The 71,837-nt window shown below is 48.2% G+C and overlaps 1 protein-coding gene and 1 pseudogene across 2 annotated transcripts; one reads left to right on the plus strand and one right to left on the minus strand.

Annotated features, from left to right (window-relative positions):
- The first annotated feature begins 2,975 nt into the window (after positions 1-2,975).
- Positions 2,976-33,120, plus strand: LOC309889495 (delta-1-pyrroline-5-carboxylate synthase-like; annotated as a pseudogene). Its single transcript has 10 exons — positions 2,976-3,074; positions 5,879-6,035; positions 8,273-8,346; positions 8,569-8,677; positions 9,774-9,994; positions 25,314-25,451; positions 25,561-25,756; positions 25,908-26,055; positions 27,891-28,081; positions 33,047-33,120. The product of its transcript is annotated as a delta-1-pyrroline-5-carboxylate synthase-like (transcript).
- On the minus strand, positions 28,174-30,648 carry LOC309889457 (very low-density lipoprotein receptor-like; the record flags this gene model as incomplete). The annotated part of the gene is made up of 2 exons (XM_082782314.1): positions 28,174-28,184; positions 29,340-30,648. 2 exons carry the CDS (start codon positions 30,646-30,648, stop codon positions 28,174-28,176), a joined length of 1,320 nt encoding a protein of 439 aa, XP_082638440.1.
- Positions 33,121-71,837: the final 38,717 nt, after the last annotated feature.

Raw genomic sequence — 71,837 nt, forward strand, 5'->3', positions numbered from 1 at the left:
TCACCTGGGAAAGGGAAGGGGCAAAGCACAAGAAAGTAGAAAGAGAGCAGAAGGAGAAGCAGCAGCTGTCGTGTTTTTGTTTGTTTGTTTGTTTTTAATCTGATTTAGCTCAACAGCAAGCAGAGTGCAGACAAGAGAATCGGGCTGTTTCTAGAAGCAACATTCCGCATGCTTAGGCTGCAGCTTTTAATCTTGAAAGGACAATATGACCAAGCAAGTAACTGGATTTTTTTCAACTGAAATTAGCTCAAACCTTTCTTTACATAGAAAGAAAAATCCAGGAGCATGAAAAAAAAAAAAAAAAGCACAACATGCCAAAGAAAAACAATTCAATGTAATAATATCACTCGCAGGAAAAATCACATACTTGAGTAGGCTATCGGAGAACCAAAAGGCTATGTTGATGGGTCAAAACACACTACAGGACACTGGGTCCTGGCCCTCCGCTGCACTGACTTGAAACCCATCCCTAACACAGCATGAAAACTTGAAACCCAACCCAAACACAGACACAGCATTTCAGCCTCAACACAGTTTTGGGAACTGCTGGAAAGCAGGCTTCATCCTCAGTGAAGTGTGCTCAGGCTACACAGCATGGGGCTTCAGGCACCTCTTCACCTACCAAAGAAGACTGCCATCAGGAACTGCCACGCCAGACAACCTTTTTCCTCTACAACACCTTTCTCAGGAACAACGCAGCATTCCAGAGACCTGCTTTGCTCCTGTTCTAAGGGCTATCACAGCCCACCTTGCCTGTGGCACCTGATAAACAGAGGAGAAAGCAACCACAGCAGCAAAACCCACAGCACCCTTTGGACAGTTACTCTCATCCCCTCCTTAACCTCAGCCTCTTACCTGCCCCACGTGGCAGATGCTTCCACCTGTTCTCTTAAGCCACTTAAAGCACCTCTAAAAGGCAAACTGAAATTTTACTCTATTGCATGTAGGAAAATAACTGCAGTGACAACTGCACCCCCAAAACAACTGCTACCTCTGTTCATCACTCACCAGAGTCACTCCAGAGGCAGCTCAGGTCATGACGTCCTGGACTGCACACTGAGTTTCAGCCTGAACAAAGGAAAACACAGCCAGAAGATAAACTTTCAGCTGCCAGCATTAGCACCCATCCCTCATCAACATAAGCGACTCCATCTTTAATTGTATCCTTTCAAAACAGCAGTCCACTTGCCTCTGTACCTGGAAATTAAGTCCAAGCTCAGAAGGAGTAGACAGCATCACCCATGCCACCTGGGAACACAAAAGGACAAAATGACCACTGTGCTTGCACCTGCCACACTGCTCCTCTATCCCAAACAGCCTCACCTCAGACCCTGAGGGAAACACTTGAGTGTCTTCCGTTCGCTTTGGATAAGGGATGACCAGGCTGAAAACACTCTCACCTTCCCTCACTGCTCCGTGACATGGGGATTTCCCTTCCCTGTCCAAGACTGCACGAAGCACCTGCAGAGACAAGAGAGAAGCACACCCTGAGGCACCTCACAGCCAGAGTGTACCTGCTGCAATACCTCTCTCTTCCCAGCTCCGTTACTCCAGCTGCTCACCAGCTTTAACTGAGATTCTTTGCTCACAGCGCCAAAGCAAACTCTGCCCAGGCCACACAACACACACTACACAAGCTACGTTATTTAAGACACACGAGCTGGAACGTTCCTGCCCAAGAATCAGTCGCATCGCATAGGAAGGATGCCGCATGCTCCTAGAAACCAAACCTACCAGTCCTGAACAGCTTCCCTGCCAGACAGCTCCTGCCAACCACGCTCAGCACACGCACTATTTGCCTCTCAAAAAAACCACCACCAACAACAAAAACAAACAAACAAACAAACAAACAAAAAAAACAACACAAAAAGTAAGAACATACACACACAAAAGCAACTGAGCTCCACAGATGCCAAAAAGCCACGCACACACAGCAGCCCAGCAGGGGTAATCACAGACCCTTTACAGATGAAAAAAGGTAACTGATATGACCCTGCTCAGTCTCTTAGTAATACTGTGCCTACGTGGTCAAGCCTCTTGGAGCATGTAATCAAGCTGTTTTTAGTTCTCTGGAGAGTTACACAAGTGGGTTAATCCATCTAGAGATTAAAATATAGCTCAAAACCAGAAGTGTATCCCACCATCCCTAAAAACAGTGATCCAGCAACCTCTGCTAAATATCCCTCTATTAAGTGAATTCCAAGCACTTAAAACCTAGAAATCCATAGACTCCAAGCTGCCTAAAGAAGCACCTATAGAAACAAGAGAAAAAGCACACCCTGAGGCACCTCATAGCCACAGCATACCTGCTGCAACACCTCTCTCTTCCCAGCTCCTTTACCTCAACTGCTCATTAGCTCTATCTGAAACGTGTGCCCAGGCAGCACTGCGCAAAACTGTGCCATCAGTATTAAAAAAAATAAAAATAAAAATAAAAAAGGCCCACAGCACAACAGCTGCTGCTCCTTCTGCTCTCTTTCTACTTTCTTGTGCTTTGCCCCTTCCCTTTCCCAGGTGATTGGGTTTGGGTGCTGGGCGCGGCCAAACGGTATATGAGCCCCAGGTATGCCATCAGAGAGCTCCTTCTGCCTGGGCTGCTCTTTGGAGTAAGCGCTTTGTTTTTCCTTCAGTCAGTTGCAGGGTTCTTTAGGTGGGTCAGAGTCTATGGACTGATGCGTTTCCAAGTAGAGAGCAGTACGCACATCTTTTTGAGGTAACAGCTAGTAGGATCTGTTAGAATAAACTTATGTAGTACTAGGTGCCTTTATTGCATGCAGTTCTTTCTCAGGTGAGTAATTGTTATGGCATGTTTACGGGTAGGATGTCAATGTTACTTTGTGTGTTTGCTCTGGTGTGTCTGTGGGGACACTCTGTGCTTGGCTGGGAACCTGGGGCGGAAGTGATGCCAGGGCCTGTCTTCAATCAGGGTGGAAGCACTGTGTGATTGGCTTGGAGGAACCCAGGGCAGAAGCGGCATGCAGGGCTTGCCGGTGCCATGGGCAGAAGCTGTCAGGGCAGGCCGGGACGCCGAGGAGGGGTGCCGCAACGAGGTTGGTGGTCGGTGGTGCGCCAGGGTGGGCCGGATAGGGAGGGGGCGAGGCGGCGGGTGGTTGGTGGCTTCTGTGGAAATGGCCCTTGTGCAGGGTGGGGGTGGTGCCTTCAGAGGAACCTTGACAGGCTGCAGATAGGGGCAGGCAGGAACCTTTTGAAGTTCAGGAGAGGGAAATGCTAAGCCCTACCCCTAGGGAGGAACAACTCTATTGACCAACACTGGATACCTGGATACTAAATAAGCATTAAGCATAAGTGAACCTACCGGGGTGGTGCCCCGCTAGACCTTCTCTTCACAAACAGAGAAGGACTGGTGGAGGACGTGATCGTCGGGAGCTGTCTTGGGCAGAGTGACCACGCAATGGTGGAGTTCACTATTCTTGGCGAGGCCAGGAAGGGGACCAGTAAAACCGCTGTATTGGACTTTCGGAGGGCTGACTTTGAGCTGCTCAGGACACTAGTTGGTGGAGTCCCTTGGGAGGTGGTTCTGAAGGGCAGAGGGGTCCAGGAAGGCTGGGCGCTCTTCAAGAGGGAAGTCTTAATGGCGCAGGAACGGTCTGTCCCCACGTGCCCAAAGACGAGCTGGCGGGGAAGAAGACCGGCCTGGCTCAACAGAGAATTGTGGCTTGATCTTAGGAGGAAAAAGAGGGTTTATAAGCTTTGGAAAAGTGGGCAGGCCACTAGGGAGGACTATAAGGATGTAGCGAGGCTGTGCAGGGACAAAATTAGGAAGGCCAAAGCTCATCTGGAGCTCAATCTGGCTACTGCCGTTAAAGATAACAAAAAACGTTTCTATAAATACATCAACACAAAAAGGAGGACTAAGGAGAATCTCCATCCTTTACTGGATGCGGGGGGAAACTTAGTTACAAGAGATGAGGAAAAGGCGGAGGTGCTCAATGCCTTCTTTGCCTCAGTCTTTAGCGGCAATACCGGTTGTTCTCTGGATACTCAGTACCCTGAGCTGGTGGAAGGGGATGGGGAGCAGGATGTGGCCCTCATTATCCATGAAGAACTGGTTGGTGACCTGCTACGGCACTTAGATGTGCACAAGTCGATGGGGCCGGATGGGATCCACCCAAGGGTACTGAGGGAACTGGCAGAGGAGCTGGCCAAGCCACTATCCATCATTTATCAACAGTCCTGGCTATCAGGGGAGGTCCCAATTGACTGGCGGCTGGCAAACGTGACGCCCATCTACAAGAAGGGCCGGAGGGCAGACCCGGGAAACTATAGGCCTGTCAGTTTGACCTCAGTGCCAGGGAAGCTCATGGAGCAGATTATCTTGAGAGTCATCACGCGGCACTTGCAGGGCAAGCAGGCGATCAGGCCCAGTCAGCATGGCTTTATGAAAGGCAGGTCATGCCTGACGAACCTGATCTCCTTCTATGACAGAGTGACGCACTGGGTGGATGAGGGAAAGGCTGTGGATGTGGTCTACCTTGACTTCAGCAAGGCTTTTGACACCGTCTCCCACAGCATTCTCCTCAAGAAACTGGCTGCTCTTGGCTTGGACTGGCGCACGCTTCGTTGGGTTAGAAACTGGCTGGATAGCCGGGCCCAAAGAGTCGTGGTGAATGGAGCCAAGTCCAGTTGGAGGCCAGTCACTAGTGGCGTCCCCCAGGGCTCGGTGCTGGGGCCGGTCCTCTTTAATATCTTCATCGATGATCTGGACGAGGGCATCGAGTGCACCCTCAGTAAGTTCGCAGATGACACCAAGTTAGGTGCGTGTGTCGATCTGCTCGAGGGTAGGAAAGCTCTGCAGGAGGATCTGGATAGGCTGCACCGATGGGCTGAGGTCAACTGCATGAAGTTTAACAAGGCCAAGTGCCGGGTCCTGCACCTGGGGCGCAATAACCCCAAGCAGAGCTACAGGCTGGGAGAGGAATGGTTGGAGAGCTGCCAGGCAGAGAAGGACCTGGGAGTGATGGTGGATAGTCGGCTGAATATGAGCCAGCAGTGTGCTCAGGTGGCCAAGAAGGCCAACGGCATCCTGGCTTGTATCAGGAACAGCGTGACCAGCAGGGCTAGGGAGGTGATCGTCCCCCTGTACTCAGCTCTGGTGAGGCCGCACCTCGAGTACTGTGTTCAGTTTTGGGCCCCTCGCTACAAGAAGGACATCGAGGTGCTTGAGCGGGTGCAGAGAAGGGCGACAAAGCTGGTGAGGGGCCTGGAGAACAAGTCCTACGAGGAGCGGCTGAGGGAGCTGGGCTTGTTCAGCCTGGAGAAGAGGAGGCTCAGGGGTGACCTTATCGCTCTTTTTAGGTACCTCAAGGGAGGCTGTAGCGAGGTGGGGGTTGGCCTGTTCTCCCACGTGCCTGGTGACAGGACGAGGGGGAATGGGCTTAAGTTGAGCCAGGGGAGTTTTAGGTTAGATGTTAGCAAGAACTTCTTCACTGAAAGGTTTGTGAGGCACTGGAACAGGCTGCCCAGGGAAGTGGTGGAGTCACCATCCCTGGAAGTCTTCAAAAGACGTTTAGATGTAGAGCTTAGGGATATGGTTTAGTGGAGGGCTGTTAGCGTTAGGTTGGAGGTTGGACTCGATGACCTTGAGGTCTCTTCCAACCCAGAAATTCTGTGATTTCTTCATGGAAGGGGTGGTTAGACATTAGAACAGGCTGCCTGGGGAAGTGGTAGAGTCCCCATTCTTAGAAGTATTTAAGAGACGTGTGGACATAGCACTTAGGGATATGATTTAGTGGTAGCATCAGGTTGATGCTTGGACTTGATGGTCTTAAGGGCTTTTTCCAACATAAGAATTCTTGTTGAGGATGGGGATTCAAATAACAAGTGCATTTTCAGGAACTGGCTCTATCCTTCACTGTAGGTGACAGCAGCTTTGTGGGCCCTTCGAGGAGGCACCTCTGTAGTGATTGTAAATGGAGTCTACACGAAAATCTCGGGTCATGTCATCACAGATATTGTAGAAGGGAAGAAAGTTGGAACTTTTTTTTCAGAGGTAATACCTACAGGAGAGTATGGAAGTAATATGTATGCTGGGAGCTGTAGAGATTCCCTGGAAGTTTAGGGTTGAAATTTGGCTAGGCCTGTCTGTTCAACAAATGGGAAGCTATGCTCTGCTTGACAAGCAGCTTTGGAAAGGTAATTTTCAGTGTTGGAATGGAATATCTTGAATCCTCTGCTTGGGTTCCTTCCAGCTGATGACTTGCTGCATCAGCCTTGCATTCAAAGAACTAAGTAGAGTTTGTCTTGTTTTCAATCTTAGAGGTTATCATCTCTTATTGATGATTTCAGGGTGAAAGCATGCATATAGAATGTAGTGCTGAACTAAGATAGTGTGCGGTTTCATTTTTTATCCTAAGTTCTTTTTATGACTCAGTCTTTTGTTACTGTATGTAGCAATGTTTTCCTGCCTCTGTGTTGCTGTGACAATGTAACAAGGGCCGCAGAAAGTCAGACCAAAGATCTGTGATCTTAGCAGAATAGAACAAGTATAGAGTGATACTCGTGACTTGCACTGTAAGACAAGCAAATGCCTTGGAGTATAAAAATGTTTAATGGATTTCTTGTAAAAATTGGCCATATCCTTTGGACCCATGTAAACACTTAGCATCCATGGGTCACAGGAGTCATGAGCCTTAACCAGGTATTGTGTGTAAACTCTGGAGCTAGCACTATGTGAAGAACTACTTCCTTTATTTTGTGTGTGCCTGTGGGCAGGAGGAGTGAAATTTGCTTCCTGCTAGCTTTTGATGCCCCCACCTTCTGTATGGAAAGAGAACATGGGTGATCAATCTCTGTTCAACTTCTATGATGAGACATTGTCTTTTCCCTCATCACTTTTTCACATGAAAAAGGTGTTTTCTTAGTCCTTTTCTACAGAAACTGTTCCAAAAATCTGTCGATCCCTGTTTCTCTTGGCTGAAACTGTTTTTATTCTACTGTGACCTTTTTAAGGTGAGCGAAAATAAAATTTTGTGTAGCGTCCGAGATGCAAGTGAACCTTCAGTTTATGAGATAGCAAGGCTAACTTTGAGCTTTGATTAGATTGTGGATGGTTTTTGTTGCCTTTCCTAGGCCTTCTCCAAAAGCTTAAACAGGGAAGTTGCTGTTCAACGCTGATGAGCATTGAAGTGATGTTTTCATAGGATTATGTGCACTACCAAGGCCTGATTTCCCCTTTTGTCTCTGCATTGCTTCATGTTTATCTGCTGTGAATTGTACTTGCTATTTTGTTGCATAGTGGCTGCAAAGGAATCACAGGTTGGTTGAGGTTGGAAGGACCTCCAGAGGTCACCTGGTCCAACACCCCTTTTGTGTTCAAAGAACACAAAAATACACGCCATGTTATAAAGTATGACCTTGCTTTAAAAAGCTGTTTTAACAGTCCTTCATTAAGTTTTATTAATCAAGTGTCCCCTAGTTCTTTTCTTACGCTTCCCACTATACCTCCTGTTATTTTCCTTACTGTGGGAATTCCTGCTCTGGCAATTTCTGTAGGACACTTCTTGAATAGAAGTCCAGGCATATTAGTCACATGTCAAGTCATCTGTTCTACAGACAATTTCAAGAGTTAAAAGTGAAAACGTAGCTTATCCAGGAGCTCCTTGAGAACTCCTTAGTGAAATGCTGCCTTTTGACTTGTTACTTCAGTTTCTGTTTCAAAACTTGTTCTGTATCATTTCAGTTTGAGATGGATTCTTTTGACATCAGTGCCAAGAAAAAAACCTTTCCTCTGTAGGAGCCCTTCAATGTACACAGAGCAGAGAGCAGCTATTGTGCAAGCTGTTGCTCAGGCTGGTTTTGGCTTCCTGTATTGTTTGCACATTCCCAGGTTGTTTTGCAATCTTTTCTCTTTTCAGTAGTTATATAATTAAACTTTTTCAAAGGATGCCTCCCTGTTTTCAGTAGCCTCCCATGCCCTGAGATTTAGCTGTCCTTGTATTCTTTTGCTCTTTGTCAAGTCTTTTTGATACAGGTTGTATACTTGTTTGTCCCCTACGACATGGATGATCTTACTGAATCTCTGTGATGCCTTGAAAAGGGCTATGCTCGGGGACCATGGCAGCATTTTGGTATCTGATACAGATTTTCCTGTTGTGGCATACAGTAAACTTCTTTGTCTCTTAAGACCGTACCTGTTTTCCTGCTTTGAGTAAGGAGTTGAAAGTTGAAAGGTTAGTGTTCATTTCCTTCCACGTGGGCTGTAACCTTTGTCTGCATGTCTTGTGGTTGTTTGTGTGTGTGTTTGTTTCGGCAGGCCCTACAGTAGAGCAGCAGGGTGGAATGTCTTGAGCCAGTGGCAGGACCCTGGCAGCTCTGCAGCCTGAGCAGGTGAGATGTCCTCGCTCTTTAAGGCTGTGAACATGTGGCAAGCTTTAAAATACAGGCTTATAACACAAATGGGTCCTGGAAAAAATCAGCTGGCTCCAAGTATTCAGGACATCAAGACAGTGAGAAGATGTGTCAGTAGGAATGAGCTGAAGTGAGCCAGATGTCAAACACCATGGAGTTTGTGTAAGAATGCAGTTCAGACACTTCTCTTTCAGAGAGCAGAGATTTTTTTTTTTTTTTTTTTTTTATCATCTCGCTGACTTATTAACTGATCAGAGAGAAGAAATTCTCTTGGCAAACAAAAAGGACTTAGAAGAAGCTGAAAATAAAGGTAATATTATGGGTCCTTTCATGGAACACCTGTTGTCATGAGCTTTTCTGGGCCTCAAAGGAAAGGAGCAGGACTAGAGTAGTCTGTCACCTACAATTGGATATTATGGCCGTCACAGATTAGGGAGCCCAGGACTTTGAGAGCTTGTCAGTGTAAGCAGCTGCAGCTTCTGTAATTGCATAAGAGCTGTCTCTATCAGAGAGGATGGAGAGGCCTTTGAAAGCAGCAACCCACAGCATTGTTTAAAAAACTAAGAATAGTGTTTTCTTTTGCCAAAGGAGGCTCACTTTAGAAATTAAATCTAGCAAGTATCTTCCCTGTTATCATCATGCATGAAACAGCATGAATATTCTCCTGGGCTGGTTAACGTAATGTTTGGCCCCTGTGGGGAAGGTTGTTACTTAAAAATGATGCTTTCCAGAAAGAACCACCTTACCTTCTGACTGAGGAAAGTATAGTTCAGGCAGCATAGACTAAATCCATTCTTTTGTGTAAGAGTGGTGCATCAGCTGGTCTTGGGTTAGAAAATGTGTGTAACTGGCGCATCAGAAATTGTAAAGGTCAGTAAAAGACATATGGCAACCATTTTGTACTGAGGAGAATGCCTGGAGGGACATTTCCGAGTAAACTTCCTACCTGAATGTGTTCAGACTAGAAAACTCCGGCAGCTCTTGCCCAATCTGAAATGCTATGCGTTCCTTTGCTCTTTGGGATTTCTATCTGTGAAATAGAAAGAGGCAATTACTGCCCAAACCTTCCAGGAATATTTCAAGGGTAGAAATTTGTAAGAAATTCAGGTACACAGTTGTGTAACAGTACTAGAAATAGGACAAACTTTGTCTTTGCGGATGTTACTTCATATACAAATCATTCATATCGTATTAGGTGTATATGTGATGGTAGGTGAAAGCTTTGTCAAATTGGAGCAGTTTGATTGTAGCTACTAAACTTAATGCTTTACATTGTTCATCTTAGGTAGGTTTCTTGCTGCGGTGTGGGAAACAGTGGATTTTTTTCCTGGTTTGACCATTAGGTCACTTTTTCTTGAAACTAGACAGATAAATCTATCTTGAGCACAATTTTTTCTTTCTTCTAGGAAGATTGGCACTTCCTTTGTTGAAACGTCTGTCTACATCAAAGCTGAACAGCTTGGCTGTTGGGCTATGTCAGATTGCAGCATCTTCACAGGACAGCGTCGGCAGCATAGTTCGGAGAACACGCATAGCAAAAGATCTAGAGTTGGAGCAGGTGACAGTGCCTGTTGGGGTCCTTCTTGCGATTTTTTTTTTTGAGTCCCGTCCAGACTGTCTTCCACAGGTATGTGAGGAGGGCAGAGAGATCTTTGATAACAAAAGTGTATTTCTACTGGTGAGTTATTGGAAGGCTGCAAGAAGTCTTGCCTCAAAAGACTTCTGCTTGTATTCTTCTGAAATGAATTCTGCTGTCATCCCATTTTTTTTTTTTCTACTTCTTGGGACTTGCTTCTGCAATGTTGAGAGTTATTCAGCGTTGGTTTTTGATACCCAACATAGAGAAGGAGTTAGCTTACATTCAGGTGGTGCAATTTCTGCCTGTGTTTTATCACGTAGCTTCCCTGCTTAACTTGCAACTTACAAGGCTCTTACCAATGAGCACTTTTCTGTCCATGCTGACTACAGTTGAATTGCAGGCTACGATTAAACATCAAATGTTTAATATAGGTTGTTAATAACAAACTGCAACTGTTAAGAATATATGCTGAAAAAGATCAGCATGAAGTAGAAGTTCTAGGCTTTGAGTGGTCTGTCCCATACTGATACTTCATGTTTGCACTGAGGCAGAATATCTTTCCATAAACGTGTAAAAGCTAAATCTAGGCACTTACTGCCAGTATTTTTAGCAAGACTGATTGAGCATTTCTCTAACATATGAGCAAGTATTTGAGGAGCAAGGGATGGGTATGGGCACTTAAAAAGAGACTGCTGAAGGGCAGCTTCATATTTCATAACTGAATTTTGTGAGTGTTTGTCCTCGTTTCGTACTGAAGGGGAGTCTGCTCTAGGCAAAGTTCATGTGAAAGGAAAAGGCACTAGCCTCCCTTTCTGCCATTATTGCTTCCTTGCTGCTCGCTCTGTTCTTCACAGAAAACCAGTATGTTTACTTGCCAAATTCTAGTCTGCCTTCCTAGACTCCAACCTTTGCCTCCTGGGTCTCTTGCCTTGCATAGCCAAACTCTCCCATTCTCCTCTTCTTTATCTCATTTGTTTTATCAGGCTGACTATTACTGGCTTCCCACCCTCACCCCCCAACTTTTTTTTTTTTTTTTTTTTTTTTTAAACAGACTTAGGATGGCTTGTCTTGTTACTTTTCTTCCTGCCAGCCCCCATCCTCAAGTTCTCCAATGTAACTTCAGAGGATCATCTTTGATACCTCTGCATCTGAACACTATGGTTTCTCTCCCATGCTGTAGCTGATAGTAGGATGGACTCTGAGTGCAGAGGAGAGGTTGCTTCCTCCATAGTTTACTATTGCATCTCATACTGGTTTGGGTAAGCAATTACAGAGGAAATTTGACTTCTCCAAGGAGTAGTGTGTGCCTGATAGCTAGCTGGAAATAGCATACACGGAATTCAGTCAGTGCTCAGAGTTCAGTCTTGAGTTGCAGTAAAGGTGAAACAATTGCAGACTAACAGTTTAGCTTCTAGTGAGCTGAGAAGCGAGTGTGGAGTTCCGATCCGCGGTTCCGTGTTCTCCGTGAGGGGAGCGGCCGGAGACGAACGAAGCGCGTGACAGACTGAAAAGAAGTGCTGTTTTATCCAAGTGTTGATTGGTGGTGCCCAATATGTGGGCCTGGCAGTGTATCTTGTGATCCTATTTTTGCTCTTAAATGCTTTGAGTGTGACAAGAAAAAAGGCGGGAGCATTATCTAAGTAACTAACAGTTTAGAAGCCTTGGTGTATTTGCTGTGGTGTTTGGTCAGTTTCCCAAGTACTGGAGAGGGGGAGGGGGCTGACTGATTATCGAAGCGGTAGAACGGAGAGAGTCATTTCTTTGGTGGTTCGGGTTTGAGCCCTGGGAATCCGGTAAGAAGGGGGAGAGCAAATTTATTTAGGCCTCAATACCTTTTTAAAGCCCCCATATTGACGGATACACAGGAGTGATCCCTTGTTTTGTATGGGCTTACTAAGAAAGTGCATGAGAAAAATCGGCATTCGGCTTGAAATTCGGTCCTGTTGAAATGTAAATTTTGTGGAAAAGGTGGTCATGTTCGTCTAGAAGACGGAAGGCTGAGTGCTTCAGCTCTTTTCCTGAAGTTCCGTGGATTTATGATTGGAACGGGGCTCCTTAATAATCTGAAATAGTAAAGTTTGTATGCGGGAAGAAGCATTTAATCCCAGAGAACTGGGACATTTGGGAAGAAGATTAGGAAAAGATAGTAAAAAGGTTTGCGTGGAAATTGAAACAAAGGGCGGCAACTAATAAGGAACAGTAATAAATAAATAAAAGGGAATGGAAAATCAAAGAAATGAGTAATATCCAAAACAAAGACGTTTTAAAGAAAGCCTCCTTGGGTGCATATTGGCACATTCGAAGGATATTGTTAGAACTTGGAGCGCAGAAAGGAAGAGGACTTCCACTAAGTATTGCAATCAGTGGTGGCCACTACATAAGCTAAATGGCCACTTTATGGATCAGTCGACTGTAACACTATCTTGCAACTAATGTTTTTGAGGAGAGAAGGAAAATAGGATGAAGTGTAGTATACTGATACGTTGTTTCAGCATCTTAGAGAGAAAAGGAGTGGAATTAATTGGCCCTTGACTGAGCCTTTGGTGTTGGCATGAGAAAAGTACAGGCTGGAGAAAGATAAAAGGAAGTGTTAAAAGAGTTGTGGACGGTGTTAAAGGTGTGGCATGTAGTATTTAACAGAGCTGTTTGAAGTTGAATGAGCAGGGAAAGAGGATGTAGGAATGTTAATAGTTCTGCCTCAACAGGAGGCTGTGATCTCAAAATCACCGGTGTGAGCCCTTTGGGGCAGAGGGACCATGATGGGTCCGAGAGAGTTGTCATGGAAACAGAAGGGCAGCTAACTCTTAAAACAACCTGAGTTTATGAGTGAGCTCAGATTGCCGATGGGACCGCTCAGGGAACTGTTGACAATTGCATTCCCCTGACCGACCCCCCACTGAGACTATAGCCACCCCGGAAATAATGAACGGTAAATACCAAAATCTGGTTAAATTGGGAATGGAGAATCAGTTCCAACAAGGTCCAAAAGAAACCCCTATGGAACTTTTGGACCAACTTTGAAATGCAATGGAAAACAAAACAAACAAACGAAACTGGAGAAAATAGGGGCTAAGTTAGAACAAGGAAAATGGACGCTGCCAGACAGGCGAGAGATACTGCCAAAAGCTTACGCGAAGCAAATATTGGGACGTTTGCATGCACAAACACATTGGGGTACAAAGGTGTTAACTGATCATTTGCTAAAACAGTTTGGTTACATGTTTTTTTTTTTTTTTTTTTTTTTTTTTTTTTTTTTTTGAAATAGCAAAGCCAATTACACCACGTTGCTTACCTTGTCAGAAGATAAATAAGAAAGTGTTTCGACAAGCAGCCACGGGAGGGAGAAAAACAGCTTATGGGCCTTCCGAGAGAGTACAAGTTGATTTCACTGAATTGCCCAAGGTAGGGAGGATAAAGTATGTACTGGTAATAGTAGATCATTTAATGCAATGGGTAGAAGCTTATCCCGTAGCATGAGCTACGGCACAAATGGTGGTAAAAATTCTATTAGAATACCTGATACCTAAATATGGGATAATCCAGTACATTGACTCTGCTCAGGACACACACCTTACTTCTAAAATAATAAAAGTATTCTGTCAATCATTGGGTATTCAGTGGGAATACCATACTCCGTGGCACCCACAAAGCTCAGGGAAAGTAGAAATCATTGAATTGAATTGAATCAAACAATAAAACAACAATTGGCTAAATCAATGATCGAGACACAAATGCCCTGGATGAAATGCTTACCATTGGCACTTCTAAACATAAGAACTAAACCACACAGTGAGACTGGATTATCGCCATATGAAATGTTATATGGTATGCCTTATTCTCAAGGGATGCCTCTAGGCAACAATGTAGTTGAGGGTCGTAGCATCCAGAAATATATAATTACTATTGGAAGGAGATTACAAGAGCTAAGAGAAATTGGAGTGATGGCTCAAACACCACCTTTAGGATTTGCTATTCATAAGATAGAACCAGGAGACAAGGTCTTAATAAAAACCTGGAGGGAAGAATCATTGAACCCCCATATATTGTTTAGCATGACGTCAGATGGTATGGAATACCCCTTTGGCTAGTTTGGGTCACCTGTCTTGGATCTGTCCCCTCCCAGCTCTTACTGCACCCCCAGCCTGCCTGTTGGCAGGACAGAGCAAAAGTCTGAGGTGTCCTTGGCTTGGTATAAGCACTGCTCTGCAACAATTAAAAGATCGGGGTGTTATCAACACTCTTCTCATCCCAAGCCAAAACACAGCATTCCACCAGCTACTAGGAAGAAAATTAATTCTGTTCTAACTGAAACCAGGACATCTATCCACCCCTTATTCCATACCATTTATGTCATGCTCAGGTTACACTCTTTTCTATACATTCTAATTAGTCACCATTTTCATTTAGGGTATATAGTAGTCATGGTAGTGATAACATACAGTATTATATGGTGATTAACATGGTACAATTCAATTCATGGGCTATTCTCACCCAGTATTAAATCCCCTTGAGGTACACACCGAACCTCTCAGTTCTTTTGCATCACCCACCAAGTGTATCCAGGTCCCTGAGCAAAAGCAATTCCACGAATAGGTTTGCCTTTTCCTGAGGCAGGAGTAGCCCAGACTGTTTTACCCAGCATATTTCTTACATGCACTACAGGAACTTTATCCCTATCTACAGTATGTAACAGGTTTGATTGGGCAGGTCAGTTGGCAGATCCCCTAGTATTGACTAACCAGGTGGCCTTTGCCAAATGCGTATCCCAATTTTTGAATGTCCCAGCGCCCATTGCTTTCAATGTAGTCTTTAACAGTCCATTGTATCGTTCAACTTTCCCGGAGGCTGGTGCATGATAGGGGATGCAATATACCCATTCAATACCATGCTCTTTGGCCCAAGTGTCTATAAGGTTGTTTCGGTTTCGGAAGTGAGTCCCATTGTCTGACTCTATTCTTTCTGGGGTGCCATGTCGCCATAGGACTTGCTTTTCAAGGCCCAGGATAGTCTTTCAGGCGGTGGCATGAGGCACAGGATATGTTTCCAGCCATCCGGTGGTTGCTTCCACCATTGTAAGTACGTGGCGCTTGCCATTGCGAGTTTGAGGGAGTGTGATGTAATCAATCTGCCAGGCCTCTCCATATTTATATTTCAGCCATCGTCTTCCATACCAAAGAGGCTTTGACCGTTTGGCTTGCTTGATTGCAGCACATGTTTCACAGTCATGAATAACCTGTGCTATGGCATCCATGGTCAGGTCCACCCCTCGATCACGAGCCCATCTGTATGTTGCATCTCTACCTTGATGGCCTGAGGTGTCATGGGCCCATCGGGCTATAAATAATTCACCTTTATGCTGCCAATCCAGGTCCACCTGAGCTACTTCAATCTTAGCAGCCTGATCCACCTGCTGGTTGTTTTGATGTTCTTCAGTAGCCCGATTCTTGGGCACATGAGCATCTACGTGGCGTACTTTCACAGCCAGGTTCTCTACCCGAGCAGCAATATCTTGCCACAATGCAGCAGCCCAGATGGGTTTGCCCCTACGCCGCCAGTTGTTTTGCTTCCATTGCTGTAACCATCCCCACAGGGCATTTGCTACCATCCATGAATCGGTGTAGAGATAGAGAACTGGCCATTTTTCTCGTTCAGCAATGTCTAAAGCCAGCTGAATGGCCTTCACTTCTGCAAACTGACTCGATTCACCTTCTCCCTCAGCAGCTTCTGCAACTCGTCGCGTAGGACTCCATACAGCAGCCTTCCATCTCCGATGCTTCCCCACAATACGACAGGACCCATCAGTGTACAGGGCATATTTCTTTTCATTCTCTGGTAACTGGTTGTACAGTGGGGCTTCTTCAGCACGACCCACCTCCTCCTCTGATGATATCCCAAAGTATTTGCCTTCTGGCCAGTCCATAATGACTTCCAATATTCCTGGGCGACTGGGGTTTCCTATTCGAGCCCGCTGAGTAATCAGTGCAACCCACTTGCTCCATGTAGCATCAGTTGCATGATGCGTAGAGGAGACCCTTCCTTTGAACATCCAGCCTAGTACTGGCAATCGGGGTGCTAGGAGGAGCTGCGCTTCAGTACCGACCACCTCCGAAGCAGATCGAACTCCTTCATATGCTGCCAATATCTCCTTTTCAGTTGGAGTATAGCGGGCCTCAGATCCTCTGTATCCCCGACTCCAAAACCCCAGGGGCTGACCTCGAGTTTCCCCAGGTTCTTTCTGCCAGAGGCTCCAGGTGGGGCCGTTCTCCCCAGCTGCAGTGTAGAGCACATTCTTAACATCTGTTCCTGTTCGAACTGGCCCGAGGGCTACTGCATGAACTATTTCCTGCTTGATTTGTTCAAAGGCTGTTGTGGTTCCGCTCGAGCGGGCAGCCGAGCTCCACCACAGCCGCTCTCTCACTCCCCCTCCTCAAAGAGGAATGGGGAGAAAATATGTGAAAAGGGCTCAAGGGTTGAGATAAGGACGAAAAAAATCACACAATAATTATTGTAACAGGCAAAACAGACTCGGCATAAGGAGATAGTAAGATTTATTGCCTATTACTAACAAGCGAGAGAAGTGAGAAAACGAAGGGAAAAAAAAACCAAAAGCACCTTCCCCCCCATCCACCCTCTTCCACCTCCTCCCCCCCAGAGGCGCGGGGGAATGGGGGTTATGGTCAGTCTACAGCACTTCTTCTCTGCCGCTCCTTCTTGGTCACTCTCGTCCCCTGTGCTGTGGGGTCCCACCCACGGGATGCAGTCCTTGATGAACTGATCCGGCGTGGGCTTCCCACAGGCAGCAGCTCTTCCAGAACTGCTCCGGATATGGGTCCGTACCATGGGGTCCATCCCTCAGGAGAAAACTGCTCCAACCTGGCTCCCCTACGGGCAGCAGCTCCTGCCAGGTCAACTGCTCCTGCATGGTCTCCTCTCCACGGGCTACAGGTCTGGCCCGGAATCTGCTCCAGCAGGGGTCTTCCACAGCCGGCAGCCTCCGTCAGTGCAGGGCCACCTGCTCCACCGTGGTCTCCTCCACGGGCTGCAGCATGGAACCCTGCTCCACTGTGGTACTCCATGGGCTGCAGGGGGACATCCTGCTTCACCATGGTCCTCACCACAGGCCGCAGGGGACTTCTGCTCCGGCGCCTGGAGCACCTCTCCCCCTCCCTCTACACTGACCTTGGCACCTGCAAGGCTGTTTTCTCACTCCCTTGACTCTCCCGGCTGCTGTGTGGCGCAACATTTTTTTCCCTGTCTTAAATATGCTCTCACAGAGGCGCAAACAACATCGCTTATTGGCTCAGCTCTGGAAAACAATGGGGCCCTTCCCAAACATGGGGCAGCTTCTAGATCTTTCTCACAGAAACCACCCCTATGGCCCCCTGCTACCAAAACCTTGCCACGTAAACCCACTACAAAGCTTGTCATTGCTCAGGGCCCCATTCAAACTCATTCTTCTTACGGGTTACTTGGTAGAGCGGGTTTACAATCAGACTGTAATTTGGGATGTGCATTCTCCAAAACCCCACAACACCTAGGAACGTCTGTGTTTCTTTTTTGCTAGTTGGTGGAGACATAGCTGTTATTTTGTTGATCACATCCATTGGGATCTGACGACGTCCATCTTGCCATTTTATTCCTAAAAACTGGATCTCTCGTGCAGGTCCTTTGACTTTATTTTGTTTTATGGCGAAACCGGCTTTCAGAAGGATGTGGACTTATTCTCTTTCTTATTCCCTTTCTCGAAAACTTCCTCTGCTGTGTCACCCCACACAATAATGTCATTGATGTACTGCAGGTGTTCAGGAGCTTCCCCCTGCTCCAGCGCAGACTGGATCAGTCCATGGCAAATGGTAGGGCTGTGTTTCCACCCCTGGGGAAGCCGATTCCAAGTATATTGGACTCCCCTCCAAGTGAAAGCAAATTGTGGCCTGCACTCTGCTGCTAGAGGGATGGAGAAAAATGCATTAGCGATATCAATTGTGGCGTACCACTTGGCTGCCTTCGATTCAAGTTCATACTGAAGTTCCAGCATGTCCGGCACTGCAGCACTCAGTGGTGGCGTGACTTCGTTCAGGCCACGATAGTCCACTGTTAGTCTCCACTCGCCATTAGACTTTCGCACTGGCCATATGGGACTATTGAAAGGTGAATGAGTCTTGCTGATCACTCCTTGGCTCTCCAATTGACGAATTAGCTTATGGATGGGAATCAGGGAGTCTCGGTTAGTGCGATATTGCCGCCGGTGCACAGTTGTGGTAGCGATTGGCACTTGCTGTTCTTCGACCCTCAGCAACCCCACAACAGAGGGGTCCTCTGAGAGACCAGGCAAGGTAGATAATTGTTTAATGCCCTCTGTCTCTAAGGCAGCTATACCAAAAGCCCACCGGAACCCTTTTGGGTCCTTGCAATATCCTCTTCTAAGATAGTCTATGCCAAGGATACATGGAGCATCCGGGCCAGTCACAATGCGGTGCTTTTCCCACTCATTCCCAGTCAGACTCACTTCAGCCTCCAATACAGTCAACTGCTGAGATCCCCCTGTCACTCCACAAATACAGATGGGCTCTGGTCCTTTATAGCTCGATGGCATTAGAGTACATTGTGCACCGGTGTCTACTAAAGCCTTATACTTCTGTGCGTCTGACGTGCCAGGCCATCGAATCCACACAGTCCAATAAACTCGATTGTCCCTTTCCTCCCCCTGGCTGGAGGCAGGGCCTCCCTAATCCTGGTCGGAATCTTCTTTGTTTCTGTGTTTGAAGGACTGTCTGCTGGAAGTTGGAGCAGCAAACTTTTCAGAGAATCCCTTTTTCTTGATTGTTTTCTTTTGCAACTCACGTACCCTTGCCTCTAGGGTCGCGGTAGATTTTCCATCCCATTTTCTCATGTCCTCTCCATGGTCTCGTAAATAAAACCACAGGGTGGCACGGGGTGAGTACCCACCATATCGTCTTCCTTGTGTGGATGAACGCCTACCCCTGATAGCTGAGACACTGCTCTGTACAGGTGCAGAGGAGAATAATCTCTCTTCAAGTTGGTGAACCTTTTCAGAAAGTTTCTCCACAGTGTTCTCTTTTGGTCGGTGGACACTGGTTGGTTCAGGTGGGGAGGAAGATAGATTCTCTTCCAGTTGGTGGAACTCTTCAGAAAGTTTCTCCACAGCTGAGACGCAGGCCTGTAAGGAAGAGGAGAGACTTTCTTCGTACTGCCGGAGTTGTTTAGCCGCTTCATCCACTGTGGGTTCCTCATCCTCTTTCCAGGCCATTATTGCCAATGAGCTGGCATATGATGGTGGTGCACTCCGTACAAACTTCTGCCACATGGGTCGCGTACACCTGACTTCATCTGGATCTTTGGATGTTTGTCTGAGGTCTGGATCCTCATAAATCACTTCCCGTACGGCTAATTCTCTCAGGTACTGGATTCCCTTCTCCATAGTGGTCCACTTGCCTGGTAGACATAAAAGTTCTTCCTTGAAGGGATACCTTTCCCTCACAGCTGAGAGGAGACGCCTCCAGAGGCTGTGAGATTGTGCTCCATCTGCAATTGCTTTGTCAATGCCTGCATCTCTAGCAAGGGATCCCAGTCGCTTGGCTTCCCTGCCGTCTAATTCCACACAATTGGCTCCAGTGTCCCAGCACTGGAGCAGCCAGGTGACAAGCTGCTCACCTATACAACGACCAAAATCTTTTCGCACATCTCGTAGCTCGCGCTCGTATAGGCTTTCGGGTAGTTACTGTTGATTTCTCAGCATCCTCATCTTCCTCCTCCTGAATCCTTGATGGCCCAGCGTCATCGTCATCTCTATACCTAGATTTGGCAGAAGACTCTCTGCGTTCTAAACGACCTGAATCTCTATACCATCTTTTCACCTTCTCTACAGGGGCAGCTTGCACTGCTACAGCTCATTTCTCTGACCTTGTTACAGGGTCTGCCACAGGGGTTGGAATACCCTCTGCAGGGTCAACTTGCACTGCTACAGCTCGTTTCTCTGACCCAGCTGCAGGAGCTGGAGCGGCTGCAGGAACTGGAGTTGGAGCAGCTGCAGGAGCCGGAGCTGGATCGGCTGCAGGAGCTGGGACTGGAGCAGCTGCAGGAACCGGAGCTGGAGCAGCTGCAGAGTCCACCGTAGGGGTCACAGTGGCCGTTGGATCTGTCACAGGGCTTGGAGTGGCCGCAGGGTCTGTCACTAAGTTGATAGCAGTATCCATGGCAGCTCGATAGGCATGAGCCAGGCCCCAGCACGTTACAATGATTTGTGTTACTTTGGAACTGCCAGAATCATGACACCTTTTTTTCAAGCATTCTGCCAGTTTTTGAGGATTTTGCAGTTGTTCAGGGGTGAATTTCCAAAACACTGGGGGTGCCAACTGCTCTAGATGCCTGCCCATATCCTCCCATACTCCCTGCCACCCACAACTATACTGCCTCCGAGCAGATCTCCGGATGAGCTTCCTAAGTAGTTGTTTAACTTTAAGCAGAACCTGAAGCGCATTCAGGAGGCAGAACAACAAGACTATGCTGGTCTGAGTATCCCAAGGATATTCAATATCTTGGAGAGCTATTGTAACAAGCTTGGAGGATAAGAGGGTGGTGAAGGAGGAAGGGAGAGTGATCAAGGAGGATACAGGGGTGGTGAAGGAGAAAGGGAGAGTAATCAAGTAAGAAAAAATATCTTCCCCTTTCCCCTCCACAGATTGACTCCCTAATGGAAAAAAGCAATAGGTATAATTGCTAATAGTTTCCAAAATACAGTTTCCAAAATACAGAGTCGACGATGTTACTGAGTACAAATACCAGGTTAGAGTCATGACCAGATATCTCATCGTCTCGTAAGCCATTGCTACAACACTCAGTACCATAATGGTCTGAAACCAGGGCCTGGAGAGGATAAACAACATGACAGAGAGCAAATACGGAAAATAATGTGCTATAATACTCAATTTGGAAAACAGGCGCAGCAGAGTTGAGATTAAAGCAATCAGCATTATGACAAGTGACTATTAAGCAGGTCTAATACTTATACCAATTTTAGTTTAACACACTCTGGTCAGATCTGCCTTTATCTCAACCATTCGAGCCCCACGTTGGGCGCCAAAAAGACTGTCGTGGTTTAACCCGGCTGGCAGCTAAACACCACGCAGCCGTTTGCTCACCCTCCCCCTCCCTCTCTGGGACGGGGGAGAGAAATGGAAAGTGAAGCCCGTGAATTGAGATAAAGACAGTTTAATAAGACAGGAAAATAATAATAACAATAATAATAATAATACAATGGTGATAATAGTACTACTACTACTAATATGTAAAAACAAGTGATGCACAATGCAATTGCTCACCACCCACTGACCGATGCCCAGCTTAACCCCGAGCAGTCCGGCCCCCTCCCCCCGGCTAGCCACCCCTATATATTGTTTAGCATGACGTCAGATGGTATGGAATACCCCTTTGGCTAGTTTGGGTCACCTGTCCTGGGTCTGTCCCCTCCCAGCTCTTACTGCACCCCCAGCCTGCCTGTTGGCAGGACAGAGCAAAAGTCTGAGATGTCCTTGGCTTGGTATAAGCACTGCTCTGCAACAATTAAAACATTGGTGTGTTATCAGCACTCTTCTCATCCCAAGCCCAAACACAGCATTCCACCAGCTACTAGGAAGAACATTCTGTTCTAACTGAAACCAGGACAGATGAGAAGAGTGCTGATAACATGCTGATGTTTTAATTGTTGCAGAGCAGTGCTTACACCAAGCCAAGGACGTTTCAGCTTCTCACTCTGTCCTGCCAGTGAGCAGGTTGGGGGTGCAGCAAGAGCTGGGAGGAGGGCCAGACTGCTCAGGGTTAGGCTGGGCATCGGACAGCTGGGCATCAGCAGTGGTGAGCAATTGCATTGTGCATCACTTATTTCATACACATTAGTAGTAGTAGTACTATCATCATTGTCATTGTCATTATTATTATTTATTATTATTATTATTTATTATTATTATTATTATTTATTGTTATTTTTCTTGTCTTTATCTCACCTCACAGGCTTCACTTTCCCATTTCTCTCTCCCATCCCAGAGAGGGAGGGGGTGAGGTGAGTGAATGGCCTTGTGGTGTTTAGCTGCCAGCTGGGTTAAACCACAACAGAAAGAAAAGCTGTAAATGAACTTGTAAAAGAAACGAAGAAAATTGCACATGTCCCAGTTCAAACTTGGAATGGAATCGATCTAAGAGGATTATGGGAGGGGGCTTTATTGGCAGTGATTGTTTTGCTAAAATAAGGATGGTTGTATTGGGGATATGTGGAGAATTGTTAATAATTCCATGTTTAATACCTTCTATTACCAGACTGATACACTCAGTTATACAAGGAATGCAAATATCTGCAGTACCTGTTGTGGGAATAGAAATGTTGTTTTTGCAGAGTTCCGTTGTTTAGAGGGAAGGAATGTGGTTCTGAGATATGCTTGCAGTGATAAGAAAGCTTAGCAGGCGATCTTGTAAAATGCAGACAACCAGACTCCTTAGGACAATTAGGTGAAAATGGCGGTGTCAAGTCAGACAAGTGAAGAAACATTACCTCTCCAAGCAGTAAAAATGTCAAAAGAAATTTGAAATTTAACAGGCCGGCAACTGAAGGCTATGCATTGTTTGTGAAGCATCGGATAGATTGTGAACCTGGATTACCCCCTCAGTGGGGAAACGGGGGAGGGTCCTGTCATCAAAAAGCATGTAAACTGTGTTTTGGAACTAGTAGGTGCGCTCTCCTGCTTGTGGGGTGCCCGCCATTGCAATCGCAAACAAATTACTACTTCACTGAGATCCTCGCCTGAGCCTAAGTTATTGGCTACGGAGTTTCTCACACTGTTGTCCCAGAACCAGGGAAAAGAGAAAACCCATTGCCTGATGATAATAAAAACAAAAGAATATCCAAAATTGATACCAATTTGTCAAGTATTGACTCGATTGGAAAGGAAAACACGAATCAATACCATGAAAAAGGAGATGGGGGATTGTGAAATATGTTCATCTGATTCGTGTCAATATGGAAGAATGCTAGGGCCTCATAATGAAATGTGACCTTCTGTCTTACATCCCCTTGTATAAATAACCACAAGTCCAAGAGAAACAGTGGTTAGTGTATATAGTTCTTGTATCTTGCCAAAGAATGGTCTAGCAGTTCGTGTTGATAGAGGGTTTGAAGGGTAAACATTGAGACTCGCGTCTTGGAGATAAGAGAATAGGGGGGAGTTTTTTGAGATAATTGCTGACTATTGCAGGAGACACAACTTTCTGACATCTGGCCCAGAGACTACTAAATAAGGGGGGGGGGGAAGCTGAAGAACGACCAAAGGACAAAACCTGTGAGGAAGACTACGAGCCTTCAATACGAGCGACCCCCAAAGGGACCACCGGAGACTGATACGTATGCATCCGTGGGATGGTTCGGGTCCCGGGAAACTGATTATAATACCCCTGCCTTTTCCAAAAGTGGTGATGAATATGTATTAGCCTAGGAGCATAAAAACCAGCCGCCTGATGTAACTGGTGTGCGTCTTCGTGGAGCAGAGACTCCCGGCGCACCCAGCGCTGTTTGCTTACCTCTATTCCTTTAATAAATTGTAAACTTTGATTGTAACCCTATTTGGGACTCAGTCATTTATAACAATATACAATAGCATGTTTGTCTCTAATACTTACAAGGCGAAGTTCTGAGATCATATTTCATAGACTGCTTCCTACAGATTTCAAGAAATCCAATTGTTCTGAAGTATAGCCGTGCTCTATTACTATCTAAAGGGAACAAACTGTTTTGAAACCCATTACAGATTGGATTTTTTTTATTTATTTAAATAAGCTTGTCTCTGCAGCTTTCCTTTGTGATACTGATCTTCGGAGAGGCAGATTCTTAACAAGATACAATCAAATTGCATTTTAATGTCTAGTTTTGTATGTTAAAGACACACAGTATCTGGGTACAGCAAGGTTCCTAGATACACTAAATGACAAGGATCTTTCTGAAGTATTCCTTATTTTTTCAGTGTTCTTTTCAAATTGTGGACAGCAGGATGAGGTAGAATATCAAACATGGTGACTGTTTTTTACCCAGAGGACACTAGTAGGGAAAAGGAGTTGGTCTGAGTTGACCTTGACATGCTTAAGGGGTTGGCACATGAGAACCTTGTGAAGTTCAAGAAGGCTAAGTGCAAGGTTCAACACCGTCATCAAGGCACTCCCAAGAATGAATGCAGGCTGGTTGATAAGTGGATTGGGAGCAGCCCTGCAGAGAAGGACTTGGGAGTGTTGATGGATGAAAAGCTCTACATGAGCCAGCGATGTGCAGTTGCAAACCAGAAAGCTAGCCGTATCCATACATCAAAAGTATGACCAGAAAGTCCAGGGAAGTGATTCTCGCTCTCTACTCTACTCCTGTGAGGCCCCATCTGCAGTGCTGCATTCAGCTCTGGGGACTCCAACATAAGAAATAAATCTGTTAGAGCAGGTCCAGAGCAGGGCCACGAAGTTGATGAGGGCTGGAGGACCTCTCCTATGAAGACAGGCTGAGAGAACTGGGGTTGCTTAGCCTAGAGAAGAGAGGGCTCTGAGGAGACCTTATAGTGGCCCTCTAGTACCTAAAGCAGGCTTCGGGTAAGCTGGGGAGGGACTTTTTGTCAGGGAGTGTAATGACAGGACAAGGAGTAATGGCTTTAAACTAAAAGGGTAGATTTAGATTAGATAAAAGGAAGAAATTCTTTACTATGGGTGGTGAGGCACTGGAACAGGCTGCTTGGGGAAGTTGTGAATGCCCCATCCCTGGAAGTATTTAAGGCCAAGTTGGATGGGGCTTTGAGCAATCTGGTCTAATGGGAGGTGTCATAGAATCATAGAATGATTTGTACTGGAAGGGATCTTGAAGGTCATCTACTCCCCCCTGCCATAGGCAAGGACACCTTCTGGTTATAAATGTAAAATCAGTGCGATAAAATAAAAGGCTTCTGTATAAGATAGCACAAGTAAAATGTTCGTCATAGGAAGAGCTTATTAGCTACTTCCAGCCAGAATGATTAGGGATAAGAGTTCTTGCATCTGAAATAGTTTTATACAGCTACCGAATTTGTGCCAGAGCCTATTTCTGGGTTTCCTTTGACTTACTGCAGTCTCCCTTTGCCAGTAGTACCCTGAAGCTCAAGTTTGTTCCTGAAACATTAATATACTTCATTTCTGGAGTTACATGTTCTGACTTGGAAAAAATTCTTGGTGCTGTATATTAATATTGAGTAAGTCAGCAGAATGCAAAATCCTGTTCTTACTCTATTTTGCAGATGTTATTCTCCCAGAGGAGTCAGATCACTTTGTTGTTGTTGTTTTAATTCCCTTCTGACAGGTGTCTTCTTTGGCCATAGCTAGTGGAAATGGCTTGCTAATAAAAGGAGGGAAAGAGGCAGCATACAGCAATCAAATCCTTCATCATCTGACTCAAGAAGCACTCTCCATTCATGGAATCAAAGATGCAGTGCAAGTAGTAAGTGTCTAGAATTAAAGCAACAACTTTTGTGCTGTAGCGTGTAGAAAAAGCACAGGCAGAACTTGAGAATTCAGGCCATTGACTGTTTGTGTCACAACTTTCATGTGTGAATACAAGCAAGGAAGTGGAAGATCTCTGCCATTTGGAGAAGCTGATAGATCTAATCATTCCACATGGTCCATCCCAGCTAGTCAGGAATACCCAGAAAGCTGATAAGGGAATTCCAGTGATGGGACACAGTGAAGGGATCTGTCATGTGTATGTGGACACAGATGCCAGCGTGGAGAAGGCCACATGAATAAGTAAGCTGTGAGAGGGTGACTTGGATACCATGAGTGTAACTGAACTTCACATTTGGAGTATGTGGTATGGTTATAATAATAACCATACGTAATAATAATTCACATGCTCTTCAAATTCGTTGTCATAAATGTTATGTAACTAATTTTTTAGTCTTAACCCTCAGAGACTCAAAGTGTGAATATACTGCTGCCTGTAATGCTTGGGAAACACTCCTAATTCACTGAGACCTGCTGAGAACCTCGTTGTTTGATCAGATCATAGACACGTTGAGAGTAGAACAGGTTAGTCATTTATACTTGTGTTGGCTTTTGTTTTGTTTTATTTACTTTTTGTTCATTTTAGGAGCCCTTGGTCTTGCTGACATAGCCCTATGTAGTTTTATGATAACATAACACTTATGTTACCCACATGTCTCTTTGTACACCTAAATGAACTTTCGGAGAGCTTTCTTGGCTTCTCCATGCAACCCCAAGCTTTTCCATAGAAACGATCTGCAAGCAGCTTTGGGGTGGCTGCATGCCATTGCTGGGATACAACTACTTCCTTTTACATAGAAAAAAATCATTCTCTGCCTTGGAAGAGCATTTCCACAACCCTTTCTCTACTACTCTTAATTCTGACTTAATGGCTGGCAACCTCCCAGACCCAAATACTATTCTGATTAAATCTATTAACTTACATTCTTACCTCAGTCATTTCCCATTTTATGTTTCTCCTCCACTAATCTGCTTCATCCACATATTTTGAACATTTTGCCTCACTTGCCTTTATTCCCACCCATTTTCCCGCCCATTATTTCCCCCTCCCACTGTTCCACAGGAACAGTGAAAGGCCACTGTCCTACATAATTGCTTTGACATGCGTAATGTTTTGTAGCAGAGATGCATCACGAGAGAAATATTTGTGAAGTACTTAAATTACACTTAAAACATGGATTTTTCACATAGCATTTCCATTTGGCAAATAGTGTATACAAGCAGTGATTGATGCAGGCAAACATGGTAAAATAGGTCATGTTCTGATAATGTTAAAGTCATATTAAGAGAAGCTGCCAGATAGCTAGTCAGGAGCAAGTCCTCACTTGTTTGTGTTTTCTTTTTGTCTTTTTTTTTTTTTAATGTCTGGTTTGGTTGTGTTTTGTTTTGTGTTTTTTTTTCATAGAATACCCTGAGTTGCAAAGGACCCATGAGGACTACCAAGTTCAACCCCTAGCTCCACACAGGACCACCCAGAAATCAGACCATACATCTTGGAGTGTTGCCCAAACACTTCTTGAACTCCAGCAAGCTCAGTGCTGTGACCACTGTCCTGGGAGCCTGTTCCAGTGCCCAGCCACCTCTTGGTGCAGAACCTTTCCCTAACGTCCAGCCTGACCCTCCCCTGTCACAGCTCTATGCCATTCCCTTGTGTCTTGTCGCTGTCACCTGAGAGAAGAGATCAGCACCTGCTCCTCCACTCCTCCCTCTCATTGTTAAGGTGTCTTAGCTGCTACGAATAAAATCAGAGATTGATGATGCATTAGATCTTCTTCATCAGGATCGTAAAATAACTGAAAGTCCTTGCCTTGTTTTGGGCCCAGTAACTCTTTTGTGTCTGAAACATACACTTTGGAGAGGGCTGGTGTCAGTTTACAAAAGAAAAGGATAATAACAGGTAAAGTCTTTTGTAGGGGAGACTTGCAAACCTGGAAATGTCTGCCTTCCTCGAAACTCCCCTCATTTTATATTGCTGACTTTGACATTATATGGCATAGGCTATCCCTTTGGTTAACTTTGAATCAGTTGTGGTTATGTGCTCTCCTAACTTTTAGCAGACCCTCGACCTTCTCACTGTGGAGGGAGAAGAGAAAGCCTTGGAACTGTGTGAGCACTGTTTAGCAACAGCCAAAACAGTGGTTTGTTTAAGGCAAAAATCCAAAATGTAGCAGTATAGGGACTGCTATGAAAAAAATTAACTCTATCCTAGCTATACCCAGAACAACAAGCTGCACTTTTCGCCTGTTACGCATTGGTACAATCTACAGCACAAAATACTTCTGGTATTGCAGGTATTCATGTATTCTTCTGGTATTGCAGGTATTCTGGTATTCATGTATTCATGGTACTCAGGTATTCATGTATTCTGGTATTGCAGGTATTCTGGTATTCATGCTGGCCCAAAGTTTGCCTCTTACTTGACATTCAACCCCTCAAAAGTGAAATCTCTCCACGATGAATATGGGGATCTGGAGAGCTGCATTGAGGTTGTGGACAGTGTACAAGAGGCTGTCGAACATATCCACAAGTATGGAAGTTCTCACCTGGATGTTACCGTCACGGAGAATGGTTTGTGACCAATCTGTTCCCTTAAGCTTCTGCTTTGGTTTCACTGTGGGATCTTGTTATTAGCATAACTACTTACATTGCAGTAGTTTCTCTTATCTTGGTTCTGTAGTGAGCATAATCAGCTGGAACCCAATGAGCTAAATCTATCTGTAGTTGTGTTTAATTCAAGGAGAACATGTTGTGTGCCCTTATTCCAGGAGGTGAAGGCATGTGTTTGAGCAACTGGCCAACAGCAAGTCAACGCATGCTCTTGTCAGGCAGATTGCTTTGTGTTCCTGTATTGTACAGACTTACCACATCAGACAGTTTTGCAGAAACATCTCCTGAATTCTGGAGATGTCTTTAGGCCTCAGAAGGAGGAAGAGATGAGCTTCTATAGAGGGAATATGGATTGTAGGAAAGATCAGACTATATATGTTTTGTCTTCCCAGGTCGCTTTTAAGTCTTGCAAACAAGGACCACAAGTGTTTTTCCCCATCTCTCCCAGTTTCAAGAAATCCCTCAACAATTCCCCCTTCTTCTTTTGAGCAAACCAAGCCTGACACAGCAGTTTTACAAGTAACTCTTTAGCTATACTTACAACACACAACGATGATTACCACCACCATAAACCAAATCCTTAATCCCCTTGTGATTAAACCCAGCAACCATCTACACTTTGTTTCAAACAAGTCAGTGAACCATTGATTGAAAGGATTGATACCATATTGAATCTTTCTCATGTGCTCTTTCAGGAAAGTAATGGATTTGTGAATTGACACATTATGATCAAAAAGGTTTAAACAGTACATTCCCTTAAAGTCCTCACACCCATTCCTTTGAGCCAAAAGCAAGATGTCAATAGCAGCTTGATCCTGTAAAAGCAGATGTTGCAGACTATTTTGATCTGGTAACATCTCCTCAAGTATCTCTGTCGTGGCATAGGCTTGCCTCTCGGCCCAGCATACCAATTTTTCTAAGTTGTTACATGCGGCCGCAGATGCCACTCCAGGCACTGAAATTGCTAATGCCGCTCTAGCTGCAACCCCACACAATTCAACATTATCATTGCAATCCAATGCAAGCAATGTCCATTTATGTCTGGTGATCTCACGCAACTGTAACAAGCTAGGAGCAAATACAATGAGTTTATCTATGTAACATGGACATCTGATAGCATTTGCAGGGATACCTTGCCAGGCCCCATCCCCACAAATCAGAAGCACATCAGGAGGTAAAGCCAAAGCTGTACAATTGTTCCAAACACTGTAGTTGTTACCCCTTGTCTCCATGCTACAAACCCCTAAACCCTGCTTAGCAGCGTCATTGCAATCACAGGTGTTATTTGTGTCTTTGTACCAGTATGACCTTTTCCAGGTTCCTGTAGCAGGAATCATCTGATATCCACGGCTACGTTCACTTTTGTAGCCACCTTTCAGGTTGATACACATTTGACTACAGATACCAAGGTTTTGACATTCATCAATGTCTCCACAGTTTCTCTTGTCTATAAACTCAAACCCAGCTGGACAGTCACATTCATTTATGATGCATTCCTTCAGGGGCTCATCACCCCAGTCCTTGCAGTCTCTCTGCTGGTTACACACTTTATTGATATCTATGCATTCTCCACTTCTGCACTTGAATTTGCCAGGTCCAGAACACTGAATAACATTGTTACAGTTTGCTTCATCAGTGCCATACAGACAGTCTCTCACACCACTGCACTGCCTACTCCCATGGACACAGTTCCCATCTTCACATCTGAACTGGTCTGGCCTGCAGGTCCGAGAAGGGCAGTTAATTTCATCACTTCCATCCTTGCAATCAGGATCTCCATCACATCGCCACTTCTTGTGGATACATTCACCTGAGCCGCACTGCACCTCACTCGTAGCACACTTCACTGGAGGTGCAGGCTGGCGGCCACACTGCTCCAAAGATTCATCCGAGTGGTTGGAGCAGTCAGCATCATCATCACACACCCAGCTGATAGGGATGCAGGTAGAACTCTTGCACTGAAACTCATGAACACCACAGGTAGGAGGTGCACACTCCAACTCATCGCTACCATCACTGCAGTCATCTTGAACATTGCAGACAAAGCTTTTGGAAATACATTGCCCACTACTGCATGTGAATTCTGCTGCACTACAAGTCACAATGCCACAACTCTCTTCATCTTCTCCACTGTCGCAGTCCTTTTCACCATCACATTTCCAGGACACTGGGATACACTGGGTTGACTGAGGACCACACCTGATTTCATTTACCCGGCATGTTCTCGTATGACACAGCTCAGCACTCTCATCAGACCCATTTTCACAGTCCGGATCCCCATCACACTGCCATCTATTTGGCACACACTGACCACTGTTGCACACAAAGTCAGATTCAGCACACGTCTTCTTCACACAAGCACTCTCATCACTGCCATCTGAGCAGTCTTCACATTTTGCTCTAGCACTGTCGGCAGCAGTGCACAGGCCGGCGAGGGCGAGCAGCAGGCAGAGTGCCCCGCAGCGCGGCAGCGCCTGCCGCCGCCCCGCACCGTCACCTGTGTCACTTATACTACTCCTATTACCCATGCTGTTAGTGTCAGTGGCATCCTCCTGGCACCGTTTCCGTCTTTGTCGCCCCTTACTCTCCCCCTTTTCTTTTTGCCACTGACCATTTACCACAAATGGATGAGACACATGATTACTAGTTAGGAAAGAGAGTGTAACGTCTGCTATACGGCTGCAGGCCGTGCCAGCTGCAACCCTAGAAGCTGTTTGTGAACGAGCCTGACGGTGGTCATTTGGCGGTGTAATCTGCGTCTCTGCTCTCCTGCCCTGCAATAGAGCTAAATCGTCATTAATAGTCTGTAGAATGTGGCAACCCCACGGAATGTTATCCAGAAACATAGTTATAACACCGATCTGGGGACGAATAGTCTTTTTTTGCATTGCAAGATAACTTCTTATAAAAAGAATGCCAGAGAGAAGCAGCACAGCCGCTGCTGCCGCTGCCTCCATGGTTACGTCAGACAGGCTGCAGAGTCCTGATCTCCGCCCCTCTGCTCTGTGCCGACTCGCCACACGGTGAGGGTCGGCCGCCATTGTCCACTGACGCCTCTGGTCTCCCGTAGCAACTCGATCTCGGATGGCCCGTATCGCACCGCGATTCCGCGTCTCTCCGCGATTCCGCGTCTCACCGCAATTCCCTTTTCCGCGTCTCTCCGCGATTCCGCGTCTCACCGCGATTCCGCGTCTCTCCGCGATTCCTTTTTCCGCGTCTCTCCGCGATTCCACGTCCCGCCGCAACTCCGTTTCCCGCGGCCCTCCGCAAATTCCACGTCCCGCCGCAACTCTAATTCCCGCGGCCCTCCGCAAATTCCACGTCCCGCCGCAACTCCGTTTCCCGCGGCCCTCCGCAAATTCCACGTCCCGCCGCAACTCTAATTCCCGCGGCCCTCCGCAAATTCCACGTCCCGCCGCAACTCCGTTTCCCGCGGCCCTCCGCAAATTCCACGTCCCGCCGCAACTCCGTTTCCCGCGGCCCTCCGCAATTCCACGTCCCGCCGCAAAACGCCGTTCCCCGCGGTTTTCCGCGTGTCTCAGCGGGAATACCACGCCTCACCGTGAGTCCTGTGTACCGTGTTTCTGGGCCGGTGTCCGGTCCGCTCAAGCGCCGGTCGGATGGGCGCTCCGAAGTCCCGACGGCGCGGCGAGGTCGCGGCGCCGCTGGTCCCGGCGCCGCTGGTCTCCTGGTCTACCTGCGTTCGGATGTGCCGGCGCCGCTGGTGTCCCGCTGCGCTGCGATGTTTGTCCCGGCGAAGCTGCGATGTTCCGTTCGGGTCCTGTTCAGGTCTCAGCCTGTTCGGGCGCCATATGTTGCAGGAAGCACGGTCGAAAGCACGACAGACACACCGTAGAGTCAGATCATGCTCCATTTTATTGCCCGAATAGCCTAACTTTTATAGAGAACTTAACAGGGGTGGACAGTGTTTCACACAAGATTATTGGTCAAAAGCACTCAGACAAACAGCTACAAGAAAACAACCCCACCTGCAAGAAAACAACCCCCTTGTGATTAGCAGTCACATAGACCTTGTCCTTGAGGCCAGCTACTGGTAACAATATTTTCCTGAATTCCTCAATTGGGCGATGTGGGAACACTGTCATGGGAACTTCTCATAGTTGCCCTGGTAGCTTGGTTTGCTCAGCTACAGCAAGCCATGGGATTTTTGCTGTTTCAAGAAATCCCTCAACATAAAGGCATGCATTTGATACTGTAAGCCACTACCTGGTGCACTAGTGATTTACTTGGGTGTGTACTGGAGATAGAGTTCATCTTTAGCATTCGTCCCATTGCTCTGGGCAACTGACTTGCAGCTTACAGCCTTACAGAGAAAGGCATCCTCCAGAGTACTAAGGCTCGTACAACTCTGCTTGAGGTTGCTCCAATCTCGCATGTTCTGTGTTGAACTGGGTTAGTTAGCTGACGTCATGTGGTGTTTCTGCATTCTCTTTCCCGAATACTGTTTTCAGTATAAACTTAATATAGGACTTTCCATTAATTTCCATTAATTCCATTATTATAGGGCTTTCCATCTGGAATAGTTCCATGTATCCATTGAGATAATGTAGAGCTGAACATGTAGTTTAACTGTCTGACTGCAAAATGTAGCTTGGGGCTGCTGTCACTTCTTCCCAGTCATACAGCTATCCCTGTTTGCGAGGTCTAGGCTGTAGTAAGAATTAGACATCTTTTCACTTCTTGTCTTTGCAAGCTTCTTGTAATATTTACAGTTGTGTCTATGTGATAAACATATTACGAAGAAGGTGGGTATGAACATGCTTTAATCCAGGCTGTTAAATACTGTCTGATAATGTTGCAGGTGAAAGTTCTGGTATTGTATCTCTTCACAGTATGAGGCTGTGCCTATTGGACTGCATGATCACTCTGTACTGTATCCTATTTTCTTCTCTGCCTCTTTTTCAGAGAAAACAGCGGAGTTCTTCCTCCAGCATGTGGACAGTGCTTGGAATGCCAGTAACCGATTCTCTGATGGATAGAGATTTTTTTTTTTTTTTTTTCTGCAAGTGATATTATTACATTGTTTATTTACATGTTTTTGTTTTTGGCGTGTAATCTGTTATGCTTCTAGATTTTTCTTCCTCTGTAAAAGAAAGGTTGAGCTACTTCCAGCTGAAAAAGTTTCAGTTACTTGCTTGATCATATTGTTCTTTCAATATTCAAAGCTGAAGCAAAAGCATGGGGATTGCTGCTTCTAGAGAAACACCAATTCTCTCACTAGAGTACAATGCTTTCTCAAAAACATGACAGGCCATTGGCTCAGGGTAGCAATCATGCAGCTTATCGGTCACAGTGCGCACAAGAGCATCAGGTCCCCGTCTCGTCACAGAGCCTATCCGTGGTGTCTCCACTCCACTCTGTGCCCCATCCCGTTCCTTAGAGTCAGCACACGGAGATCCCCTACTGCGACAGCATGTAATGTTGGAGGTGTTGGAAGTCCTGATCCATCCGTTTGGAGCAGGAGACTGTGTTTTGATGCAAACGTGGAAAGAATCGAAGCTGCAACGTGAGTGGGAAGGACTGTTCCAAGTGCTCCCGACTCCTGAGATGGCAAGAAGAATGGCTGAGAAAAGTGCCTGTTCCCGTCCTGGTCTCCATTCTGCCAGCCTGCTCCTTTTCATTCCTTCTTTCTGCTTCTTTATTGATGACATAAATTCATCACATTGTGTTGCCTTCCCTTTTTTTTTTTTTATCTTGAGGGCAGGCTCCCCTCTTGTACCCTTCTCTCCACAGCAGTTCTTTTCAAAACAACTTTTCATTGGTCAAACAACTTTGCAAATAACAGTAACAGTAAACACCCAGAAACTTCCATGCCTCAATGGCTGGAGAACAAGAAACCCGAGACTGCATGGAGTCTCCTGAATCACCCTTCTTTGTTCCCTCTAAACTCTTTTACATTCCTGATGGCCTCATCAATAAGAGTCTAGTGTTATCTCAACCACGGGGCTTTCCAACCCCCATGGCCACACTCCCAAATCTTCCCCTTCTTTATTAATACCAACCATTTTCTCGACACGAATTACCACTCCATATATAATACTTCCAATTAGGTGGTAAATTCTTCCTTGCCCTCCCATCACCACATAGCCACCAATACCCTATACCTAATTTTCACCCACTTTCCAAAGATCCATCCACTCCAGACTCCTTATCAGGGTCGTATGCTACTTGGATAGTAATATTACAAAATGACCTTAAATTGGCTAGATTATATCCCCCTACATTTACTGTTTTTGAACAGTCAGGTTCCCGACCAAAACTAAGCCCCAGATCATGCAAGATCTTTTGTTCGCTGCTATCATTGTCCCCCATACACCGACTTTTAACAGTAACATTTCCCGTGATTGTAAATCAAATTTCGGTCCTGTTATAAATTAGACCACACAATTTACTGGTCTATTGAAATTATTTTATTAATCAAGTAAGCAGACACAAGCAAAACAGCGCTGGGCGGCTGGGGAGTCTCCGCTCCGCAACAGCACACACCTTCCCTTTCCAGGGTAGCTATTTTATAGCAGTCGAGTTCCAGCTTATCGAGACCTATTGAACTGGCTGAGGCTGCGCAGTTTATTGTTGAGAGGGGGGGTCGTTGTTCCTCTGCTGGTGTTCACACGTTGTGCTCGTATTCAGGTGGGGGTAATGAAGCGGCAGACAGGATGTCTGGTTTCACTCAAGGATGTGTATCCAATACTCCCTCCTGTTATCTGCTTGCTTTAATCCTCCCCTTTACCAAGGCCGTTAATTTGTACAACCTTATCTCTTCAGCAGTTTCTCCAAATTCCTCAAAGACAATGAACAAACCCCCCACTAATTTATCACAATCCCTCCTTTTTCTTTTTCTAACATATTTTGTTCATTGAATTTTTGCAATATTTGCTTACTGAGCATCAAAGTTTCTGCGTTGTCCTCCTCCTGCTCAAGAGATTCATAGTTAGCACGCACAAGCATAAGATGAGCAGCTTCTAATCGACTTTTAACAATTGCGATTACTTGATTGAATATACATGGTCCAAAAGTCAGTGTTAATATAAGTAACAACAAGGGGGCCCTGCTATGGTTGATAGCAGGGTAGTAAGCCAAGGTGAGTAATTAAACCAGGATTCATACCAATTCTGACGAGCCTCATTTTCCCTTTTGTGTTTTTCTAATCCTTCCCGCAATTTAGTCATTGTATCTCTTACCACCCCAGTATGATCTTTACCAGATGGTATTCAGCCACTGTGTGATGGGTATACATATACTCTTCAGTGTGGTATAGAATCCTTGGTATAATGACCACCTGTACACAAAAATCATGAGATGTGTTAAACAATTTTAAAGATAGGCAAGGAGTGACTCCCAACAATGAACATACCCACCTAGTGTTATTTGCAGGAATTAACCATTTATGTGTTTGGTCCATTCTTATTTTTATTTTTTTTCAGTGGCATGGCACAGATCATTTTTATCTCTTGGAACTGTGCCGATACATCTACCTTTTCCCGTAACTTGGGTCAAAGTTATCCCAATTTCCTGACCCCAACTGCACTTGGAAGAATTTGAATATGGGGGCTTAACACTTACACATAGCCAGTACCCTTCAGTTATCTCCTCGGGTACAACCCCCTTTCTTTTTTTTTTCAATGCTTGGAAGCAGTGTGGGAAAGGATAACTCTGTCAACTTATTAGAAAACACTGTAGTAGGTTGGGCAGTCCCAGGTATATTTACAGTCTGGACAACCAAACCTTCCCCTAGTAACTCTTTATTAGGCCCGACTACCTTGGAAGTCTCGGGTTTTCCCTTCTTTATTAGGATGAGTCCTCCCCTATCTGTTCCGTGTTCGTAAAATCTGACATTTTTCCTAGTACCCAGCTAGTATCGTCCGAGTTTGTTATATTTATATATAGAACCTTGCAAATTTCTTTATTTCCGTGGAAGGTTCCTGTATACCCTATACCATGCCCTCACCACCTGTAACGGGGATCCAATTGTCGGTTACAACTTTGCAGCCCATATCCCACTTGTAAGAATTTATCCCGACCAGCCCCAAGTGTGCAGTCTGTAACAATGGTTTCACACCCCCGGTATGCACAATAATACACGTTCAGGCATTTACAGTACCCCCTTCCCAGGTTAGAACTTGGGCAGAAATAAAATCCCACATATTCCCAGCATCGGGGCCTCGAGCCCCCCCCGTTGTTATCTGGGTTGCAATAACCTGTTGATCTTCGAATCGACTTAAAGTCCATTTAAAAGGTTGGTGGGGGTGGTGTTGAGTCGCTATGCAGGATGAAATCACTGCGAGAACCCCCAAATACCGATAGGAATGGCTGAGGCCCATGTCTTTCCCCACTTATTCACTCCTCTGCCTCACTCGTCAGTTGGGTTGCAGCCAACTACGAGGTTTTAGTTCTTCTCGGCAGCAGTAGTGTTCTTCAGGGGAGAGCCTCTACCTTAACCCACGGTACCTATCGAGTTCGTCACAATGTGAGCTTCAGGTCTTTGTTTCCTGGAACAATCTCCCACATCTTGTCACAGGTGGGTCCTTTAACATGGCTGGCATGTGTCCATCCTTTCTCCGCAGTCCAGATGGCTGTTTCTGTAGTAAGCAAAACAACATAGGGGCCTTCCCCATCGTGGTGTTAAAAAGAGTCTCTTTCAAAGTCTTCATTAGAATTGAGGGTGATCAAGTGGCAATTCCAAGTCATAGGGCATACCATATAGCATTTCAAAAGGAGAAATTCCTACATCAGTTCTGGGCTGCATCCATATGTTTAACAGTGCAAGGGGTAAGCATTTTACCCAAGAAGCCTTAATTTCCAGCATAAGTTTTGTTAGTTGTTTCTTAATTTCACCATTCATTCGCTCTACCTTTCCAGAAAAGGAGGGGTGCCAGGGGCTGTGAAAATCCCACTCAATCTCTAAGGCCTGCTTTAATCCTTGCAGTAAAACTTTACACTCATTCAGTCACATGGTCAATTAGGACAAACAAGTAACTCAGTAAAGTCTACCTGTATACTTTGGAAAGGTCAAAGCCCTGGCTCCTGTCCCCCTCTAGATAGGATACAGAAGACCTTTTTTATTTACCTTTTGACACATAGTACATCCTCTGCATGTGTGCTTCCCTAAAGTATATATTCCTACACAGACATGCTTTCTTAGAACAACATCACACATTGCTTGCACCTCCCAATGACTCTTCTGATGTAAAACAGTTAATATTTGCCTCATTATCACTTTATTCAGCATTTCTCTCCCATTGGGGAGTATCCATTTTCCTTAAAATGATCCACATATTTGTAATGTTAATACCTCCTTGGGAGGTTGTAATTGCTCCAAAACCTTTTTTAGAATTTACCCAAATAGATAGGTGGCCCTGTAAACCCCTGAGGTAAAATTGTCCACCTATATTGTTGCTTCCACCCCCATTTCAGAGTCTTTCCAGTCAGAGGTGAATATACGTTTGCTCTCAGGGCCTGAGAGCACTCCATTAATAACACTGTTATTCCAGTCTAACAATTTACTATTTGAATGCCCAATTTAATCATCAAATCCCTTCCCAACAAGTTAGTTTCCGCCTTGGATACATACAATAATTGCCCAGTGATCATTTTATCCCCTGGTCTCAGCTTAGTATTCCCCAAAAGTGGCACTGTTATCCCAGTACCTTCTACCCCCATCACATTTAGGGTTTCATTAGTTAATTTAATCCCTGAAGCTTTACAAGTCAGTAATGACTTAGCTGCCCCAGTGTATTGGGTTTGCTGGCAAGGTTCGGGGGGGGGTGTGTGTGTGGGAGTGGGAAACTGCAGTGGCAGCCCCCGTGAGAAAAACCCAGAAACCTCCCCGTGGTAGGTAAGGGACAATTTCATCTGGCCCCAAAGAGGACCACTGCTGCCCAGAGCCAAGCCATGAGCAACACAGTCCGTGCCTCTGTGACAGCACATCCACGAAAACAAACAGACAAAGAAACGAACAAAACCCTGCTGCTCAACAGCAGTTGGGAGAGCGAGAAACCCCCCCGCAGACACCAAAGTCAGTGCAGAAGGAGGGGCAGGAGGCGCTCCAGGCGCTGGAGCTGAAGCCCCCCTGCGGCTGCTGGAGAGGCCCCTGGTGGAGCAGGCTGTTCCCCCCCCTCCCCGATGCTTGGGAAACTGAACAAACATCACAGCAAATATGCAAATATACCAAAACTTCTAGACTGTTACTTAGATAATGCCTACATCACCTTTCCCTGCTCATTCAATTTCAAACAGCTCTGTTAAATACTACATGCCACACCTTTAACACCTTCAGCAACCCTTTTAACACTTCCTTTATCTTTCTCAAGCCCGTACTTTTCTAATACCAACACCAAAGGCTCAGTCAGAGTCCAACTTAATTCCATACCTTTTCCCTCCAAGATACTGAAACAACATATCAATCAATATACCATATTTCATCCCATTTTCCTTCTTTCCACAAAAACAACATTAACTGTAATATGGTGTTATAATTAATAGTTCCATTTAGGGGCCACTCCGCTCCATCCTCTAGTTTATAAAGTGGCCACCATTGATTACAATATTTGATAAGAGTTCTTTTACTTTCTGTACCCTCTCACCCCACTATATCCCTCCAATGTGTTAGTATACATCCTAGGGGGCTTTTCCTCGGGGTTTCTTTGCTTTGAACATTTCCTATTGTAATCTACAGTGGTTAATATTCCACTGTTTTCCTAGAAGCTCTTTACTAGTCAATCCCAATCCCTCCAAAATTCACAATATATAGATACACAAATAAAATCAAACCACTGTAAATTAACTGCCTGTTGACAATTACACTGAGGACATTTAAACCTGATGAGCCAATAATATGCCTGGGCAAATTTTGTTCCCTTAGACATACACCTCAATGGCAGTTCTTATATTTACATATTTACATATTAACATATGAATAAAAGAATACTTTAACAAAAAATGCCCGGGCTTTTATATATACAATATACAATGTACAGTTATTATTCCAGTTAGAATTATTCCTCAGCAGCTGCAAACACTATGCCAGTTGCCATTAAAGCTTGCTTACCGTCCTCCTGTCCTGTCCTTTTCTTAAAATCTCGGACATCCCCGGAGTTAATGGGGATGGCCACATATTCCATTCCTGGCTGGGGTCCGCCCAATTACTATTTCTCGTAGGGGATATAATCCCTCCCTTAAAGCAGATTTCTGATTTCTTGCCCTGCTTCTGGTTACCGGCCCCTGTGTTTCATGATCCGATTCCGATTCTCCTGGATTAGCTAATTCGGGGAGTCCATTAAGGACAGGAGCCGTTGGTGCGGGTGGTGGAATATAGGGCGGGGGTGGTGTCGGGACTTCTAAGTCCTTTCTCTTTTTATCCCGCCCTCCTTTTTCTTTTAGAGGATATAGATGCATCCTCATATCTGAATTTATCCAGAGGTGCGCATACTCACTTTCTTCTAGACTAAAGGGCTCCTTAGAGTTAACATAAATATTGAGGGCTTGGCATACCCAATCCTCAAAGGAGCCGAACGGGGGCCAGAAAACGCTGTCCCCTTTGATGGGCTTGTTGCCCCACACTTCTATACAATAATAAATCATTTTAACTTTACTCTTTCCCCGCCTAGAAGGGGAATCATCCCAATTCTTAATCATTTGTCCTAACGGACTATCAGAAGGAACAGAGGGTATCCCTACAGCATTGGATCCCTCCCTCATGGGGCCAGAAGGCTTACTTTTCTTCTGTCCCATCTTCCGGAGCACCTTCACACACACACACACAACGCTTCCCCCTTTTCGTGGCCCAGTCCCTCGCGGGAGGTGGGAACCGCACTACCGAGGGGTCCGCACTCGCTTCGTCCGCACTTGGACGTCTCAAATGTCGTGCTCCGGGATACCCAACCCCAACCGAACTGAACACCGGCCTATACTTACCCACCCCGTGGGTCTTAGTTCGGTCTTCGTGCACAAAGGTTGCCTGGGGTTTACCGGTTTTATTTGCTTGTGTCTAATTTTGGGTTCGTCGGTGAAGGGTTTGATTGAAAGTAGTCCTAGCGAAGGCCGCTGAAATCAGCGGGGCGCCCCCTCCGAAGGTCTTTCAATCAGATTTGCCTTCATCCGAGTCACGGCACCAAATTGTTATAAATTAGACCACACAATTTACTGGTCTATTGAAATTATTTTATTAATCAAGTAAGCAGACACAAGCAAAACAGCGCTGGGCGGCTGGGGAGTCTCCGCTCCGCAACAGCACACACCTTCCCTTTCCAGGGTAGCTATTTTATAGCAGTCGAGTTCCAGCTTATCGAGACCTATTGAACTGGCTGAGGCTGCGCAGTTTATTGTTGAGAGGGGGGGTCGTTGTTCCTCTGCTGGTGTTCACACGTTGTGCTCGTATTCAGGTGGGGGTAATGAAGCGGCAGACAGGATGTCTGGTTTCACTCAAGGATGTGTATCCAATACTCCCTCCTGTTATCTGCTTGCTTTAATCCTCCCCTTTACCAAGGCCGTTAATTTGTACAACCTTATCTCTTCAGCAGTTTCTCCAAATTCCTCAAAGACAATGAACAAACCCCCCACTAATTTATCACAGGTCCCTCAGGGAGGGTATAATTTACCCTTTCCATTCCCCAACATTTAGCGGACCACGTCTGATTATTATATAATGCATTAGTCCAATTTCTGGAGGGTATCCCATATAGCGGGATTTCCATATTGCCCCTCGGAAGTGCAGTACATATCCAACAGTCAGATAAATTTAAAGATTGGGCGACTTTTTCAGGTATGTTTACATACGAGTTTTCCTTCCATGCTTGAGCTGATACAATAGTTACAAGCAATGTCCAAAGTCTATACGTGTTGCCTTTTCAATTTCAACTTATTGGGTCCCGTCGTTTCAAGTGTCCATGGACCTTGCGTTGACTTCTTGATTCTCATGTGGTGAATCCAAGCAAGTTGTTCTTTAATTTTTACTGCGGTGTATGACGTAAGCAGCACCTGAAAGGGTCCTTCCCATTGGGGTTCCAAAGTTTTTTTCTGCAAGAGACTTTACATATATACATGTATAATCTCCAGGTTGTACATTGTGTATAGGTCTATCCAAAACCCTACTCTGGGTTCCAGCTACGTATTTTCCAACTTTGTCTAATTGTTTCCCTAATGCCACCATATAGGATGTCATAATTTCGTCTCCTGTTGTGCCGACATCCCCTTCTGTATTCCATAAGGTCGTCCACACAGGATTTCAAAAGGGCTTAGTCCTTCCTTTGCTCTTGGCCTTGTTCGTATGCATAAGAGAGCCAAAGGAAGAGACTGAGGCCAGGCCAGATTCGCTTCCTGTCCCAACTTTACAATCTGTTGTTTGATCAAGTGTGTTATAAGTTAGACCACACAATTTACTGGTCTACTGAAATTATTTTATTAATCAAGTAAGCTGACACAAGCAAAACAGCGCTGGGCGGCTGGGGAGTCTCTGCTCCACCACGGCACGCAACTTCCCCTTTCCAGTGTCGCTGTTTTATAGCATTGAAGTTCCGGCTTGTCGAGACCTGTCGAGACCTGTCGACTTGTCGAGACTTGTCGAGGCCTGTCGACTTGTCGAGACCTGTCGAGACCTGTCCTGAGACTGCGCAGTCTGTTGTTGGGGGTCGTTATTCTTCCTCCGGTGATCATGCGTTGTGCTTGTGTTCAGGTGGGGGCAAAACAGGATGTCTTGAGGTGGGTGGGTGGTATCTTACAAAATCTTTGTTTTAACAAGGATGTTCACCCAACCCCCCTTCCCCATTTGTCCCCATGTTACAATGCCGTGAGTTGTGAAACCTTATCTCCTCAGTAGATTCTTTAAATTCTCAAGGACAATGAACAAACCCCTACTAATTTATCACAATCCCTCCTTTTTCTTTTTCTAACATATTTTGTTCATTGAATTTTTGCAATATCTGCTTGCTGAGCATCAAAGTTTCTGCGTCGTCCTCCTCCTGCTCAAGAGATTCATACTTAGCACGCACAAGCATAAGATGAGCAGCTTCTAATCGACTTTTCACAATTGTAATTGCTCGATTGAATATACATGGTCCAAAAGTCAGTGTTAATATAAGTAACAACAAGGGCCCTGCTATGGTTGATAGCAGGGTAGTAAGCCAAGGTGAGTAATTAAACCAGGATTCATACCAATTCTGATGAGCCTCATTTTCCCTTTTGCGTTTTTCTAATCCTTCCCACAATTTAGTCATTGTATCTCTTACCACCCCAGTATGATCTTTACCAGATGGTATTCAGCCACTGTGTGATGGGTATACATATACTCTTCAGTGTGGTATAGAATCCTTGGTATAATGACCACCTGTACACAAAAATCATGAGATTTTTAAACAATTTTAAAGATAGGCAAGGAGTGACTCCCAACAATGTTTCAGTGGCATGGCACAGATCATTTTTATCTCTTGGAACTGTGCCGATACATCTACCTTTTCCCGTAACTTGGGTCAAAGTTATCCCGATTTCCTGACCCCAACTGCACTTGGAAGAATTTGAATATGGGGGATTAACACTTACACATAGCCAGCACCCTTCAGTTATCTCCTCGGGTACGACCCCTTTCTTTTTTCACAATGTTTGGAAGCAGTGTGGGAAAGGATAACTCTGTCGACTTACTAGAAAACACTGTAGTAGGTTGGGCAGTCCCAGGTATATTTACAGTCTGGACAACCAAACCTTCCCCTATTAACTCTTTATTAGGCCCGACTACCTTGGAAGTCTCGGGTTTTTCCTTCTTTATTAGTATGAATCCTCCCCTATCTGTTCCGTGTTCGTAAAATCTGACGTGTTTCCTAGTACCCAGCTAGTATCGTCCAAGTTTGTTATATTTATATATAGAACCTTGCATATTTCTTTATTTCCGTGGAAGGTTCCTGTATACCCTATACCATGCCCTCGCCACCTGTAACAAGGATCCAATTGTCGGTTACAACCTTGCAGCCCATATTCCACTTGTAAGAATTTATCCCGACCAGCCCCAAGTGTCCAGTCTGTAGCAATGGTTTCACACCCCTGGTATGCACAATAATACACGTTCAGGCATTTACAGTACCCCTTTCCCAGGTTAGAACTTGGGCAGAAATAAAATCCCATATATTCCCAGCATCGGGGCCTCGAGATCAGCTGACATAGTGTAGAAGTAAAGCTTGGCCCCCCTTGATGTTATCTGGGTTGCAATAACCTGTTGATCTTCGAATCGACTTAAAGTCCATTTAAAAGGTTGGTGGGGGTGGTGTTGAGTCGCTACGCAGGATGAAATCACTGCGAGAACCCCCAAATACCGATAGGAATGGCTGAGGCCCATGTCTTTCCCCACTTATTCACTCCTCTGCCTCACTCGTCAGTTGGGTTGAAGCCAACTACGAGGTTTTAGTTCTTCTCGGCAGCAGTAGTGTTCTTCAGGGGAGAGCCTCTACCTTAACCCACGGTACCTATCGAGTTCGTCACAATGTGAGCTTCAGGTCTTTGTTTCCTGGAGCGATCTCCCACTTCTCGTCACAGATGGGTCCTTTAACATGGCTGGCACGTGTCCATCCTTTCTCCGCAGTCCGGACGGCTGTTTCTGTAGTAAGCAAAACAACATAGGGACCTTCCCCATCGTGGTGTTAAAAAAAAGTCTCTTTCCAAGTCTTAATTAGAATTGAGGGTGATCAAGTGGCAATTCCAAGTCATAGGGCATACCATATAGCATTTCAAAAGGAGAAATTCCTACATCAGTTCTGGGCTGCATCCATATGTTTAACAGTGCAAGGGGTAAGCATTTTACCCAAGAAGCCTTAGTTTCCAGCATAAGTTTTGTTAGTTGTTTCTTAATTTCACCATTCATTCGCTCTACCTTTCCAGAAGAGGAGGGGTGCCAGGGGCTGTGAAAATCCCACTCAATCTCTAAGGCCTGCTTTAATCCTTGCAGTAAAGCTTTACACCCATTCAGTCACGTGGTCAATTAGGACAAACAAGTAACTCAGTAAAGTCTACCTGTATATTTTGGAAAGGTCAAAGCCCTGGCTCCTGTCCCCCTCAAGATAGGTTACAGAAGACCTTTTTATTTACCTTTTGACACATAGTACATCCTCTGCATGTGTGCTTCCCTAAAGTATATATTCCTACACAGACATGCTTTCTTAGAACAACATCACACATTGCTTGCACCTCCCAATGACTCTTCTGATGTAAAACAGTTAATATTTGCCTCATTATCACTTTATTCAGCATTTTTCTCCCATCAGGAAGTATCGATTTTCCTTAAAATGATCCACATATTTGTAATGTTAATACCTCCTTGGGAGGTTGTAATTGCTCCAAAACCTTTTTTAGAATTTACCCAAATAGATAGGTGGCCCTGTAAACCCCTGAGGTAAAATTGTCCACCTATATTGTTGCTTCCACCCCCATTTCAGGGTCTTTCCAGTCAGAGGTGAATATACATGTATGTTTGCTCTCAGGGCCAGAGAGCACTCCATTCATAACACTGTTATTCCAGTCTAACAATTTACTATTTGAATGCCCAATTTAATCATCAAATCCCTTCCCAACAAGTTAGTTTCTGCCTTGGATACATACAATAATTGCCCAGTGATCATTTTATCCCCTGGTCTCAGCTTGGTATTCCCCAAAACTGGCACTGTTATCCCAGTCCCTTCTACCCCCATCACATTTAGGGTTTCATTAGTTAATTTAATCCCTGATACTTTACAAGTCAGTAATGACTTAGCTGCCCCAGTGTATTGGGTTTGATGACAAGGTTTGGGGGGGGGGGGGGTATGAGAGGTGTGGGAGTGGGAAACTGCAGTGAGAAAACTGCCCCCGTGAGAAAAACCCAGAAACCTCCCCGTGGTAGATAAGGGACGATTTCATCTGGCCCCAAAGGGGCCCACTGCTGCCCAGAGCCAAGCCATGAGCAACACAGTCCGTGCCTCTGTGAGAGCACATCCACGAAAACAAACAAACAAAGAAACAAACAAAAACCTGCTGCTCAACAGCAGTTGGGAGAGCGGGAAACCCCCCCACAGACACCAAAGTCAGTGCAGAAGGAGAAGGAGGAGGCGCTCCAGGCGCTGGAGCGGAAGCACCCCTGCGGCCGCTGGAGAGGCCCCTGGTGGAGCAGGCTGTTCCCCCCTCCCCGATGCTTGGGAAACTGAACAAACACCACAGCAAATATGCAAATATACCAAAACTTCTAGACTGTTACTTAGATAATGCCTACATCACCTTTCCCTGCTCATTCAATTTCAAACAGCTCTGTTAAATATTACATGCCACACCTTTAACACCTTCAGCAACCCTTTTAACACTTCCTTTATCTTTCTCCAGCCCGTACTTTTCTAATACCAGCACCAAAGGCTCATTCTGAGTCCAACTTAATTCCATACCTTTTCCCTCCAAGATACTGAAACAACATATCAATCAATATACCATATTTCATCCCATTTTCCTTCTTTCCAGAAAAACAACATTGACTGTAATATGGTTGAACTGGTTGGTGACCTGCTACGGCACTTGGATGCGTGCAAGTCGATGGGGCCGGATGGGATCCACCCAAGGGTACTGAGAGAACTGGCAGAGGAGCTGGCCAAGCCACTGTCCATCATTTATCAGCAGTCCTGGCGATTGGGGCAGGTCCCAGTTGACTGGCGGCTATCAAATGTGACGCCCATCTACAAGAAGGGCCGTAGGGCAGACCCGGGAAACTACAGGCCTGTCAGTTTGACCTCAGTGCCAGGGAAGCTCATGGAGCAGATCCTCCTGAGAGTCATCACGCAGCACTTGCAGGGCAAGCAGGCGATCAGGCCCAGTCAGCATGGGTTTATGAAAGGCAGATCCTGCTTGACGAGCCTGATCTCCTTCTATGACAAAGTGACGCACTGGGTGGATGAGGGAAAGGCTGTGCATGTGGTCTACCTTGACTTCAGCAAGGCTTTTGACACCGTTTCCCACAGCATTTTCCTCAAGAAACTGGCTGCTCTTGGCTTGGACTGGCGCACGCTTCGTTGGGTTAGAAACTGGCTGGATAGCCGGGCCCAAAGAGTCGTGGTAAATGGAGCCAAGTCCAGTTGGAGGCCAGTCACTAGTGGCGTCCCCCAGGGCTCGGTGCTGGAGCCGGTCCTCTTTAATATCTTCATCGATGATCTGGACGAGGGCATTGAGTGTACCCTCAGTAAGTTTGCAGATGACACCAAGTTAGGTGCGTGTGTCGATCTGCTTGAGGGTAGGAAAGCTCTGCAGGAGGATCTGGATAGGCTGCACCGATGGGCTGAGGTCAACTGCATGAAGTTCAACAAGGCCAAGTGCCGGGTCCTGCACCTGGGGTCCAATAACCCCAAGCAGAGCTACAGGCTGGGAGAGGAATGGTTGGAAAGCTGCCAGGCAGAGAAGGACCTGGGAGTATTGGTTGATAGTCGGCTGAATATGAGCCAGCAGTGTGCTCAGGTGGCCAAGAAGGCCAACAGCATCCTGGCTTGTATCAGAAACAGTGTGACCAGCAGGACTAGGGAGGTGATCGTCCCCCTGTACTCAGCTCTGGTGAGGCCGCACCTCAAGTACTGTGTTCAGTTTTGGGCCCCTCGCTACAAGAAGGACATCGAGGTGCTTGAGCAAGTCCAGAGAAGGGCGACAAAGCTGGTGAGGGGCCTGGAGAACAAGTCCTACGAGGAGTGGCTGAGGGAGCTGGGCTTGTTCAGCCTGGAGAAGAGGAGGCTCAGGGGCGACCTTATCGCTCTCTATAGGTACCTCAAGGGAGGCTGTAGCGAGGTGGGGGTTGGCCTGTTCTCCCACGTGCCTGGTGACAGGACGAGGGGGAATGGGCTTAAGTTGAGCCAGGGGAGTTTTAGGTTAGATGTTAGGAAGAACTTCTTTACTGAAAGGGTTGTGAGGCATTGGAACAGGCTGCCCAGGGAAGTGGTGGAGTCACCATCCCTGGAAGTCTTCAAAAGACGTTTAGATGTAGAGCTTAGGGATATGGTTTAGTGGGGACTGTTAGTGTTAGGTCAGAGGTTGGACTCGATGATCTTGAGGTCTCTTCCAACCTAGAAATTCTGTGATTCTGTGATTCTGTGATATGGTGTTTTAATTAATAGTTCCATTTAGGGGCCACTCCGCTCCATCCTCTAGTTTATAAAGTGACCACCATTGATTACCATATTTGATAAGAGTTCTTTACTTTCTGTACCCTCTCACCTCACTATGTCCCTCCAATATGTTTGTATACATCCTAGAGGGCTTTTCCTCTGGGTTTCTTTGCTTTGAACATTTCCTATTGTAATCTACAGTGGTTAATATTCCACTGTTTTCCTAGAAGCTCTTTACTAGTCAATCCCAATCCCTCCAAAATTCGCAATATATAGATACACAAGTAAAATCAGACCACTGTAAATTAACTGCCTGTTGACAATTACACTGAGGACATTTAAACCTGATGAGCTGATGATATGCCTGGGCAAATTTTGTTCCCTTAGACATACACCTCAATGGCAGTTCTCATATTTACATATTTACATATTAGCATATGAATTAAAGAATACTTTAACAAAAATGCCCGGGCTTTTATATATACAATATACAATGTACAGTTATTATTCCAGTTAGAATTATTCTTCAGCAGCTGCAAACATTATGCCAGTTGCCATTAAAGCTCGCTTACCCTCCTCCTGTCCTTTTCTTAAAATCTCAGACATCCCCGGAGTTAATGGGGATGGCCACATATTCCATTCCTGGCTGGAGTTTCCCCATCACTATTTTTCGTAGGGGATGTAATCCCTCCCTTAAAACAGATTTCTGATTTCTTGCCCTGCTTCCGGTTACTGGCCCCTGTGTTTCATGATCCGATTCCAATTCTCCTGGATTAGCTAATTCGGGGAGTCCATTAAGGACGGGAGCCGTTGGTGCGGGCAGTGGAATATAGGGCAGGGGCGGTGTCGGGACTTCCAAGTCCTTTCTCTTTTTATCCTGCCCTCCTTTTTCTTTTAGAGGATATAGATGCATCCTCGTATCTGAATTTATCCAGAGGTGCGCATACTCACTTTCTTCCAGACTAAAGGGTTCCTTTGAGTTTACATAAATATTTAGGCCTGACAAACCCAATCTTCAAAAGACCCAAATACAGGCCAGTAAAGGTGGTCTCCTCGAATCTGTTTACCACCCCAAACTTCAACACAATAATGTATCCTTTTTTACTTTATTCCTTCCCCGCCTAAAAGGGGAATCCTGCCAATTTTTAATCATTAATCCCAGGGTAACCTAACATCAGACGTTACCCCACCCATGGGACCAGAAGGCTTACTCTTCTGTCCCATCTTCTGGAACACCTTCACACACACACGCATGGATCGCTTCCCCCTTTTCGTGGCCCAGTCCCTCACGGGATGTGGGAACCGCACTACCCAGGGGTCCACACTCGCTTCGTCCGCAATTGGACGTCTCGTTTGTTGTGTTCCGGGATACCCAACCCCAACCGAACGGATCACCGGCCTATACTTACCCACCCTGTGGGTCTTCGTTCGGGCTTCGTGCACAAAGGTTGCCTGGGGTTTACTGGTTTTATTTGCTTGTGTCTAATTTTGGGTTTGTCGGTGAAGGATTTGAATGAAAGTAGTCCTAGCGAAGGCCACTGAAATCAGCGGGGCGCCCCCTCCGAAGGTCTTTCAATCAGATTGCCTTCATCTGAGTCACGGCACCAAATTGTTATAAGTTAGACCACACAATTTACTGGTCTACTGAAATTATTTTATTAATCAAGTAAGCTGACACAAGCAAAACAGCGCTGGGCGGCTGGGGAGTCTCTGCTCCACCACGGCACGCAACTTCCCCTTTCCAGTGTCGCTGTTTTATAGCATTGAAGTTCCGGCTTGTCGAGACCTGTCGAGACCTGTCGACTTGTCGAGACTTGTCGAGGCCTGTCGACTTGTCGAGACCTGTCGAGACCTGTCCTGAGACTGCGCAGTCTGTTGTTGGGGGTCGTTATTCTTCCTCCGGTGATCATGCGTTGTGCTTGTGTTCAGGTGGGGGCAAAACAGGATGTCTTGAGGTGGGTGGGTGGTATCTTACAAAATCTTTGTTTTAACAAGGATGTTCACCCAACCCCCCTTCCCCATTTGTCCCCATGTTACAATGCCGTGAGTTGTGAAACCTTATCTCCTCAGTAGATTCTTTAAATTCTCAAGGACAATGAACAAACCCCTACTAATTTATCACAAAGTGGTTCATCTTTTCTACCTGGCCACTTGACTGAGGGCGATATGGGGTATGAAGTTGTCAATCTATACCTAGATGGTGGCTGATTTGTTGCACTATTCTTGAAATAAAATGCGGTCTCCTGTCAGAGGATATAGTAGCTGGTACTCCTAAACATGGTGTTATTTCCTGTATTAGTATTCTCACCACTTCCCTAGTCTTGGCTGTTCTGGTAGGAAATGCCTCTGGCCAACCTGAAAAGGTGTCTGTTAATACCAACATGTATCGGTACCCCCCCTTTTCTTGGGAGTTCCAAAAAATCAATCTGCCATTGTTGTCCAGGCCCATTACCCTTTCCAATTTGGCCTATCCCTAATTTTGGAGTATTTTTGGGTTAGTCTGGAGGCAAAGGTCACACTGCTGAGTCACTTGTCTAACAGTGGTATATAGACTCCTTGCTACAATTTCTCTGATCAAATATTTATATAAGGCTTCAGTCCCCCAGTGCCTCTTTCTATGTTCCTCTCTTATCAAGGGCCATATCATATAAGAGGGAATAATCATTTTCCCTTGGGGGGTAAGAGCCCACCCTTCCTCATTATAGGAACCTTCTAGATCAGTAATTAATTTCTGATCTTCCTTGGTATATTTGGGCTTACCTTCTAGGGAGATTTGCCCATTGGGGATCAGGGCCCCATCTGTTTTTACCTCTGTAGCTCACTTGGTGCTTACCTGAGCATAAAGTGAAGCATCCAACTTGCCCCTCTCCATCTCTGAAGCAAGAGAGCCGATGGCATTGATGCAGGGGCCGAGGTGCTGTGACAGCAGTGCTAGATTCTCTTTGCTGCAAGGAGAGGAGAGAAGGTGTCCGTTGGAGCCTGGCACTAGGAGCAGTGCCTAGATGCCTGACTGTAGATGTCAGGGCCTGGGGTCACCAGGTGGGACCCGTACTGGGTGGGCAAGGCTTGTGTGGAGGTATCTTCTCCCTCTCTCGTGCTGCCGAGCCAGGGATAGAGGGCAGTCATGGCACACAGTGCACAAAGCCCTTTCCAGCTCTTGCCTCTCTCCCTTCAGGGAAAAAAGCCGGGAAGGGAGACAATGGAGAGCACTGGGCATGTTGCCGGCACCACTGGGCAGCTGAGGCCTGCCTCAGGCAGCAGGCATTCAAGCCAGCTTCCCATGAGGAAGGACCAGCAAAAAAGCACCACCCGCTCTGTCTTCCTTACAGATTCTGAAATCTCTGGACAGCGTGCTGGAAGTGCTGGTGTGTACTTCATCGGACTACACTGCCACTACGCTGGAGATCATCTTGCAGGTCTGTCCCCAAGGCCGCGATGGGGCATACCCCCTTTCCAGGCTCTTCTCTTGTTCAGGAGAAGCCTGGGTACGCTGCGTAAACCCTGCCCGGCACTTGACAGAGCTGCCGCTACGGGAGCTGCCACTGCATCCCAAAGCAAACCAGCAGCTTTTCTCTTCTCAGGCCCTGCTGCCCTTCACAAGATCCGAGAAAGCGGCAAAGCATCGGTATGCCATGGGGAAGATTGCCAGTCTGAGTGAGGCCCTGATCCCCACTTCTCTGATGCAGGTAAGGAGCTGGTGGTTCTAAGCACTCCCTCACCCCTTCCTGGTGTCTCAAGTGCACTAGCTCAGCCAAGCTGCCACTGTCCATCCTCTCAACCCCAGGACTCGTTCAGAAACAGTGGGCACAGTCAACATTCGCACCTTCCAGAAGAAGCCTGTGCCACTCCTGGGGCAGCTGATGGGGTGCCTCACCCTGTGCTGTGCCGAGGAGGACAAGAACATCAGCTGTGGGTCTGCAGAGGCTCTTCACGCCATCCACAGGAACATGATGGTGCGACAGAGTAAGAGAGGCTGGGGTGGGCTAGCACCTTCCAGACACAAGGGCCCAGTCAAGACCAGGCATGGTGATACGCCGCTTTGTCTGCCCTCCCCAGCTAGAGGAAAGAGCAGCACATTCCTCCAAGGGTGGAGCAGGGGAGCAGCCGTGCTGCACCAACCCTAGGGGGCTCCCCCAGCCCCTATTGGAGCAGCAGGATGTCCCCTGGGGCAGTGGTTTAGTAGCACTCCTGAGAACCAGTGGACTGGAGAGCCTGTAGCAGTAGCAGCATCGTGGGGCTTCTCTACTGCTTCAGAGCAGAAAGCCGGACCAAACTCTCTAGCCTTTCTGCAGACTGCGAGGCGGTTTGCCCTCCTCCCCCTTGCAACAGAAGACCCATTTCCTCCCTGGCATGTCTCCTGTCCCCACCCCCTACCCTCCACCCAACACAGAGTGCCCCTCTTTGACAGGCACAGAGCCCTGCCACAATCAGAGCTCTGCTTGGTGTTCTCAGCTGTCTTCTCCAAGCAGCAGCTTCTCCATCATTCCTACCACTCACCCACCCTCTGTTTGCCTTGCTGCCCAGGCCACATGATGACACCTACCTATCCAAAGCTCAGGCTGGAGCGGGAATGCCCAAGCACCTTCCTGCCCAAGGACGCTGCTAACAAGCTGACGGTAATGAGCCCCTCCCTTCCTGGGATTCTTGGCTGTGAGGTTGACAGGAGACCTGGATGAACCAGTGCCCCAAGAACTGCAGGCAGGAGGCAGGGTCCGTCACGGCCTCCCAGCAAGCTGGCTGCAGGGTCCCACCATATCTCAGCAGGGAGCAGCCAAAGGCTAGTGTCAGTGGCCAGCGTCAGCACTGCAGGTCCAGCTGTCCTGGCCACCCACAAGGCCTGGCTGCCTACACACCGCCAAGTGTACCCTAACCCTGACCTCCACCACCTGCCTTCACCCTGCGGGGCAGTTCCCTCTCCGCAGCCACTGAGGCTAGTCATCCCAGCCCAGGCCAGCCCTTGCAAGCCCACGCCAGCTCTTGCTCCTGCCTGTGCTGGGGGCACAGTGCCAGCACTGCCCTGGCTCTCTCTCCAGAGCTGCCCTCACTGCTCAGCTGCATCCCGCCACCAAGGCAGGCTGTGTGACGTCTTCCCTTTCGCAGGTATTTGGCAGCTTCCTCTTCCCCATCGAGAGGACAGACTTCATCCTCACCATCTTGGAGGGCATGACACACCCCAGGGTCTCTGACACAGATGGTTGCCCGCGTGTTGGATATGATCACAGACTCACAGATGGAGGAGGTTAGCAGTTTGCAGACAGATTGCCCTGTGCTTTTGCCCTCTCGGGGGCCGTTTCCCCTGGCCCAGGTCCAGGGCTTGGGAGTCTCCAACAGCCATTCGGGCTGGCAAAGAGCCATAGGAGGGAAGCATTTGCTGGTGGCAGCTGGGGCCATGGCTGTGCTCTGCTCCATTCTCCCTCGTCTCTCCTCCAGGTGCCACGGGTCATGCAGATCATCCATGACTGCCTGGTGTCGGTCAGCAAGGAATCACTCCTGGACATCCTGAAGAGGACCCTTTTCCAGATCACCTCCTTGAACCCTGGGCACGCGGTCCAGGGCCTGCTGGAGGTCTTCCTGTGGTGCGATAGGTACAGGGCCCACCCACCCACCTCTGGCACAGCTCAGGACCCTCAGGGCTGGCACAGGCCAAGGGGCAGTGGCTGGGGTGGCCCCATCGACAGCATGCTTTGTCTCTGCAGGGTTGCCATGGCCATGTGGCAGACAATGGTCTCCGAGCCCCGCGTTGCAAAGGACGTGCTGAGAAACCTGCTGATGCAGCTCACAGGGCCTGAGCACAATAGCTTTGGCCCACACCACAGCTGTGTCCGTTCCTGGGCTGTGAGTTCCTGGACCAGGCCTTGCTCACCCCCAGTGGGGCTGCACTCCCCTCGCAATCCCCTCCTCCCCTCTTCCTCTGTCCCCAAACGACAGCCTCCCCTGGGGCTCCCCAGTCAGGGCGGCTGGGAGCCAGAGCCCAGCAGGGCCACATGCACTGCTGGGGCCCCACTGCGCACAGGCATGCAGCCCACCCCTGCCCTGCCGCTCTCTGTCCTCCTCCCTCCCCGCCTGCTCCTGCCTTGCTGGGCAGCCCCGGGCAGGGCAGCTGCCTGGCCCAAGCAGGCTGCAAGGTTTGGCCCAGGGAGCTGAGGACAGCTGGCAAGACCCCCGGGGCCTGTTGGGCCCTTTGCTCTGGACACGAAAAGCTGGCTTGCCCATGCCACAAAGCAGAGATGAACCCAGGGAGCCACTGGGGCTGGGCCCCAGGCCAGGCAGCCAGGTAGCGGGCTCTGGCCCGGTGCCTCCGTCAGCTCAGAGCAACGCCTCACCCCCACCTCCCTCACCCCCCAACCCACAAGCTCTGGCAGTGCTGCAGGGACATCCGTGCACTGAGAGCTGCACCTGACTGTTTTCTGCAGGTAACCAGTGCCATGAACAAGATCTTCCAGCTGCCCTCCAGCAAAAACATTGCGCAGTCACTTTTCCACAAGCTCTACATTGCCGTGCTCTTCCAGATCTCCTTCATCCATGAGTGCACACTGCAGGACTTCAGCAGGAGCAGCAGTCAGATGGGGGAGTGCATGTGGCGTCCAGGCAGCTTTCTCAGGCGCTCCATCCCCTCTGCCAGGTCTGTGCCCCAGACCGGAGCCAGGGCCAGGGCGCCACATGTGACGCGCATTGTGCTCTGCATGCAGGACTGTGGTGATGACCATGAGAGCTCTTTTCCAACACCTGGGGGGTGCCACTTTGGTTGAAGACATCCAGACGCAGGGTGGCTGGGACACGCTTTTAAGACATGAGACCTTCCACACAGGTGTTGCTGTGCTGACTAGGTGAGCACCTCATCAGTTGTCCTTGTCTCCCCTGGCACTCTTCCCCCAGAGGTGGAGGGCCCCACGTGATCCCCTTCCTTGTGGCTGGTGAGGTGTCCCCAGGGGTCCGAGGGACAACATTGACCCTCAGTGCTGGTGACTGAGGGATCTCAGGAGAGACCGGCAGGGGGAGTGGCCTCTTTGATCTTTAAGGTCCCTTCCAACCCGAGCCATTCTATGATTCATTCAATGATCTGCCTCTGAGAGCTCCTTGGTGAAGGGCTGCTGTTGCCCAGTGCAAGAGGAGGACTCGCAGGACCTGTCACCTTCCAATGCACTCCTTCTTCGGGGACCAGTGGTGCAGGAGAGTGCTGGGGCTGGCTCTGCAGGCAGTGCCACAGCCTGCACTGGAGCTGTGTGGCAGAGCAGCCGGAAGGGTGGCCAGAGAGCGCGGGAAGGCTCAGTGGCCTGGGGATCCAAAGTGGTCAGGAAATGGCATCTGTTGGAAGGCCACAACTTGCATGTAGGCAGGGCGTCTCTCAGTGAATCGAGCACATCTGTGCTCATCACCCTCCATGTTTGCAAAGGCAAGGTATATGGTGAAGGGCGGGCGGCCTCTCCTCAAGCGGATGGCACCAGCTGCTGAAGCAGAGTGCAGAAATGCAAGCCTTGCCCTGGTCTGGCCCATGGGATAACAGCTAGCGCTGACAGCACAGTCCCAAGGAAGTTTGTTTGCCCGGCTTGGTACTACCAATGCGTTCTTCCTCGGCCAGGGCTCTGTGAAGCAAAACACCGCTCTGCTGTGCCTCGGTGTTTGAAGAGGCAGTCAGAGGTCTCTGCCAGAGACAGAAGCACAAGGAGATCGCCACCGTGGCTGTCTTCACGGAGGTAGGGCCTAGCAGCAAGCGGTGCCTCTCCAAGGTGCCTTGAAACTCTGGGCTCTCTGGCATATTCAGCGTGCTGCCAGGAGTCCTGCCGGCTGGGCCAGGCTCTCACTGGGCTGCTGGGTGTCTTTCAGTTGCTGGACTGCGTAGACTTTGAGCAGCATGTCAATGACTGCATCCTGGACCTTCTTTGTTCACACCTGCGCAGTCAGTCCTCGGTGCTGCGTAGGATGGTGGTTACAAGCCTCATCACACTGTCTATGAGACCCAAGATGGTGAGTGGGGGCATCTGGGCCAAGTGGCGGCATCCGCCTGGGGCTGGGCTGCAGGTGCTGTTGCCCGCAGAGGCTTGCTTGGACTTTGCCAAGAATCGGGAGGGGCGGTAGTGGCTCCACTGCTCTCACTGCCTTCTTCATCAGCCCCTGAGCGCTTCTGGGCAGCCCCTGCCTGGACTGTGCAGCACGAGGAGAGCGGCACCAGTGTCTGCTCAAAGGCACCTCCTGCTGTGCCAGAAAGAGGTCAATGCCAGGCCCCAGGCCAGCCAGCGCAGGGCTGCCTCAGCTGCAGGAGCACCCTACCCAGAGCAGTCATCCTGCTGAGGTTGGGAAGATGAGCCCCCGCATGGGGCCAGGCTGACACAAGTGGCTGCTTCTCCAACCCAAGGCAGCAGCCTTCTGTCTCAAGGGGCCTCAGCACGCTCCTGGAGACAGACCTCTGCTCTGGGCTGTGCCTGCTGTAAGCAAAGGGCTTCTGCCAGGATGGTCTTTGGTGTTTCTGAAACAGAACTGCTGTGTTTCATGTAGGCAGTAAGCAAGACCTGCTGCCAGAGGTCATGCAGCAACTGCAGGATGCCAACAGCGACATCAGTATGAAGGCCGTGACTGTCCTCCACAACACTCTGCGCCTAGCAGATGGGCAAGTGGCTGGCCCCATTGCTCTGCAGCTGCCTGACAGGCTCCTGCCCCTCTTTGAAAACGTAAGTCTGGTGGGCAAGCAGGAGGTTTGGCTAGCGTGGCCACGGGGCACGTGAATGTGGCCTGGGGGTGGTGCGTCCCTCTCCGCGTGTCTCACTGGCCTGCGAATTCTTCGCCCACCACGATCCCTGGGCACGTGCTGGAAATGTTTTGCTTGGTGCTTCTTGGGCTCTCCTGCTGGGGCAGCCCCTCCCTGTGCAGAGCCCTGCAGATGTGTGCTCCACAATGGCAACTTCTCCTCGGCCCCTTGCTGCCCATGGCCACTTCTCCTCTTGCCATGTGTCCCCTTGCCAGACCCAGGGTGGACCATCTGCAACCCACTGCCTTGCCCTTCCTGTGTCTTGAGCCATTTTGCATTGCCCACACACTTGGCCTACCTGCCACAGCTCACTGCAGAGTGAGAGTCAGGAGCGTGTGTCTCCCTGTCTGCCACACCGACCCCTTGCTCACTGTGAGCTCAGAAGAGCCTGGACTGAGGTCCTCCCTTGTTCTGTCTCACCAGGAGTCCAGCTGCATGAGAGAGCTCTCCATCCTTCTCTGCAAGGATGCCATGGAGGTTGCAGAGGGCACCCATAAGATGGAGAAGCAAGTGCAGAGCACCGTCCTCCCCCCCTTCTTCCACCTGCATGACCAGAACCAGCGTGTGGCTGAGGTGGGGACACTAAGCTGAACAGTCACTTGAGGGGGCAACACCTCTCAGGAGGGCCTGAGCATTAGGGGCACGGGCTGTTAGCAAGGCTCCCTCTGAATGTGCCTCACCTCAGGGCCGAAGCTCCCGAATCCAAAAGAAAGGTGCAGAGCCCCTCTGTGCCTGCACTAGGCCCACCACAGCCATTTTGCCCCTACTATGGCTCCACCTGCACAGAGGGCCAGAGCGGAGGGGCCTCTCCCTGCCCCACATCCAGCCCCGCATGCAGCCCTCCACAGAAAAGCCCACTGGGAGGCTTCCTGCAGCCCCAGAGCTGTCAGGGGCCAAGAAGGTGGGCACGGACATTTTCCAGACCTGCCCTGCCTGCTCCCAGCTGTGCTCAGCAGTGCTACGTAGCCACAGATACCTAGGCACTAGAGTTTTCACGGGCATCCCAGCTGTGCCTGCAGGTGTCTGAGGCCAGTGGTGAGGTGCCCAACAGTTGTCAACCCCATGTTATGCACAGGGACCTGCCAGCTGCCTAGGCTGAATGCTCCCTTGCTCTCTTGGGCACGAGCACCCTGGAGCCGCCAGCGTGCTCACTGCAGAAACCCTGGCCTGCAGGGTGCCCTGGGCCATGCAGAAGGGTGCAGCCCCTGCCAGGGGTTGCAGGAGCCAGCATGGCTGCCAGCCTCACCAGCCTGGGAAGGGAGCCGCAGCCAGGGCAGGGGTCTGGCCCTGTGTCCGCGGTGGCGGGCTCTGGAGCCCAGGCCCTAGGGAACAGCCTGCTGGGGTACCTGTGCGTGGTGTCCCTGGCTGCCTCCTGCCCCGGCGCCTCAGTGACTGCAGCGCTTCACTTGCCTGCTGGCCTTGGCTACAGATGAGCAGCTCTGAGGGACCTCTGTCCTGCAGCCCCAGCAGCATGAAGTGCCAAAGCTGGTGGTTGCCCCACACCTCTGCCCGAGCACTGAACCCTCTGGCAGATGCCTTCTCCAGCTGCTGCACCTCCCCAGCAAGGGCCAGGAAAGCCCCCAAGCCTCACCAAGGTGCAGGACAACCAGGGCCTGTCCCATGCGCAGTGGTTTCATCTCCCACTCTCTGCTGCTCTGCAGGCCTCTCGGGAAGCCCTCCTTGGTGCTGCCAAGCTCCTGAAGTGGAAGCAGCTCAGGAACCTGCTGGAGACAGCACAGCCACAGAGGATTGGCAAGTGCCTGGTAAGGACAACTGCCCGAGGGCTCCCAAAACCTGGCCCAGACAAGGCCTGCCAGCCCTGGCCCAGGGTGCGGGGTGGCTACCCTTGCCTCTAGCCACTGCTGCAGGCCAGAGCCCCCAGCCTACAGCCATACACGCACCCCTACCCCCACGCCCCAGCACATAGCAGTACAGGCTCTTTGACAGCCTCGTTGCTCTCCCAGGTCCCAGGCACACCGACAGCTGACCCTTAGCAGCAGGGTGGCACCTCAGCACCCTGCTCCTTGTTCCCTCCAAAACCTGGCCCCAGCAGCAGCTGGCTGCTGGTTGGGCATCAGGCTATCCCAGCAGGGGAAGCCAGTCCCACGTACAGGGCCAGCCTGGCCAAGGGGTGAGGCTGCACCAGCCCCATCCACATGTACTATTCTCTTCCAGCTGGTGGGGCACAGCAGCAGAGTGGATGACTACCTGTGCCAGAGCCTGCCATACCTGTGGAGCCCCCAGGAGCCCCTGCAAGAGGCGGCCATCAGGTTCATTGGTGAGTCACAACCCCATGGGCCCTCTGTGCCTCACAGCAGTTTGGCCGCAGCCCCAGCTGCTGCTGAATCAGCCACGTGGCTGCAGAGCACTGCCTGCTCAGAGTGGGCCTGGAGTGCCTGTGGGGGCTCCCTGCTGCCCTCGCCCACCCCCTGCCCACGCAGTGGTTGCTGGTGGGAAGCCTCGCAGCCTCCTTGGGTGTTGTCACACTTGGGCACACGTGGCCAAGCCGGCAGGGATGTTGAGGGGGGGACTGTGTCTGGGGCGAGCTGGCCAGAGGGATCTGTGATGGGCTGTGTGTATCCAGGGCTTGCCAGGCAGCACTTGGTGGATGGGCGCGAGGAGAAGCTAAAGAACATCATCAAGGGTGAGTGAGGGCAGTGGGGTATCAGCAGGAACTGGCTGGGAGGAGAAAAGACCCTGGGCAGTGAGCTGCGACCCCTGCCCCAGCTGAGGAGGTGGGGTGGCCTTGGCAGGAGGGGTTCCTGGGCGTGCTTCCCACTGATACGGGCTCTGACCTCCACTCCGTTCCTTTCCATGTCAGCCCTGAGGAGCATGGAGGGCTACAGCAGCCCTTCGGTCTCCTCCCTGGTGACTGAAACCATCCTGGTCCTGAGAACTTCCTCCACATTCAGCCTGCAAGCACTACGTTACCGGTTCCGGAGGGTGTGGGAGAGGAGGCCCCGTGTCCCGAGAGCTGGCTGGCTGTGCTGCTGCAGCTATGATCAGTGCTGAGCCCAGCTCCAGCCCTCGGGCCCCCGCCGAGTAACCCCTCTGCTGGACTTTCCCCAAAGAAAAGGCCCTCTTTCTTCACCACTTGAATGTGTCATTTTTTTGTGTGAAAACCGAACGGTTAGAAAACTCCATGCACACCAAGCTGCTCTGCTAGGCTATGAAACCAAGAGGAAGGAAAGCTTTTGCTTCTCTGGCCACAGCGTGTTAGAGTGTTGGGAATTGGTCTGTGGGGCATGGACATGTATCCACAGAGCAATTGTTTGACCAGAGTTTGTTTTAAGAATAGGCCTCAGTTAGCATGACTGGGGAATGGAAAATTCCGAGGGTGGCAAAAAAGGTGCCTACGCGGCAAGAGCAGAATGTCCTTATCAGGTAGTTTCTATGAAGAGGACTTCATTTCTATGAGGTAGTTTCTATGAAGAAACAGCTGCCAGAAATGTGAGGAAGCTATGTCCGTATGTAACCGCAAGTAGGGGGAACATAAACTAAAATAACCTTTAGGCTTAGCCAATCAGTAAGTGACTAATAGGCATAATTATAACAATCTGTATAAATATGCGCTATCCGGACAATAAAGTAGAACTATGCTATACCACTCATATTGAGTTGACTGCATTTGTTCCTTCAGCCGCGAACCGTCATTAGAGCAACCCACCGCCTCGGCCTTCCTGGGCCTCGGGCCATTTTGCTAGGAACAGCGCGATTTTAGAGTGAGCCTGATGGTATGGAACTGATGGATTGCATGGCCAGCCCTGAGTCTAACTGACAACCTACTCACGTCCTCTGGATGAACTTTGCTCATTATAATCTCATTACAGTGCCAAAATACACCTCCATCCCCAAGGCTACCCGCCTCCAAGGTGCAACTACCTCTCACTGAGCACGCGCTCTGAATTTCCCTGAGCAAAAACAAAAGCCAGGAAAATGTATACCAATCACAACAAAGGCACATATGACTTGAGTCACTCACTACCTAAAAGCAGGAACATAGTAAAAAAAAGGGCTCAAGAGAGGAAAATGTCAGGGAAGACACCACCGCAGACAAGTCAGGAGGACGTCGCTGACTCCTGGCATCAGCCGAAGGCTGCCGTGCTGAACCTCTCTTCCCCCCTACAGGGATGCCTACAGGGCGAGATCTGAACCCTCAGTTATAGTGAGTGCTTCCCTGGGAAACCTAACATCCTCTATAGAGTTGTTCCACAAGTTAACGTATATGTAGTTGGTTGTGTTAGTCATATTCTTGGTATTTGCACATGCTTTGCAGACAGGGTCTTCATCACCGGCAATCCAAAAGAACCTGTGCTCGTGTTGCTTCAATAAACTACACCAGTCATTTACTAGACTGAAAGTGTATTACACTATATGTGCATCCATGATCACGATAATTTAGTCTATTGAATACTGTATGGGCTGCTGCCAGGAAAGTTAACATTCCAGCCAGACCCAGTACAAACCGGATTTATAGTTCCAAACAGGGCATCGCTCAGAATCCAAACCCAGCCACCCCCAGCCCCTCTGATATCTGAGGACAAGTTGGAATGCAAGGGGGTTTAGGTCCTGCCAAACTTCCTTAGCCTTTAACACAACATGCTATACTAAACATCCGCTACAGTGGAGCAAATTACTAATGTTCCGGCAGATTCTATCACCTCAGCGCTACAGGAGGTCACATCCTTATCAGCAGGGGTAGTTCAGAACCATGAGGGGTTAGACTTTATAGAAGCATCCCATGGAGCAGTAGGTACACGGCTGCATTGGAGCTGCTTGCTTCTACATAGGTGAAAATCAGGTGATCGCCAGTGATACTGTTATCTCAAATCCTTCGTGCCCCACGCTGGCTGCCCAAAAGGACTGCTGTGGCTGAACCCCAGTGGGCAGCTGAGCACCACACAGCTGCTCTCTCACTCCGTCCTTGCACCGGGAGTGGGGAGAGAGCTGGAGGGGCCAAAGTGAGAAAAGTCATGCATTGAGGTAGTGCCCAAAGGGAGCGGGCTGGCTTCTCCTGGGATGTCAGCCATTGCTGTAATGAGCACTGAGCCAGGGCCAGGGAAGGCGCTGCAGCTGACATGTGGGACAACGGAGGGATCAGAAGTGGCCAGTGTGGGTTTCTGAAGGGCTGGTCCTGGGTCTTTGTGCCTAAAGGCAGGACTCCGCAGAACCACCAGCAGGGGACAGGTATCAAGTCAGGGATTACTTGAACAAACTCAGCCACCATAAACAGAAATGGAGGTGGGTGCTCTGACCAGCTCCCCGAACACAAGTAGCGGTATGCCATGACACCTCAGGATCGCAACCCTATGGTTGTGGAGTCTTTTCTGCGCATGAGTTTGGCAAGCCAGGCAGGAGGACTCTGTTCGGCTGCGGGATCGACTGTGGAGCGGTCCTCCTAGGCGCGCCCCGATACCCTTTTTCTCTCTCGGAGGAGCTCCTCTCCCAGCCTCTCACTGCAGGGATATAGGAAGTTCCTGTGGTTGCGGACAAACGGTATACCTTAATTAAGGTAAGCCAATTGGCCGGGGAGGTCAATAAGCCGCATAGAGATGTCTAGCGCGCAACACGAACCATCGGATTCAGAGAACAAACAGACTAGCCTTTTCCTAGGGTAATCAGCCCCTGATTTTGGCAGGAATAACGGGGACCTGGGGAATCTACCCTAGCGGATCCTGCACTGGTTATAATGAAGATAGGGGAGGAATGGAAGTGAAATTTCTTATTGTTGTTATAAATGAAGTCTCAACTCAATCTGAATTTTGTAATATTTATAAAACAAATATTTATAAAAGGTATAAAAGGTATAAAAGCTATAAAAGGCAAGTAAACAGCGCTGGGTGTGCAGGGAGTCTACGCTCCACCAACATGCACACACAAACATCAAACATTCTAAATATACAGAACATTGCTTTACATACTAAACCCGAGTATGCCTATACAATCAGGAAAAGTAACAAACAATCCTTTAAGTTCCTATACATTTGTACAATCAGGAAAGGTAACAAACAATCCTTTAAGTTCCATGACTTAACAGTCTCCATTTTCCATTCCTTTTCTTGATTACAAACAAGTCTCCATTTTCCATTGCTTTTGAACAATGTCTCTCTCCAAGTTGTCAAGCAACTTGACCTTCAGGCCTTATGTATCCCATTCTTCCCATATCGAAGAAAAACATATCCATCTCCTTTTCAAGTCCAATAGGCCTGGGTCAAAAGGCACGTCCAGGTCAACAGGGGGCATAACAGCAAAAGCCTTTGATGGCTGTAGCAGCAGAGGAGCTGATGGCGTAGCAGTCGCATCAGTAAACAAGCCCGCAGCTCCCTCACAGAATCACAGAATCACAGAATCACAGAATTTCTAGGTTGGAAGAGACCTCAAGATCATCGAGTCCAACCTCTGACCTAACGCTACCAGTCCCCACTAAACCATATCCCTAAGCTCTACATCTAAACGTCTTTTGAAGACTTCCAGGGATGGTGACTCCACCACTTCCCTGGGCAGCCTGTTCCAATGCCTCACAACCCTTTCAGTAAAGTTCTTCCTAACATCTAACCTAAAACTCCCCTGGCTCAACTTAAGCCCATTCCCCCTCGTCCTGTCACCAGGCACGTGGGAGAACAGGCCAACCCCCACCTTGCTACAGCCTCCCTTGAGGTACCTATAGAGAGCGATAAGGTCGCCCCTGAGCCTCCTCTTCTCCAGGCTGAACAAGCCCAGCTCCCTCAGCCACTCCTCGTAGGACTTGTTCTCCAGACCCCTCACCAGCTTCGTCGCCCTTCTCTGCACCCGCTCAAGCACCTCGATGTCCTTCTTGTAGCGAGGGGCCCAAAACTGAACACAGTACTTGAGGTGCGGCCTCACCAGAGCTGAGTACAGGGGGACGATCACTTCCCTAGCCCTGCTGGCCACACTGCTTCTTATACAAGCCAGGATGCCGTTGGCCTTCTTGGCCACCTGAGCACACTGCTGGCTCATATTCAGCTGACTATCAACCAATACTCCCAGGTCCTTCTCTGCCTGGCAGCTTTCCAACCATTCCTCTCCCAGCCTGTAGCTCTGCTTGGGGTTATTGGACCCCAGGTGCAGGACCCGGCACTTGGCCTTGTTGAACTTCATGCAGTTGACCTCAGCCCATCGGTCCAGCCTATCCAGATCCTCCTGCAGAGCCTTCCTACCCTCGAGCAGATCGACACACGCACCTAACTTGGTGTCATCTGCAAACTTACTGAGGGTACACTCAATGCCCTCGTCCAGATCATCGATGAAGATATTAAAGAGGACCGGCTCCAGCACCGAGCCCTGGGGGACGCCACTAGTGACTGGCCTCCAACTGGACTTGGCTTCATTCACTACGACTCTTTGGGCCCGGCTATCCAGCCAGTTTCTAACCCAACGAAGCGTGCGCCAGTCCAAGCCAAGAGCAGCCAGTTTCTTGAGGAGAATGCTGTGGGAGACAGTGTCAAAAGCCTTGCTGAAGTCAAGGTAGACCACATGCACAGCCTTTCCCTCATCCACCCAGTGCGTCACTTTGTCATAGAAGGAGATCAGGTTCGTTAAGCAGGACCTGCCTTTCATAAACCCATGCTGACTAGGCCTGATCGCCTGCTTGCCCTGCAAGTGCTGCGTGATGACTCTCAGGAGGATCTGCTCCATGAGCTTCCCTGGCACTGAGGTCAAACTGACAGGCCTGTAGTTTCCCGGGTCTGCCCTACGGCCCTTCTTGTAGATGGGCGTCACATTTGCTAGCCGCCAGTCAACTGGGATCTCCCCCGATCGCCAGGACTGCTGATAAATGATGGACAGTGGCTTGGCCAGCTCCTCTGCCAGTTCTCTCAGTACCCTTGGGTGGATCCCATCCGGCCCCATCGACTTGTGCACATCTAAGTGTCGTAGCAGGTCACCAACCAGTTCTTCATGGATAGTGAGGGCCACATCCTGCTCCCCATCCCCTTCCACCAGCTCAGGGTACTGAGTATCCAGAGAACAACCGGTATTGCCGCTAAAGACTGAGGCAAAGAAGGCATAAGCACCTCCGCCTTTTCCTCATCTCTTGTAACTAAGTTACCCCCCGCATCCAGTAAAGGATGGAGATTCTCCTTAGTCCTTCTTTTTGTGTTGATGTATTTATAGAAACGTTTTTTGTTATCTTTAACGGCAGTAGCCAGATTGAGCTCCAGATGAGCTTTGGCCTTCCTAATTTTGTCCCTGCACAGCCTCGCTACATCCTTAAAGTCCACCCTAGTGGCCTGCCCACTTTTCCAAAGATTATAAACCCTCTTTTTTCTCCTAAGATCAAGCCACAATTCTCTGTTGAGCCAGGCTGGTCTTCTTCCCCGCCAGCTAATCTTTGGGCACGTGGGGACAGACCATTCCTGCGCCATTAAGATTTCCCTCTTGAAGAGTGCCCAGCCTTCCTGGACCCCTCTGCCCTTCAGAACCGCCTCCCAAGGGACTCCACCAACCAGTGTCCTGAGCAGCTCAAAGTCAGCCCTCCGAAAGTCCAATACAGCGGTTTTACTGGTCCCCTTTCTGGCCTCGCCAAGAATAGAGAACTCCACCATTTCGTGGTCACTCTGCCCAAGACAGCTCCCAACAATCACATCCTCCACCAGTCCTTCTCTGTTTGTGAAGAGAAGGTCTAGCGGGGCACCACCCCTGGTAGGTTCACTAACCAGCTGCGTCAGGAAGCTATCTTCCATGCTCTCCAGAAACCTCCTAGACTGCTTTCTCAGGGCTGTGTTGTGCTTCCAGGATATGTCAGGGAAGTTGAAGTCCCCCACGAGTACAAGAGCTGAGGATTTTGCAACTTCTGTCAGCTGCCTGTAGAGTTCCTCATCCGTCTCCTCATCCTGGTTCGGCGGTCTATAGCAGACCCCGACCAGGACACTAGCCTTGTTGTCCCTGCCGATCCTAACCCAAAGGGACTCGACCTTGTCATTCCCAGCCTCGAGTTCTACAACCTCAAAAGACTCTCTAATATAGAGAGCCACACCACCACCCCTTCTGTGCTGCCTGTCCCTTCTAAAGAGCTTATAGCCAGGCATTGCAGTATTCCAGTCATGAGACTGGTCCCACCACGTCTCCGTGATGGCAACCAAGTCATAGCCTGCCTGCTGCACGATGGCTTCCAGCTCCTCCTGTTTGTTACCCATGCTGCGTGCATTGGTGTAGATGCACTTCAGCTGGGCCATTGCCTTATCCTCCAGCCTTGCCATCGTTCCCCCTGGCTCAGCCCCAACAATCCTAGCTTCAGCCCCATCCCCCTTCCTACCTAGTTTAAAGCCCTCTCAATGAGCCCTGCCAGCTCCTGGCCCAGGATCCTTTTTCCCCTAAAAGATAGGGACCCGTCTGCGGCCATCAGGCCAGGTGCTGAGTAAAGTGCCCCATGATCAAAAAACCCAAGATTTCTGCGTTGGCACCAGCCTCTGAGCCACGTGTTTAACAGGTGGGCTTTCCGTGTCCTCTCTGAACCCCTCCCTGCCACCGTAGGGATGGATGAAAACACCACCTGCACTCCCGCTCCATCCACTAACCGACCCAGTCCCCTAAAGTCTCTTTTGATAGCCTTGAGGCTTCTCTCTTCGATGTTGTCACTGCTCGCCTGGACTATCAAAAGAGGGTAATAGTCAGAGGGGTGTACCAGGTTGGGAAGCTTCCTGGCAACGTCCCTGACCATGGCCCCAGGGAGACAGCAGACTTCCCTACGGGTAGGGTCAGGCCAACAAATAGGGCCCTCTGTTCCCCTAAGAATCGAGTCTCCAACAACAATAACCCTCCTGTCTTTCTTGGTGGAGGCAGTCTTGAGGCGTGGAGTCGACCTCCTCGCCCTAGGCATCCTCCTGGGAACACTTGCTACCTCTTCCTCAGCTACTGGTCTGTCGAGCTCCAGGGCCTCAAACCTGTTGTGTAAGGGCACCTGGGAATGCAGGGCTGGAAGGGGAGGGCGTCGCCTGCGATGTCGAGCAGGGACCTGTTTCCATTCCTCCTCAGCTCCCAGATCCCCTCCCTCTGCCCAACGGCTACAGGGCAGGGGGTCCACCCCCATTTGAGGAGTCTCACCTCGGTACCTCCCCTTGAGGCCCTTCAGGGAGTTACTCCAGAAGTCTATCTCTCGCTCACACTCCCTGATGGCCCTCAACCTCTCCACCTCCTCCTTGAGCTCCGCCACCATGCGGACCAGGTCATCCACCTGCTCGCACCTCACGCACGCAGTTTCTCTGCCTCCCGCCGATGGCAGCAACAGGCTTAGGCACTCCCTGCATCCGGTGACCTGAACTGCTGCATTTTTTAATGGGTAGTATGTCTGGGTGTGTACCGACTTCCTGGAGAGCGCACCGTGCCTGGTGGAGACCATTATCACCTAGCTACGGCTGTTGTTAAGGAGGTGTTGTTTGTGTGTAGGGGGAGCGCTCTGCCCTTCCTGCACGCCCTGCCTGTGCGAACTGCCGCACTAACTGCCGCGCCACTCCCTTCTGATGCGCCACGCCCTGTTTGCCCGCCCTGTTCGCCCCGCTTCTGGTTGCTCGCGCTCCCTAGGGGCAGCTTTTGAATGCCTGGGGAGGGGGCGCTGCTGGCTCCGCCTTCGCCTCGTCAGCCTCCCTCACGAGGGCTGCCGGGTCCTGGTGGCTCCCTCAAGTAGGCTCAATGCTGGAAAAATTAGCCCTGCCTGGCCCAATCCCCTGCTCTGCTGCAGAACGCGTCTGCCCCGGAGCCGATCGCCTCGGCAAATGGCCTCACTATCTGGCAAACCACTCGTCTGACTGTGGGCCCACAGTGCTCTTTAAGGCCTCAGAGACTGCTTGCCAGGTGCCAAGCAATCCCACTGCAACCTTGTCATTTTCAGTTGCAGTCCCACACCTTGACCTCAATTTGGTCCCATATTTCAGGCTCATAAACTGTCCAATTGTTAATAAGGAGAATAAGCTCTAAGGTTACCAGGGCAGTAACGCTGACAATTGACATATGTCTTTGTTCCTAAGGACATATGATTCCCCACAATGCGCAACTGCTTACCAGCGAGAGGCAGTCATGTGCACAGGTCCGCTTCTCTCAGCTTGAGCTTCTTCCCATCTCCAGTGCGCCCATTTCTTGCGATTGTCTGTACGAGCTTCTCTGAGCAGTTTGCTGAGTTTGGCCGAACCCATCTTCTTGAGGCAATCAATGTGCCTGTTCCCGTCCTGGTCTCCATTCTGCCAGCCTGCTCCTTTTCATTCCTTCTTTCTGCTTCTTTATTGATGACATAAATTCATCACATTGTGTTGCCTTCCTTTTTTTTTTTTTTTTATCTTGAGGGCAGGCTCCCCTCTTGTACCCTTCTCTCCACAGCAGTTCTTTTCAAAACAACTTTTCATTGGTCAAACAACTTTGCAAATAACAGTAACAGTAAACACCCAGAAACTTCCATGCCTCAATGGCTGGAGAACAAGAAACTCGAGACTGCATGGAGTCTCCTGAATCACCCTTCTTTGTTCCCTCTAAACTCTTTTATATTCCTGATGGCCTCGTCGTTAAGAGTCTAGTGTTATCTCAACCACGGGGCTTTCCAACCCCCATGGCCGCTCTCCCAAATCTTCCAATTTCTTTATTAATATCTACCATTTTCTCGACACGAATTACCACTCCAAAAATAACATTGATATGGGGGCAACATATTCGGTTCTAAATCAAGCATTAATGCCTTTAGGGAATGATTATGTTAGGGTAAAAGGTGCAACCGATCAACCTGAAAAGGCTTATTTTTGTCAACCTTTGAAGTATGAGTTAGGGAAACAATGGGGCATACACAGATTTTTATATATGCCTAACTCCCCATGGGCACTCTTAGGTAGAGATTTGTTAGAGCAGTTAGAAGCAGTAATAAAATTTGAAAAAGGGGAGATTACTCTGGAAGCAAATGATCAACAATATATAGAGATAATGAGTTTAGCCCTAGTCAACCTTCTAATGGAAGGAAAAGTTAATGAAGAAGTCGTAAACCGGGTATACCCAGGCGTATGGGCTACTGATGTACCTGGAAGAGCTAAAAATGCCCCACCTGTTGAGATTCGACTCAAGGAGGCAAAGCAGCCGGTAAGGATCAAGCAGTACCATCTGAAGAGGGAAGATAGGGAAGGAATTTGACCAATAATAAAACTGAAAGTAGGATTGTTGAGGGAATGTGAATCCGATTTTAATACCCCTATATTACCTGTCCACAAGCCGGATGGGTCATATAGGGTGGTCCAGGATCTACGGGCAATAAATAACTGTATTAACACCAGAACTAGCCTGGTTTACAGTTTTAGACTTAAAGGATGCCTTCTTTTGCCTCCCTCTCCATGAAGCCAGCCAGAAAATATTTGCATTTGAATGGGAAAACCCCAAGAGTGTGCGTAGGACCCAACTCACCTGGACGGTGTTACCCCAAGGATTCAAGAATAGCCCCACAATATTTGGAAGTCAGTTAGCGAAAGATCTGGAATCCTGGGAGGCCCCACCAGGAGAAGGGAAATTACTGCAATATGTAGATGATATTCTGACTGCTACTAGAACAAGGGACACCTGCCTGACTTGGGCAGTGAATCTGCCAGACTTTGACGGACTCCAAGGGTACAGGGTATCTAAGAAAAAGGCCCGAGTAGTACAACAACAGGTAACCTATTTGGGATATGAAATCAGTGCTGGGGAAAGGACCTTGAGACAGGCTCGAAAAGAGGCAATATTCCAAACTCCAAGACCACAAACAGTGAAGGAACTACAGACCTTTTTGGGGATGACCGGGTGGTGCCGTCTATGGATTTATAATTATGGACTGCTTGTTAAACCCCTGTATGCACTCACAACTACTGAACAGAAATGCCTTCAATGGAACAAGGAAGCAATACAAGCTTTCAAGCTACTGAAGAAGGCCCTGATGTCAGCTCCAACTTTGGGACTCCTAGATGTGAGTAAGCCATTTTACCTTTTTTCACACAAGAAGCAGAGAATTGCCCTGGGAATATTAGCACAAGACGTGGGACTATACCGTAGAGCAGTTGGTTATTTCTCCAAACAATTGGACACAACTGCAAAGGGATGGCCTGGATGTTTGTGAGCGGTTGAGGCCGTAGTACTAAACATCCAGGAGGCCCGAAAATTTACCTTGGGCCAGAAAATAACTGTTAGTATCCCATGCGGTATCTGCAGTACTGGAAGCAAAAGGTGGACATTGGCTCTTCCCGCAAAGATTTTTGAAATATCAGGCTACAGTGGTGGAATAGGATGATGTGGAAATTGTAGTCACTAACATTGTCAATCCAGCTTCTTTTCTCAGTGGGAACACAGGGGAACCAGTGTATCACAACTGTCTGGAAACCATCAAAGCAGTATATTCGTGCCGTCCAGATCTGAAAGACAATCCTATGGAAGACACGGAAAACTGGTTCGCTGATGGGAGCAGCTAAATCGTAAGTGGCAAACGACACGCTGGTTATGCAGTTACCACTTGCAAAGGTAATAGAATCTGTGCCTTTACCTGCGAACGCTCCACAAAAGGTGGAAATAATTGCTCTGACCAGAACCTTGGAATTGGCCCAAGGCAAAATCATAAACATTTATACGGACTCAAAATATGCCTTTGGGGTTGTACATGCACACGGAGTGATCTGGAAGGAAAGGGGATTCAACTCCCTGAGAAAGTGGCCATCATACACATGAGAGCACACCAAAAAGCAAACTCAGAATTGGAAAAAGGAAATGAGCTGGCAGACAGAGAAGTAAAACAGGCAGCTAAAAAGGAGGTAAAAACAGATGGGGCCCTGATCCCCAATGGGCAAATCTCCCTAGAAGGTAAACCCAAATATACCGAGAAAGATCAGAAATTAATTACTGATCTAGAAGGTTCCTATAATGAGGAAGGGTGGGCTCTACCCCAGAGGGAAAATGATTATTCCCTCTTATATGATATGGCCCTTGATAAGAGAGGAACATAGAAAGAGGCACTGGAGGACTGAAGCCTTATATAAATATTTGATCAGAGAAATTGTAGCAAGGAGTCTATATACCACTGTTAGACAAGTGACTCAGCAGTGTGACCTTTGCCTCCAGACTAACCCAAAAATACTCCAAAATTAGGGATAGGCCAAATTGGAAAGGGTAATGGGCCTGGACAACAATGGCAGATTGATTTTTTGGAACTCCCAAGAAAAGGGGGGGTACCGATACATGTTGGTATTAACAGACACCTTTTCAGATTGGCCAGAAGCATTTCCTACCAGAACAGCCAAGGCTAGAGAAGTGGTGAGAATACTAATACAGGAAATAATACCACATTTTGGAGTACCAGCTACTATATCCTCTGACAGGGGACCGCCTTTTATTTCAAGAATAGTGCAACAAATCAGCCGCCATCTAGGTATAGATTGACAACTTCATACCCCATATCACCCTCGATTGAGTGGCCAGGTAGAAAAGATGAACCACTTGATCAAACAACAGATTGTAAAGTTGGGACAGGAAGCGAATCTGGCCTGGCCTCAGTCTCTTCCTTTGGCTCTCTTATGCATACGAACAAGGCCAAGAGCAAAGGAGGGACTGAGCCCTTTTGAAATCCTGTATGGACGACCCTATGGAATACAGAAGGGGATGTCGGCACAACAGGAGACGAAATTATGACATCCTATATGGTGGCATTAGGGAAACAATTAGACAAAATTGGAAAATACGTATCTGGAACCCGGAGTAGGGTTTTGGATAGACCTATACACAATGTAGGAACCCCAATGGGTAGGACCCTTTCAGGTGCTGCTTACGCCATACACCACAGTAAAAATTAAAGAACAACCTGCTTGGATTCACCACACGAGAATCAAGAAGTCAACACAAGGTCCATGGACACTTGAAATGACAGGACCAAATAAGTTGAAATTGCTGGATATTGCTTGTATATAATAATCAGATGTGGTCCACTGAATGTTGGGGAGTGGAAAGGGTAAACTATACCCTCCCTGAGGGACCGAAATTTGCTTTACAGGCATGGGCAAATGTTACTGTCAAAAGTCAATGTATGGGGCACAACAATAGCAGTGATCAAAAGATCTTGTGTGATTTGGGGCTTAGTTTTGGTCAGGAACCTGATTGTCCAGAAACGGTAAATGTAGGGGGATATAAACTAGCCAACTTAAGGTCATTTTGCAATATCTAAGTAGCATACGATCCTGATAAGGAGTCTGAGATGGACGAATCTTCAGAAAGTGGGTGCAAATTAGGAATAGGGTATTGGTGCCCTGCTTTTCAGCATGCTGCAACAGCTTGTTTCCTGGTTGGTCTTCACAGGTTGGGAGGTGGAGATTGACCTCTCTGAACGCAGCTTGAAGGCCTACGAGATTTTGGGACAGCCGCACATCCTGGCATACACAGGCATTCTGGGCTCTGGAAAGAGCCACTTACTTACTGAGCTGGCCTTTCTGGGCCAGGCCACTGGGCACAGGTAAGTGGGTTTTTTGAGACCCTTCCCGTGCCCGTCCCCTGACGTTCGTGGAAGACTGTGATGCCTCTGCCCTGTGCCTGGCCCTCCGCCCCCACCCCCGGGACTGTGCACCCTGCATTCCTTTGCAGTAAGAACCAGGCGGCGTGAGTCTCTAACTCTCCTGTCTTGGCAGGCGTGTGCTACTGGGGGCCTTTTCTGCAGCTCAAGTGCCTTTTGCTTTTGCACCGCAGGGTTGTCACCATGGAACTGACCGAGGCCAACGTGAGGCAGTCCTTCTCTGTCATCCCTATGCTGGTGGCCAGGGCCCTGGGACTGCAGGCGGGTGAAACGTGCGAGGACCAGCAGCGCACCCTGCAGGCCAAGCTCCAAGGGGCGATAGAAGAGAGCAGTTACTGCCTCCTCAATGACATTTTCCTCATCAAGGTG

Source organism: Aythya marila, assembly GCF_965140915.1.
Source record: "Aythya marila genome assembly, chromosome: W".
Classification (NCBI taxonomy): domain Eukaryota; kingdom Metazoa; phylum Chordata; class Aves; order Anseriformes; family Anatidae; genus Aythya; species Aythya marila.